A 68,868-nucleotide genomic window follows, 5' to 3' on the forward strand; every position below is an offset into this window, starting at 1 on the left:
CTCAGGCCAAAAAAATAATGTAGTCATAAAACATGCAAGGTCAGAAAAGCCTCAGGATGAAGGTTCTCTCCAGTAACATTGGCCTATGTTGGTCTCTGAGGCCTAATGCTGTGGTTAAAGGACACTCTACTTTATCCAAATTTTATTCCAATGTCCTGGTAATAAAAGACTTATTCACTATGTCTCAGTAGACAGTGCTGCATGTATTGTTTGGCTAAAGGAAGAGTCTAAATCTACAAAATTGTTTGCTTGTGTCTGTTTTGAACAGAGGAGGTCTTCTCAAGCTCTTTGGGATGTGTTAGATTTGTCTGCTGATATTTTCCAGGTGAGTTATGGCCTCTGTTTTTTACCCTGATGATCTTTTCTTGGGCTGCACCTGCTGCTTGAAGTCTAGGGGGTGAGGTGTGTTTAACTGGTGTATGTTTAGCATTCCAATGTACCATGGGAGGAACATCTCATTATTTGACAGTAGACTTCATGACAAACAACAACTCAAAAACAAAAAGCTAAACATGTCACATATCTTTTGAAAGCTGAGATTTTGTGATTTGAATTATGTAAACCATTTTAAGATACAATCAACACATCAGGTACAATTACGGTCCTTTTTCATGAATAATAAGGAAGGGCTTGCTTGCAAAAAGGTCATTTTTAGTTGTGCGAAATTGACTCCGTGCCAAGCCATGTCATGTCACTGAAAATTATACTGTATATATAATCACACATTTGGCCAATAGTGAACAGAGAGAAGTGATTTAATCTTACAATTACAATGGTGATCAATGATTCAACTTTTTATTTTAACATAACACTTTCAGTATGACTCATATTATCTGCGTGCCAACATTTGAACGTTTACAATAAACATGCAATTCAGAATATCTTAGTATTTCTGCCTTTTGTCTGCCTTTTGCTTTTATGACAGCAAGTACTTGAGCTGACATGTACTCCATACGTTTGTGTTAAACCCGATAATCCATGCTATCCCAGAATGATTTGAGAACATTCCAAGTAGTCCCTCATGCCTCACACTGGAAGCTTGGAAATTTGACCTAGTTTTAAAAAGCTCTTTTACGAAGAGTTTGTCACAAATGTATTTACACTTTATTAAATAAAGATATAGGGTCAGTTTCCCAGACAGGGTTTAGGTTAATCCAGGACTAGGTCTTAGTTATATTTGGACATTTAAATAGGGTGACCATACGTGCCGTTCTTCCCGGACACGTCCTGGCCATGATTTTGGGTGCGTCTTCCAGAAGATGTATTTGTCGACTGCATACGTTATCGAGGTTTTCCTATTTCAGAAAAGCAAGCATTACATTTTAAGGTAAGAATGAAACTATGATTTATGTCTTATGTTTTTTAATGTGAGAACCTTGATGACGTGTGCGGGCGACAAATACAACTTCTGGAAGACACACCCGAAATCCTGGCCAGGACGTGTCCACGAAGTTGGCACGTATGGTCTCCCTACATTTAAAGTGCACCTATTTTATTGCTAAAAACGTTATTTTGTGTATTTGGTATAATACAATGTGTTTGCGTGCTTTTTGGTTAAAAACACATTATTTTCCAAATACCGTACATTTTTGTTCTTTCAGAAATCCTGCTTTCCTCAAAAACATAAATTTTGTACAAAAGTCATCAATTTGAAAAGCTCTGTGTTTTCCCGATTTGCCAGCTAATCTGTACGTTGTGATTGGCCCCTAAATACCTCAAGTCAGCCGGAAGTGTGATGCTCCTTACCATGTTTAAAAAATTAGCTCACAATGCAATGTGAGATGTCCATCTCGACAGGTCCAGAAAGTAAACTGTTGTCCACAATCCGTTTGTTTGTTGTAGTCCAAGAAAAGAGATTTATGTTGGAGATGATAACTCACGTAATCGTTTACCTTGGGGTTTGTACCTTTTGCATCGTTATCATGTACGTATACACACTTACATATCAAAGAAAATGTAAAAACGTGAATCAGACAATGTTTGCTCTTTAAGTAGGTTTTAAAAACATACTTTACAAAAACAATACTGGTGTGCATCTCGAGACAAAGCAATAACACTGATGTGTGTTAAGATGTGTCAGTGCAAGATGTTTTTAAATTACGGCAGCTCAAACATGCATTTTAGTCTGGGATTAGGATAAGTCCTGTCAGTATTGCAGATTCCTAAGTGACATAACGTCATAATCATAGTTTTAAACAAAAAGTTGAGAAGATTTGGAAGATATTCATTAACGATTCTTATGTACGTAAGTATGTAAATTCTTATGTAAAGAAATTTTATGTCTCAAACAGAGATGATGATTAAGAGACAAAAGTTACACATTGCAGCTTTAAATTAATAATAAACATTTTTTTTCATCCACTGCAAATCCGAGGGAAATGTTTATGAGGCCCATGTAAGGATCAAAAGAAATTTGTTTGCTTTAGTGCTGTGGGCAAGCAAAGCACAACATTCCTCCCAGAGTGCTTTCTGTCAACAGTCCATTAATCTCCGCAAACAGGAAAAGGTGGTATTTCACTCCACTATTGCTCAAATTATGTCTTCCTCCGCTCTCTTTATTTATCCCCCAGGGCGTTTTTGTCATCTTTAAGAAAGCCAGAAGACCCTCCAGAGAGTGTCATTCCATACATCAAAAAGCTCTATGAGGTAGATCACATCTTCCTAGAAACACCATGCCATCCCAACTCTCCACTTTAAGCCCTTGGCTACAGTAGATTTGTCTTTTTGTAGATTCTTGTCTAGAGTACAAGTTTCCTGTAGGCCAGCATGATAATCTCCAACTGTCCAACAAGACTCTTATTGAAGATTTCTGTACCCTAAGCAGGACTGGAGGCAAGAAAAGACCCTCCAAGAGCCATACCAATACAAGATCCCATAAGTTTGTTTTATTAAACTGAAATAGCAAGAAATTTCAGATTTCGGATAGAAGATTAGGTAGGTAGGTAGTTACCACCTTTGGTATGCTTGATAAAGAGATAATAATTTGGGACCAAATCCATCTAAGACCAAGGTCAAGTTGTGGTCTGACCAACAACATCAAGACTCGTCCCTGAGTCAAACCGACTTATACAAAAGATTTGTACCTGACACAAAAACTGCAAGGAATCTTTATAAAATGTTAGAAAAATCTTCAAAAAACAAGGATGTCCTAGCAGTGACACTGTGGTTCAGCTTTTCCAGATTTCGTGTCCATTTTAATGCTCCTTGAGCACTTTGATGGGCTTGAATCTTGATGTGGCGAGCCTTAAGTAGCAGGAGTAAAGCCAGTGTGGTTTCTGTGGTAGACATAAGTTGACAGGTATAAACACATGAAGTTAACCAAGAAAAAGTGAGGATGTGGCAAGTGCTCTTGCGCCAAAGGATCATTTACGGTATCAAAACGACCTGGAAAAGGTCTTGCGGATCTAAATAAACTGTCAAGCTTTTGTAAACACACCTTGAGGATTTAATACCTGTTATGAGGTAACTCCTACAGTTTACCATATTCATAGCTTTCTGAACTGGGTAATCCAGTGGGTTTATCTATTATAAGTCAAGTATAGCTTTGTGATGGTGAAATTGCGGAGGGGCTTTGGCTTTCTCTTTTCAACTATTGCCTGACTTTACTTCAACGGTCATTCCATCCTGATTATAATTGCTTTCATGTTACAACAGTACTGTTTTCAATTTTCACAGCCCCGAATGCTTGAAGACTTGAAGAGGTCGCACTTATTATTTTATTGTTATGGACGTGGAGATTTCTAGGAATTTTCAAGATCTAGTGCTTAGACTAAAGCCTCAGGGGCACGTTGAGGGAAAGGGTGTCCTTTCTTTGGACATTTTATGTATGTGGTAACAATTTTATAGGTTTCTGAGAAATTAGTTTGAAGATCACAATTTTCCTTTATTCTTGGCTCATTTTAAAATAAATAAAACATTGAATGGTTAAGTTATGCCTAAAGTTATAGTTATGTCTTATCAAATATAATGATGATTGATTAATGGTGATTTATTTAATTGATTACTGACTACCTTTTGGTTTTGGTTTATGGCATCAAAAAACTTCCACTCAGGCTACTGGTTTCCTACTGTAACAACAGATTTGATTAATATTTTTGCAATATAAAAAGAAAAATGGCAGCATATTTATTATTTATTAGATTTATTTTGGGTAAGAACGTAATTAAATATATTTTAGAAATAAAATCATATTGTTCTTGAGAGGCAGCAGTGTTTTTGCCAATTGCAAATCTTTCCATCTTATTCATTTTCCATTGGTTTTCCCAGTGACATGCTGCAATGAAACTGTAAAACTAAATTCCTTGATCCTTCCAGTATTTTAATTGAGAACATGCTCACCACTCCATTAATGGAAAAGCTTTAAATGTGATATGTGCCATTTTTTGGATGTTTGAATGTTTACTCTTGACATATTTTAATGTTCTGAGACAAATATGCGTAAACTGTTGTGTGGTTGATTGAGCTGTTGTTTGGATTTCCCCAACATCCAATTGTAAGCGTGGATTTTTTGTTTGCAAAAATATTTCTTCTTCATTCCTTCAATTCTTGTTTCTTCTACTGAGTGATTACTGAGTCTATAGTTTATATATCTTAATTAAGGTTAAGAATTGTCCAAATAAACAGTTCTGGTTTTAAGAACTTACTGTAACTGGTTTCTTTTTTTTGTACTTTGCATTTGCAGGGTTTTGCTTTTAACGTGCAAAAAGTAAAACACCAGTTGTAGCGGTTCTTAATTGCTCACTAAACTGTCACCTATGCTATGATTTATCTTACAGGTGTTAAAATAAATGGTTTGGATAAAGGTGGTCAAGAGGGAGAAACAGCAATATATCACATAAATAAGGACTTGGCAAAATGGCTTGCCATACGTTTAATCCATTTGTTAAAAACAACCCACTGTGGATTTTCTTCTTTTTCTTGGCACCCGACAAGAGAATGGATTTCTGGTTCTGTTCAATTGCAATACATTCTTTCAGTAGTAGAAAGAATGACGTCTGAAGAAACAAATGTTAACTCAAAAGATTTAGACAATAAGCTTCATGTTTTTTAACCGTAACAAAAGATCTATATCTGTAATAGGTTTGGAGAAGTTAGATGCCCTGCAGGTGCAATAGTAAAGTTCGCCCTAGGTGCTTGCTGTAGGATCGTGTTCACAAATGTTTCTTCACCTCTAAACATGCCCTTATTGAGAGACATGTTATGCTTAAGGATTGTTCATGGTTACATTAGAATTGCGGTCATAATAGAAAGATACTTTATTGGTCCAGATGGTGTAGTATAGCATCGACCAGCAGGAAATAACTGGGCCATGTATTAAACCAACCCTTAACCTATTCCATGTATGACGTGTAGTTTCTTGTGCTGAGGGACATGACATTCCAATAAACAGTGATCTTTTGTTCCAACATTTCATCCTGATTGACAGCAGAGTTAGCCAACTATGTCAGCTGTCTCTATGAAAGAGTCCTCCATGAAATACCAAAGTCCTTTGAGGGGAAAGATGAGCAGCACATTGACGTTTACAGTGGACACTGAAACGCGGACTGGAACATTACTCTTCGCCTTCAATTTAATGGATCTCTTCCACGTGAGAACCAGCCAGGAAACGTACATTTAGTTTAGGTACCACTGTAGGGTTAAATGATTTAGATTGGCCAGAAACACCATCATACCATTTTCTTTTCACACTTCAGTGCTACTGACCTCATAAATTGAGGCTTTGAAGTTGCACACATGGCTCTGCTTGCCAGTATTCGGTATAACTATGCAATGAAATGAGATACGTCATTAAACAGTTTTAGCGTTTGCTGGTTCCAAACTAATTGCTGTTCCTCCTACTTGCTCAATTACCTTTTGGTGGTCTTCAAAAAGGTTTTTGTTTATTTGAGTGTGGGTCAAGATAAGCATATGGTGCATGTAAAGAAGTCAACGTATCATCATACAATACATATGTTTTAGGCTAATGTAGCCACATTACATATTACAAGTCATATCTTTCAAAAACATGAATTACTGAAAGTTCATTAGAAGTAGTTGCATGACTTGCTCTTTCCCCCTGCAAATGGGAACCATGCATGCCATGACATGCAGTTGAAATGTTGTTAAGATTGGGATGTGAACCCATGATAAAGCTCGGGCCAAGGCCAGCATTCTTGTTGGGGGCCAAATTCAAGCCCACATGTTCCTTGAACTGAATCGCTTCAGATTTCAGTTAAACAGGAGAGAATTCCGTCTTTCTTTGATGAAAGTGTGCCTCACCTTTTGCTAAATATTTCCCCTGAAAGGCCTTCCCCAGTGTAAATGTATCCGCAGACAATCATCTCACACTATATCCTTTCTCTATTAAAGCATAATAGTATAGGATCAGTGTGTCAGGAATTAGCAGAACTGTTTTTTGTTCTTTACTAGTGGAATGCATGGAAACAAAAAGCGGTCGTGAGGACAAACAACCTGGTGAATCAAAACAAAATTACAAGCTTATGTGCAGAGACCCTTACTGGGTCCAAGTCCCTTCTGCAACAACCATTCCTCTACACCAATGCCGAATTGTGATTTTGAGCATAAATCGACGATTTGCTCCAAGAGTCAAGATTACAGTCATTTAGAGGACTCATTGCTTGATTGTATCACAGCCAGATTGGCGGATACGACGATGGCCTGCAACTGCAGAGCTCATCAGGTGAGGAGATTTGTTCTCCATTTCTTTTGTCTGTTTGAACAATTAAGGCCTGGACATGACAGCGAGTTGGAAGTGCGTCCCCTTCGAGTCCCTGATGTAAGATCCCGCTCCAGCCGTGATTAAGTGATGTCTTTTGGAGCCTGTGCTGGTTTAGTTATTTCTTTTGTTTTAGGCTCCAAGGAAAATCTCTACGAGAGCAGATGGTGGGTAGGCAAGAGTGAAAGGAAGATGAAGGAAAGAGAGAGAGAGTGAGGTGACACATTTTTCCCTTGAAACCTCTGAGGGCACATCACAGGCTGCTGATCTTCCAACTTCTTCAAAATATTTTAGTGTTTTTCCTTCTTATTTCAACCTAAGAAACTCTCAGTTCGGCATCTGTGTCCATTGCAGGTCCAATGATTGTGTCAGATATCATTTAAGATTCCCACATCGGAGATGTTTTTGCTTTACAGATCAGGAAGAGTCAGAATAATTCAGTTGGACTGTGGATACACAAGCCAGATGATGTAAATAATTCATTCGCTGGTCAATTTACATATGACTGGAAAATGACTCATGATGAATATTCGACAATTAAATAAAAGGTTCTCAAATATACAGACCAAATTTACCTTTAAAGCACACCGTAAAACATTCACTTAGAGAGAAAAGGACTTTTTATGCAGTTGGAGTTTGGATTATGTACGTTTCCTGTACTTTCTCTGATCCTACTCCTACTACTTTTGTGAAGGTCTTTGTAGATGTTGTGTAACCACTATGCACTCTCTTTATGTATTTCCCGTTCCAGAGGTATTCTGCAAAGAATTGCTGTCCACCTCTGGCCTTCAGACCGGGCCAGAGTACAGGTGGAAAAGCTATCCCCAAAAGCTTGCCTTTCGCTTTTGCATATGAAAACACGAGGAGCACAAAGCCGTGCTTGAAGGAGGGGAGGCTGGGTCAATACGGGCACAGGATGAAGTCTATCAGGAAATTCCTATGCGGAACAAAAAGCTTGACAGAAAGCCTGGTCTTAAAACTGATTGCTAGATTTCTCTCCCTTCCTCACACTGTTTCTCTTCTCCAAGCAATTTTTGTGACTTTTTCCATGTCATGTGCTTTATTTTCTTTTTGACGTACAAGGACAAACTCAGTGGCCTTTGATAGCAAGTGGCAAGCTTTTTACAAGACTTAACTCGTCCCCAGTCTTTCAAATGATGTGAGCACACATGATGGTAATTGTCAGCGTATGTTCTTGTTGAAGCACAAAATGGAAACTGTCCAGTTCCACAGTACTGGTTGATGACTTTAAGGTCGTAAACGTGGCACATTTAATTTGTTTATACCAATGCAATAGTCCAGCTAATTTTAATTGCGCTTTAAGTGGAAAAAATCCGTTAAAGCCCAGAACAGCTCACCTATAAAGTTATTAAACCTAATATGTTGCTTCCGATACACAATAAGTAAGGAATAATTGATGACGAGCCTTTGAATTATATTGTACGTAAGAGGCTAAATGGATTTAAAACTGTAGGTTGTCTGGTGGAAAGGTTCATGTGTTACCATCATGTGAGAATTAATGACCACTGCTCATTCTCTTTCATGAATCATGTGATAGTTAAAAGTTTCTCTCTTTACGCACATGAAATCATTTAAGTCATTTTTTGAAGGACTCGTGTTAAAGACATAGATTTGACGGTTATTTTCCTCTGCTGTTTTTCTTGTCACTACTAGGATTTGCTTGTGAAGGCTTTGGGACTATGTGCGTTCTTGGGGTACCATCAGCCAATCATCACTGGCCTGATGTCATTTTCCTGTTATTTTCATGTCATACTTCATATTTACATGACATTTACAGCACTCGTTTGGCTGAAAACCTGAAGGTGAGACTGAGTTCTTATGAGCAAATTTAAGTTGCGTATTTCCTGGGGATCACATGCCAGCTGAGCAACTCCCTTTGAGATGACTTGGAATGCTACAGCAGAGCTTAGCACATACAGTTAGGATCTGTGTCCACCAAAGCATTTAAACGTGTGGGAAATCACCAAACGCTCTTAGCAAAGAGATGGGCTATCCACCGTTTGGTAGCTATGATACTTCTGTTTTGTTTATCTGTCGTTGTACGATACGAAAGATAACAAGTTTAAACACGGCTTAATAAATGTTTGGAGGCTTTGCAAACATGGCTGCCTAGTGGCGAGACTTCCCATAAGTGACTTTGACGATGTGCTGGTTGGTTGGTGGAGTATTTGTCCCACCCCTCCTCCACTGTGATTGGACCAAAAATGAATTTGACAAGCACAGCATTTTCCAAAAGTTAAAAATTTTTCAACTCTTATGGCGCTTTTCCATTACATAGTACCCCACAGTTTAGTTTAGTTTGGGTCGGGTCAGCTCACCTCACTTTGGTGTGGTTAGCATTTCCATCTAGTTTAGTATCACTTCGCAGTGGGAGGGATTATAGGCGTGTCGTTATATTTGCGCTGCTGCCTACTGCTGTGACGTCATTCAAGTAAAGCGTTGTTCATTCCCATACATTCATTTATTTCTCAGTCTACCACAAAATAAAAATTGGCCACCACAAATAAATGTTTGCATATCGCGTTTATCACTACCTCTGTTTCACATGACAGTTTCTGTTCAAACACCCGTGGCGTCGTCAGACGATGTGCTACGCTGAGCCTCATTGAAGTTGCATTTAAGCATATATAATGCTGACGTGCTCGCTTGGAAAAAAACTGTTATGGTTTCCCTGATTCTCAAACTGTGGATGTTTTTCATCGCTAAAATGGAGTTTGGGAACTTCTAGCAGAGCACAGATAACAACGTGTTTGCTCGAGACAGCGCAAGCTAGCACTTTAAGGTAAAGCTAATTACATTAGCAATGACGCTGTTAGTGTAGTGACGATTATCTCAGACCAATCAGTGATTTACAGTGTTTTCGCGTCACGTTTGGTATCAGCTCGGGTCGCTTGGAACCCCAACCGAGGGGGTACGAAAAAAAGTATTGGGTACTACGTACTGCACCCAATAAGAAAAGCTCCCAAAAGTTAGCTGATCCGACCCAAACTAAACCAAAGCAAACCGTGGGGTACTATGCAATGGAAAAGCACCATTAGCGACCAGTACAAGCACCAAGTGCTCAGCGCCTCACCAGGCATTAGGACAAAACACTTTGGTGGATACAGGGCCTTAGTCTATGCACTTATTTTATATACAATTATCTTTTATTACATGTGATGTGATATCATCAGTATCATCGAAAAACTCCTAGGCATTCATTTAGCAAAGAAGGAGAGTTTCTTCAGAAGGTCCTTTAAATGACAAAAATCCAGCAAAACTAAGTTCACTGAGGACACTGTGTGCAAATTACTGACTGACCTCCGAAGGAATCGAATTACAGATCATCTTGTAACGTCTGGCTGAAAGATGGTCATAGGCAAGAGACTTTGTTTAGACGTGTCCAGCTGCTATCTGGCAGTTTTCAGGTCACAGAATGATCTTTTAAACGTGCTCTTCCTCTGTCAGTTGACAGAATTCCTTTACGGATATTTGTTCTTATTTGAAAACACGTGTGAACTTTTTAAATCCTTGAAGCAAGGGCCGCCTTGATGTTATTTTTGTTTTTTCCTTGACCAACCCTGCTGGAAAATACGCATTATAAAACTTGAACATGAAAGCTGGTCAAAGCTGGTACACCATCCTGTCAGGGTGGTTATCAGAACTTGATGGCTTGCTAACCAATGACTACTGTACTTGTACCTTTGACCACCTAGAAATCAATCATCAGTTTAAGCTGTTTTTCCAGCAGGACATTTTGATTTTGTATTTTTAGATTGTAATCTCATTTGAATGCAACAAGATGAAAAATCATTTGGATGCTTCGGATCTGGTATTGCAGCAGTGGAAAGTTGTTTATTTCTTCTGAAGCGAAGTATTTTAGTGAACAAGCTCAAGTCAAGTTTTTTTTCTTATTTACACATTATTGCCCCAAATTAACTGCCAAAGGTTTAAGTGTAATTTTGGCTGTTTGAGTTTGCCAGATTCCTGGTGTTCAAGGTGTCTGGTGGTCTTTGGTAATTTGCTCAGGTTCTGTTATGTGTTAGGAAATTTAGGCATGTCATCACAACTCATATAACTTGTCTCTCTGTATTGAGGCTGGTTTTGAATACGGATACGCACGAGTACCTGAGTACTTGGAAGTGACAAAAAATTGCGTGACTCTGCTGTTTTATTTAACCTCAAAATATGTCAGACAGATCGAAATTCAGTCACAACTATAAACAAGTGTGTCAAAATGTGGCCTCATTTTAAATTTGTGATTGGTTACAGCATTGTTTTCAGTGTCAGCTTGCGGTCCAGAAATGTGGAGACACATTTTTCATTTCAAAAACTGATATACAGATTGACTATAAAAGAGGAACAGTTATTATTGGTAACACTTTACTTGAAGGGGTGTTCATAAGACTGTCAGGACACCTTCATAATCAGGTCATGACACATGTCATGAACATGAAGGAGATTTTATGCACATTTATGACAACTGTCATTAAGTGTCAGTTGTTCAATTGTCATTTTTAATGCAAAGATGACATTGTTTGTATTGTCTTTGACATAATCCAATACATCATAACTTGTCATAAATCTGTCATAAACATGACATAGCAGAATAATAATCAAATTTAAGAAAATACCTAACTTCATGGGTTAACATTACATTAAACTGTCATTTAAATGTCATTAAGTGTTCATACTTTGTCAAATAATTTTAAATAACAAATACAAACAAAATGCAACAGACACGTCAAAATATTACTCTTAAGTTTATGTATGTGCACAATAAATAAAAAACTGACAACTAACAGAACTTGTTCTTCCTCACACAGGGTTCTGAAATTTTCTGACATAAAAAAAATGAACAAAACATTTTATCAATTTAATTTAATGTATTTAACTTTGCAGCAATATGGACCCAATATTAACCCATTATTGTACTGTTTTCATTTCATTTAAGGTGAATCGGTTTCTAAATGCAATAAAGTATAATTTTGTCCATTTTAATTATTATTATTATTATTGAATGATTGATTTTATTTGAAACACATGGAGGAAACATTAAAAAACATTATGAACTGAAGAATATTCATGATACTGTAATAAAACTATATGACAAATTATTAACACTTAATGACATTATGATGACAAATTATATTTGTACCACTGTAGTTGAGGTCAAGAAAAATATTAATGATGCTGTTATAAAACTATATGACAGATTATTAACACTGAATGACATTATGATGACAAATTATATTTGTACCACTGTAGTTGAGGTCAAGAAAAATATTAATGACGCTGTTATAAAACGATATGACAGATTATTAACACTTAATGACATTTTAATGACTAATTATATTTGTACCACTGTAGTTGAGGTCAAGAAAAATATTAATGATGCTGTTATAAAACTATATGACAGATCATTAACACTTAATGACATTTTAATGACAAATTATATTTGTACCACTGTAGTTGAGGTAAAAAAAAAATATTAATGATGCTTTTATAAAACTATATGACAGATTGTTAACACTTAATGACATTTTAATGACTAATTATATTTGTACCACTGTAGTTGAGGTCAAGAAAAATATTAATGACGCTGTTATAAAACGATATGACAGATTATTAACACTTAATGACATTTTAATGACTAATTATATTTGTACCACTGTAGTTGAGGTCAAGAAAAATATTAATGATGCTGTTATAAAACTATATGACAGATCATTAACACTTAATGACATTTTAATGACAAATTATATTTGTACCACTGTAGTTGAGGTAAAAAAAAATATTAATGATGCTTTTATAAAACTATATCACTGAGTATTAACACTTAATGACATTATTATGACAAATTATATTTGTACCACTGTAGTTGAGGTCAAGAAAAATATTCATGATGCTGTTATAAAACTATTTGACAGAGTATTAACACTTAATGACATTTTATTGACAAATTATATTTGTACCACTGTAGTTGAGGTCAATAAAAATTTTAATGATGCTGTTATTAAACTATTTAACAGAGTATTAACACTTAATTACATTTTAATTATAAATTATATTTGTACCACTGTAGTTGAGGTCAAGAAAAATATTTATGATGCTGTTATAAAACTATATGATAGTATTAACACTTAATGACATTTTTATGAGAAATTCGTATCACTGGAAAAAATGGTCAATTATGTTGTCTTGGTAATGTAATCTTTGCATTGAAAATGACATAATTGATTGAATGACACTTAATCACAGTTGTCATAAACATGCATAATATCTCCTTCATGTTCATAACACGTGTTGTGTCATGTCATGATTATGAATGTGTCATGTCAGTCTTATGAATACCCCTTCAAGTAAAGTGTTACCTTTTTTTAGCAAGATAGCAAAACCTGACGTCCTGCAAAATACATCCAATGTAGGCATACTGGATGCACATTTAAAAACGCATTTTTAAACATTTCTGCAATGTGCAAAAATAACATCTAGATGTTATTGATGAGGCTATCAGTCATCCGTGGTGTCAGAAACAAAGAGAGTCTTGCACATAATGAATGTGGTATTGGAGTATGAGCCCTAAACACATGATTGGTTTGATGAAAATAGGTATTGCATTGAAATTGTGTGTGTGTACTGCATGTATACTATTGCATTATTGGACAGGAAAGCACCGAATCAGAGTGTTTTGGAAATTCTGATCCTGTCAGTTTTTCATCCCGTTGACATGCTTTTCCCTCTGGGTCTAGATTTGATAAATTACTAAAGCAAACTGCAAGAAAACACTCTGATCCTCTCTGTGTTGGGATTCCCTGATTTTAGGACACTGGGTGGAAAGACGGAAAGCTTGGAGAATGTGCCTGGTTTCCAGGAATTATGATGGGCTCTGTTATAAATGTTAATAAGGAGCAAATAATTACCCACTTGAATACATTTTTATGAGTCTGTTTAGAACATTTATTTCCATTTAGATCAAATACTTCAATCATTATTACTGCCCTCACTAATCTAGAAAAAAAGTTGGCCCTAGATTTGAACATTTCATTGTCACTTTTGGGGATTTATTTTGCTTGTGCCCTGATTCATTTCTGATCTTGATGTGAAAGAATACGCAGAAGAAAAATTGATGGTCCTGTTCCTTGTGTTGATTGGCTCACTCATTCATGAGCTGATGATAATGGTTATACCAGTCTTTCTCTCCACTTTTTCTCTCCTTCAGCTCTCAGCATCTCATATTGTATAACACATACACAGATACAGTGGCAAGAAAAAGTATGTGAACCCCTAAGAATGAACTGATCATGATGTTCCTCCACCATAGTGGTCAGCTTGCAATGCATGAATTGATTTAATGTACTGTGACAATGCAGTCAAAATTTCAACTCTATAATTGAAAGGAAGCCATTTGTACATTTGGTCAAATCTTGCCTCAAAATCCACAATTATGCAGCTTTTAGTGCTTCTTTTGATGGTTATCCGTGTGTTTGTGTCTGTTTGCCTAAAACAAAATAATATTTCCAGATGTTTTGAGTTCAGTTGAAGGTTTTTGTATTTTATAAGATGGTTAAATTTAGTTAAGGACATTTAATTTGTGACACAGCTTCTCAATGCCAACTTTTCCTCTGCCTTTGCAAATGACTTTTTGAGTGGATTACCAGCATATTTTAGTGCTTTATGAGCAAGAAAGATAATTATTGAAACATTTGAAGTGTTTATAAAACACACTCACACTAGCACTTTAAGATTTCAATCTTGACTTTGAAGCATCTTGTGAGCAGAATGCAAATGTGCGTCTTGTTTTAAATCTTTGAAGAGAAAACAAAGAAAAAAATAGTCCTACAAGACAAACATGACTTTTGCAAACATTCTCAAAACAAACATTTTAAAACTAATTTCAAAGCTATAAAATAAAAATAACCAGGCTTGGGTTATTTGCAGACTTGAAGCATTTGAGTTTTTGGTATCCACAAAAGTGTGCAGCAAAAAAACGTTTTTCCAAAATGACAAAACTTACCCAATTTATAAAAAACTGAAGCCAAAAGAAAAAAAAAACTTTATTTACTAATTTTAAACTCTGTGTATGTTTTGATAATCGTTCTCAATCTGATCTCTAACAAAATTCCTTCAAAAAAAAAAAAAAATATTTTTGCTAAAAAATTTTTTTAAAGAAAAACACCCATATTTAAGAATATAGATAGAATTTATAATTTACAATTTTTCCTGTTTATTGTTTGTTTGTTTATTTAAAACAGAGGGTCTGTTCTTTAATTTTATATTTGTATGTTTATATATTTTTAAAAGAAAATTTTCCTGGAAGGCATTTTGTGAAAATCACAAAAAATGCTGGGGGGCAATTTTTCAAAGAATGGCTGGCGGGGAATGAGTTAAGTTGAACCAATGATTACTTTTTACAATGTGTGAATTGTATGAAAATTGAATCTGAAAAAATAATCGAATGAAACTACAAATTTACGAATTACCCACCTTGTAAAAATGGTATGTTGTGTTGTTGCATTGTGTTGCCATGCACTACATTTATTTTAAAGCTTCATTTTTCAATTGACAACCATTCAGAATGTATAAAAATGTTTAGGTAGGCTAAAATATGGACCAATTGTTATGCCTGTATTTGAAAGCTAATAGTTTATATTGTGTTAAACATTTGTTTTTAACTCCAGCACTATAAGCACAGATGGAAATTATTTCCTTATTGATTGTCAAGGCTTAGTTTCTTTGAAACTCCTCTGGTGGTTTGTTTATAGTCGGTTTGTTATGTTGAGTTTGGTACTCCTAATTCCACCTAGCAAATTCGCATTTCCCCAGTGGTCTACTTTTTTTTGCTGGATATTGGCCACATTTTCACTTAGCAGGGGCGTATACACTTACCAGCACATGCTTGCTTCGAGCAATAATCTGGTTCTGTGAGATCTCAATATTGCTAAAAATATGCTGACTTGTTTTTTGTGTGGATGTGCATGTGTCTGTGCGGTTGTCTGTCTTATGTGTCAGAAAGTCTCCAATAAAGTTTAATCCATGAAGGGTGAAGAAATTGGATGTTTTGAGACTTTCTTCGCGGATGTTGTCCTTCCCGAAACCGCATGGATATATATATCCGTCTCGCCACAGCTGATCAAGGACATTTTGTGACTAGGATACGAGCGCATATATAAAATGAGAGTGATTCCACAGTACTCCAATAAGCTATGAAAATTACCGCAGGATGTTTTCTAGCCTCTTGTGGGTTTTGTTCGGTTTGATAGTCAGCAGATCCATTCGTTTTTCCCATTCATCTTTTATTGCTATTAAACTATTTGGCTTGTGTGAACAGATTCAGATGACACGCCCCCACTTATTTTAATTTGAACTCATTCCAGTTTGGTTTTGTTTATTTTAACATATGATTATAAAAGAAACAATGTGATAAATTAACAAAATGAATCATGTCTGTATGTATATTGTTGTAGATCAAACTCGACCACCTTCCAGACATTTTAACACCAAATGCTTGCGTTCGAAAACAGCTGGAGCGCAACAGAATACAGAAGTCTTGAGTTTCACGCTCACAACATCAAAACCTTGAGTCGGCACAATAACCAAAGATGTCAGCTTGCTTGTGTACACGAACCAAAAGTGTAAAATATCACGTTACAAGAATATGTCCTGTGTGAATGACCACTATCAACGTCAGACAGATTGTATAATGGATTGCTGTGGGCTGTATGCCAGGAATGTTATGCTCAATGACTTGGAAATATAACAAACAGCATTGATTTCTAAAGGAATTACTTATGTATTCAATGTCTGTTCAATGCATTCATAATTTTGAAGTGAGATAATACACACTGATTACACACAAATTTGTACGTCTTTTATGAGTTGGCTAATTCGTATTAATGCGTACGAAATGAATTGTACAAAAACATTACAGAAAACAAAAACAAAACCCCACCCCTAACCTTGCTTCTAACCCCAACATCACAGTGGCAAAAGCAAAACGAGTTAGCCACCTCGTAAAATACGTGCGAATTGTCATGAGATAGCGTTGGATAATAATCTGTGATTAAAGCAACACTATGTAGTTTTTTTACCTTTAAATAATGTCTCTAAAATTATTTCAGTGATAGAACAACTTTTAACTGGACAAATTGTACTGTTGCTGCAACCTGAGCAGCCTCCTAGCTGCTACAACCACATTCTGTAAATGGCGGTGGAGGGTAGAGCACACAGCCCCGCCCCTCCCCCTGCCTGCAGAAGAGTGTCTGATACCAGGCACTGTTGCGCTTTTCAACCACATGGGGGAGCTGCAAGTCATTTTTACATGGAAACTACATAGTGTTGCTTTAAGTAAGGAATAATTGATGACGGGCCATTGAATTATTTAAAAATAATGCACACCCAAGGTGGTAATACTGAATGATGCAATGCATTTCTCAACCAATCAGAATAAAGCATTCAACAGGCCCATGGTATAAACTAGTGTGATAAAATGTCGTAAATAATTTAACCATGCAACCCATTTGGCTCACACTGTGTAAAACAAATAAAGACTGCATCAAAAGTGTGTCTGGCATGTTTTCTTGTATATGAGCATTTAGGATTAAGCAAATTTGAAGTGAAAGTATTTGATGAACCTATAATACGATTAATTTATTCATGTCCATGGCACGAAATTCAGATTTATTTCACGAAATTAAGTCTTTTTCGTGTCACCTGCACAAATTTCTATAAATAGTTTTTCGTGTCCGTAGTATGACTTTCTTTTTCGTGACATTTTATATATTGTTTTCTGTTTTTTTCTATTTTAAATCATTGGCATTTGGTGATGGATTTTATGTTTTGGTTAGGATGTACTTTTATGTATTGTTTCTACATGTTTTTCTTCCGCTTTAAATATTCTCGCCTGGAGTTGGGGTTAAAGTTGGGGTTTGGGTTAGGATGTAATTTTATGTATTGGTTTTTACATGTTTTTCTACCACTTTTAAAACTATTCTCACCTGGAGTTTGGGTTAAAGTTGGGGTTTGGGTTAGGATTTACTTTTATTTATTGGTTTCTATATGTTTTGTAACAGAAAATGATTCTAACCCCAACCCCAAGCGACAATGGTAAGAAAATAGGGCAAAACTATGAATACGTAAAATGAAACGAAAAAGAAAGTCGTGCAACAAACACAAAAAAGTATTTATGAAATTTGTTCGAAAAAAAACATTTGTGCTCCATGCATGAAAAAAAGTTGAATTTCATGCCATGGACACAAATAAATGAATCAAATTCCTCGTGACTATAACACGACTTTCTGTGAGATCAGTCTGTGTTAGGTGGCGTTTAGCAGCTTTTGCGTCTGAGCTCCTCATCTATATACGCTACTTAGCTGAATATTTCTAGGAGGAGTTTTTGGGCAGTTATCTCGACTCTCTAATAACATATCAGTTTGGTTATACACTGCAAAAAATGACTTTCTTACTTAGTATTTTGTCTTGTTTTCAGTAGAGATATCTAAAAAATCTTAAATCAAGATGAATTTACTTAATGACCAAAATTACCTAAGAAAATAAGTCTGGTTTTTAGACAAAAAATATACAATTTAAGTGAATTTGTGCTTAAAACAAGCAAAATTATCTGCCAATGGGGTGAGAAAATTTTGCTTAAATTAAGAGTTTAAGAAAAAAAAACTTATTTTTAGATTTTTATTTCTCACCCCATTGGCAGATATTTTTGTTTGTTTTAAGCTGAAATTTACTTGAATTGTATATTTTTTGTCTATAAACTAAATTATTTTCTTAGGCAATTTTGCTCAACAAGAAAAAGCATCTTAATTTAAGAATTTTTAGATATTTCTACTTAAACCAAGACAAAAATACTAAGTAAGAGTCATTTTTTGCAGTGTATGAAGTTTCTAGAAGTTCTCCCAGCACATGTTGGGACATAAATTTCACACTGGACTTGCCACCAGGAGGCTTAATTCTGCCCTGGCTGCACTCTTGCTGGTACGCCAAGCATCGACGAAGTGCCTACATTGATTCATTGCCATGAGCGCAGCTGTGTGAATAGATTGCGGTATGAAAGCTAGCTGTGAAGTCTGCAGGGAGAAAGCTGCTGTATGTGAATGCTTTGCCGAAAAACAATTATAAATATCTTGATATTGTTGGTCAAAGATCAAAGTTCTTCAGGACACAGTCAACCTATTAAAAGTAATTTCATCCTGGTGTAAAATTCCATGGATTGCAATCGTGATCGGGTTTTTAGACACATTTCACTGCAACCAGAGCATTGGGCCTTACAGTATGTGGTCTATAGTGCTTACTCTGTAAATACATCATTGATTTGGCTCTAAATGTTTACTTGCATAATAGTGACTTTTTTTCCATGTAAATAAAGTTGTGGAAAACTGTAATAGTAGGTAACCCATCAGATTATTTTGCAATACAGTATCTGCCAATTCGTGTCATCATCTAACTTTAATGTTTGTTTCTTTCGTCAGTTCTCTTATTCAATCCTCTCTCTCTATTCTTTTTGTTGGAAACCTTATGAAATCACCGAAAGGCATTTTGAATTTTTACAGTCTTTCCCCCTCAATCTTTGTGGTTTTCAGGGGAATGTCCCTCTATTGGGTTTGGCGGTTTGAGCATTTCTTTTTTCTTGCTCTGGAAAAGTGTAGTAAGGCAGTAAAGCATGTATTGATGTTTATTTTTATAATTGAAGTTGTACTTGGTGGTGAGATGGAGCAATCTGAGAAAGGTTTAGTGGTGGTCAGATGTCCCAGGGGTCAGATGTCTGGAAAGCATGCACCTGGTCAAGTGCTGAAACATGAATTTCGTTAACAGAAAAACCACCTGTGCCGTTAGATAAGCAGTAGAGAGACTTGCTTCAATTATATTTTTTTCATAATAAGCATCTCAGTTGATCCAAATTAAACAGAACTTTTTGGTTTTAGTCTCCTAAGCAGCACTAAAAGGATGGTAAACAGAGACTTTTTGCTTCTCAAATTTGTGACCCTGTCTATGATTTGCTGTTTTCTACATATGATGTAAACAACAATCTGTGAAAATATAACCTTGATATCTTTAATATCAAGTGAAATCAATTATTGAAATCAAACTTTGATGCTTCTTCTCTCATCATTAGATTGAGACTTCAACCTGGATTTCACAGCCAGGGTCACATTTTTCTCTCAAGACTCATGTCTTAGATCTCGCTGTGAATTTCTTTTATTAATTAGCCTGCTAAATTCTTTCAAGACCAAATGTTCTTGTCTTTGCCGTCTGTTTGTCTATGACTTAATTAAGACATTTTACTGGGAAAAACTGGGCTAATTTTGAATAAATCAAGAACCCATGTCTCATGAAATATAAAAGAAACCTTTTCTGGGCAGGGCAACAACAAAAGACAAAAATTAAGACACACAGTCCGTTTTCTTAAAAAAGAAACATTGTATTTTTATTGTAAAATACATACAGAATTAGAAAAAACATGTCCAAAACAACAACAACATAAGTTTCATCTTACAAATTCAATACAAATTCCATGAAAATACGGATAAGCCAGATATACACCGCCAGGGAGATTGGCAGGGACAAAACTGTACAAAATACGGTACCCAGACAAGCTGTCCTATAAGTATCCTCAAGAGTCCTTGAACAATTACTGTAGTTAAACATTCAGAGAAGAGGAGTCGGGGTGCTTTTAGAAGTACACAAGACAAGTGTGACTTTGTGTTTTTCATTCTCGTATAGGTTTCCTGAAAAAATACTCTCTCCATATACATATAAATACATTTGTGATGTGCAAATTGCAAGTGTAAGGTATTCCTTACAATCTAGAACAACCAAATATATCAGGGCTTACATTGGAAGACTATAGCCGTGATATAAAGCATCTAACTGAATGTTAATGAGCTTGGTTTTGTATGTAAGTGTGTGTGTGTGTAAGGAAAACGATTATTTTCATCCCAACTTGTAAACATGTGTCCATTCTTCCTACGCTAGTGTGGGTAACCTGATTTGAGCCTCTTACTATTAATACATGTTTATAAAAGCAACATCGCAAATAGAGTCCCAGCTATACATATGAGTTTAAGTTTACATCTGAAATATCAGAGACTTTCAATATCAGTACAAAACTAATACAGCTGCCTCTGGTGCTAGACAAAAGCCCAGGCCGTCTTTATCGCTAAAGCGCCCTTTCTCACTGGAAAGCCATTACAAGAAACACGGCACCATAAACTTTGATAAATAAAATTACACAAAATATCAAAATAGTTTCAGGGAGCCAGCTTCCCAATATTTAAACAAGTATTCTTTCCTTTCTTTATAATGTTCGTCACTTCAATGCATCTGAAGTAGTTTATTTCTCATAATGAATTATTTTTTACTTTGCTCTAGTTATCGTACGATAAATAAAGATATGAGGCATTGTTTTGCTATTACATATCATGAATGCACTCAAAAGATTTCCCTGACTCTTTGATCCTGTACACTACTATACATGGTACGGACTTGTAGGCTGAGGAGTGATCAAACTCACCCTCACTGGTGTAAAAACAGTAAAAAAGCCTGTCATGTGACCGTAGCAGGCACCAAGCCCAACCAATGAGAGTTGTTCTTCAGGGTTTCATGTGGACACTTGCTCGTTTCCTACCATTTCCCTGGGATTGGCGTACCACACTCATACCACGCCACATAGGTGACATGGGAGCTTCCTCCTATTTGGCCAAAGTGGACTGGCTCTTGTCTCATTGCTCTGTAGAACCCTGAAAATCATCGATAAATGCGTTAGACCTAGTCTTGGGTGATAAAACTGATACCCATTTGGTGTGATAAATGGTCTTGTAATACCTGGCCTGACTGGAAGCTGTTCTGCAGGAAGCTGAGTGCCTGTTCTTCCATCAAGGAATGAGTCTACAAACTGGCAGTGGTCCTCGCCATGGCCCGTCTGGTCTCCAATGTTGTAAAATTTACCTACAATGAAAAGTAAAACAATTTAACATCCATGCTACAGTTAAATTAGCGTACTGAAAATGCACTGACCGTTGAGGGAGTCACTCAGGTAGATCTTGTACCGCAGAGAGTTGCAGAGTTGGATGCCAACAAATTTGCGGTACCACGTCCTCTTCACATACTGCTTCCCGTTGCATTCCGAATAAGAATCTGTTTTGAAGGGGAACTGGGTCCAGATGGCATCTTTACCTGAAAGAATAGTTATTTTTCTATATTATATTAGGTCCTGGCACTTATTGAGACATAAACACAATGTTTCTTTCAGTGGGCTTTTCAGAAGGTTATTGTAGTGCAGACCCCATTTTTATTTATACACGTGTTAGCAAAGACCAAGGGGCTGTTCCATTCATCTTTGTTTCCATTGGCTCCTGTCACACCCTCTTCTACTCGGTTCTCTATATTCATTGTTCCACTACTTTGACAATTTGGGTTGGAATAGACAATACACAGGAAGAAATCAAGTGAGATGGATATCAGGTCCATTCAAAACAGCTCAATCAGTACAAGAAAGTAACTGAGGCCTTTGTTATGAGCATGTTGGCTGAATTAAGGAGGATATTGTTATCCATTTGCCACTCTTGGATAAATGTTTTGTCTGGCTGAGAACTAGGTGTGGAAGAAGTGAACTCATAGGACGTCTTAACGTATTCACCATTTTGCTTGTTTTTTCTTTCTACCTCTTTTCGGTCTCTACCGGTCATCACATTATCAATTTATTTGACAGATAGGAATTTGTCACCTAAGATGGTTCCAAGAAAAAACACCTACCTGAGACGTTTTCGCTGACTCGGGGATCCGCTGTAAAAGAAAACAGAAAATGATGAGTAATTAGAAATTATGTCTTTCTATAAGAGCCACCTGCTCATGATCTGTACACTATTTGTAAGCCAACTCTCCATTGGTTGGCCATGGGTGGGCAGAGTACCTCAGGCGAAACAAGCAAGCACAAATACTGCATTTTTCCAATCTCGCTTTCAAAAGGAGATCAGCTGGCATGGGCCAACATGCTCGATCTGCCAGAGCTATAGGGGAGATGAGCCTCAGGGACTGTGGTAAAATCGCATCACTCAGTTTTTCTCTATTCCTATCACTGCACACATGGACTCTCTTTCCTTCTTTGCCCTTGTTTCCATTCTTGACTCTCTCTCAAACTCTTTTCTTTCTGCGTGCCAGATGAGGTTTAAAACTAAAGCCCCCTCCTATAAAACATCTAGACGATGTGAGTCTTTATTTGTTCTTTATTTATGATATGTTGTTAGTCAGCATGTAGGACAGGGAAAATCTGGCTGTGTGTCAGCACTCCAGGAGCGCATCTGCAGGCTGCGATGAGGCCAGGAGATATAACAGTACGGGAACACGCTGAAGTCATTAAGTTAACAACAAACAGCTCATTATATGTATATCACAAAGAGAGAAAGAAATCCCCAATCACAAATATGACTGACTTGTGCAGACCGCGGGTCCATATGTAAAGTCATGGCAAAGTAATTTGCAGCTGGGTATAGTTGTGTTGTATGCCACTTTAAAAACATATTTCATGTTAATACTAGGATTTGGTTTGTAGACAATGGCTCGTGGTTAAACCATAAATAAAATAAACATGCTGGTGGCATTTTAAGGATGTCTTTTACAAAAGCCCTATGCTGTATAAATGAATATAAACTGTCTCATTGGTACACAACCATTTGCAAATGGTATGTATGGATATAATGACTCATGATTAAACTATGAATTAAACAAACATGCTAGTAACTCAAGGGCATCCCTCATTAAGAGTCTATAAGAGAAACCTTAAACTGTTATAACTGCATAACTACACATCTGATTGACGAGTAATAAATGTGTAATAAATGTGTCATTGGTACATAACCATTTGCAAATGTGCTTAAGTTTGAAAGCCATTTAAAAGTATTACCAGACTCTGTGCTGAAAGACACTGGTTCACTAGGAGGCCCTTCACCAAGTTCATTCTTGGGCTTCACCTTGAATTCATAACTGTAAGGCAAGAGAAAGACAGGATATGTGGCATTACATTGCATTAAATCATAATGTATATTCATTTCAGATCAGCAGTTATGCTCCTGACAGATCAGGAAGTCTGTTTAATCAAAAATGATGTCTGTATTGGAAAACTGGTGAGTTGTTGTCAAATTCCGAGCAAAATTAGGTTCTTATTTCCCCGTCTTCAGAGCCTTGACATTTGATATATTTATTCTGCAGAGACTGAGGACTCTGGAGTCTGTGGCCACCCATTTAATGGATCCTCCATGTGTGATCTAGAGACATTACCAAGTCCCACGTGCCTCAGTCCATAGGAAGCCGTGGTTTATATTGTGTCACCAGATTGTGAGCCTATATTCAGCCTCATTAAAAATCTAGCAAGCATGCCAGCTCCCCCACAGCCAGACCACAGCGCACATGTCCAACACCTTGTCCAGACCCAGGGACCCATGCAAGCCCTAACACTTATGGTATTTGACACCCACGTGAACCAAAATACATCTATCAAACCCAAGAGGGTGCCTTAATAGGAAGTTTAAAATATGATTTTGCATTGAAACTTTACCTGCTCTCTGGTGTGAGGTTCTCCACAGCCGTATGAGTTTGGTTGGTGACAAGAATGGAAACCTGTTCACCATCGGGGGTTTTAGCAATTGAGATAACTTCATATTCTGTTTAAGGAGGAAAGTGAAAGGGTTAAAGTAAAACTTTGTTCTGTGTGTAATAAATTCAAAGCCCAAGGTGATCCATCTCTCAGGCTTACGTGTTGTTTCATTGTCAGTTTTCTCCCAATCAAGAATAATGAAGGAGGGACATCCTTCCACGGTTACTACGGTGAGGTTTGATGGGGCTGTTCTTGGAGGGCTGGTGACATTTTGTTCTGCACTTTCTTCTTCAAGGAAGTAACGCAGAGAGTTGGTGATGGAGCATGGTTCATCCGGCTTCTTGTCCGTCTTGTAGACCACATGTGGAGCTAAACAAAACAAGATTTCTGCTCTAAATTCATGTACTTATGTTGTTGTCAAAGCTCTCGTGATAACTTATATGTCTTTGAAACTTATACAGTTAAGAATAAGAAGTGCCATTACCAATATAGCGTTCTTTGCCCATGGCGTCAACTTTAGAAGCAGGGACAGAGCTGAATAGTGAAGAGTTCTCCCATGTTTCAAATCGGGGTGCTTGGACAACAAAGATAGAAAAGATGTCAATACTAGTGATATTTTGCTACATGTCAAAATATTTCTAAAATATAGGCATGTGTACCTGTCACTGTTGGAGCAGTGGTTGTTTTGGGTTTGGAGGGTTTCGCTGTCACAGGTTGTTGCTTGGGTGTCATGATAGGGTTTTTGTCCTTATTCAGGTCTGGGATCTTGTCTTTAAATAGATTCAACATCAAACAAATTCAAACAATTTCCTTTCAGCATTTCTTGACAAACAGTTTTAGTGAAAGCATAGTGAATATAAGTGCTTTATACCAACAATTTGTTTTAGTTCTATCTTCAACCCACCTTTTTCTCCTGGTTTGGCCACAGAATTGCGCTTTTCTAATGGATTAGGGAGGCGTGCAGCTGGAGGACCTACAACCATAAAAGGAGAGTTGAAACCACAGAATCTTCATAACCGAATGAGTAACCCACTTGTCCCTTTTCTCTCATCTGTATCTAGTAATAATACATTCATGATGAGGGTGCATCTGAAATTCTTCAACCCTGTAGTAATAAGTCAAAAGTATCCCTTCTCTCCACACTCATTTCCATAATGTTCTCTAAGTATGATTAAACCAAAAAATTGTTACCACCTTCATTTTTGTTCTTAAACGCTTTCCCCCATTTTAATCTTTTGTGGAACACAAATAAGAGACATCATATCTGTTCAACCAACAAAGATGAATTTTCCCTTTAAGTGTTCCATAAAAGAAAGTTGGAATAACATGAAGGTGAATAAATATTGACAGAAGGTTTGGTTTTAGGTGAACTATTCCTTCAGTGTTTTTTTATCATGAAAAACAGTGGAACACATCACTATCAACTCTGCAAGTCTGGAAGAACTGCTTTTCTGCAACGTGGGTTGAGTTTGAATCGTCTTTGATTTTGGAATAGTTGCCATTTTTACTTTTTAACATGCATTTTAAGAGGGAAAGAATATCAAATAAAACCCCTGATTCAAGCAGACATTTTGGAAAGTGTTATTCTTCAACTTATCACACCATTAACCTAAAGATAAAGCTCTTGTCTAGCCAGAGTACACTACATAAATACATTGTACTGTAAATACCCAAATGGGTGATAGTGTCAATCCATCAGACTCTAGCAGAATTTGTTTTTATTTCTAAATAATTATTATACTAGTATACTCATTTTATAACAACCTTCAATTTTCTTTGCGAAGCTAAGGTTTATCTGCTTTTCTATTTAGAGGTGAGGTAGCAAAAAAAGAGGTCACACTCCCTTGTGAATTTCATTGAAAATGAAAGAAAATTCTTATGACTGTTTTCTGTCTGATTGCATGATTGCATGGATGAAGTCTAAACATTGGCACTTCAACTTCTTTCAAGGCTTCAGTTCTTAATGCCAGCATGCAGAACAGCCAAACGCAAACAGGCTGGAGCATGTGGACCCTTCCCAGGAAAACTGATTAATTTTACATCCGAACCACCAGTTGAAACCCTTAGTTCATCACAGGGTAAATCAAACTGAGCTCTAACTCCCCAAATCCTGTGGTACGAGTAAAAATTAAGCTTGGTGGTAAAAAAACTAAATTTTCTGTAAATAAAAATAAGGACCAACACATATAATACTCTGCTAACAAAAAAGTAATTTTCCAAGAGCTAGCAGAAGTGATGACCACTGTTGTGGCTAATCAAAAAATGGTTTTGGTCTCATGCAGTCAAGGGCTGTCACATGAATCTGCTTATTCCCTGACCAAAAATCTTTGCTTCAGTTAAAAATATTATCAGCAAAGATTCATGGCTTTTGGTCTTTAGATGGGGAATTGATTCAGATAAATGCAAATTAAAACCGATTCCTCAAGTATCACTGGTCAAAAGATCTGTTTTGTAGTGTTCCACTGTTTTGCACAAGCTATAAAACAACATTTTCACTAGGTATACTTCTAATTATGTTAGGTTTGAAACACCCTTAAAATAGTCAAAGTCCACAGTAAACAATAAAAGTTTTGGTATTCATAGATTATCCAATAGTATAATTCCATACTATAAGCCTTTCTTCATTTGCTGTAGAGAAATGGAAATTATGTAAAGCTGACTGAAAAAGTCCCCATCCCACATGGAAACAATAAAGCAAGCAAAAGTCATGCAAACTTTAACCAGCAGCAGCTACAGTCCTCTGCAGACAGGAGTATCAAACATTATTGCTAAAATGCACAAATACAAGAGCCACAGAATGAAACAAAACAGTTTAAGACAATGTGGTGGGTTTCTGTATTCTCCTAAAGACCGGAATACATGTTTTTTTTTTCTTTTAAAAATAAATACCTTATAACATTGTTTGACAGTATCATGTTGGTGATGGTTTGCAAATAAAAGAGAACAACAAGCCATTGAAAATCTGGGAAACAGCTTTGACAAATACACCACGAAGCTTGCGGCAGCATGGGATCGGCAGAAGCTTGCGAAACAACAACAAACGTCGAAGACGACATGACAAACTTGCGAGCAAATGAATTGATTGGTGAATGGACTGGACGGATGAATAGACAAAGATGAGTTTACAGTAGGGGTTGCACCAACTACTTGACTAGTTGACTAGTTCTGTCACTTATAAACGCGTCACGTTTGTCTTTACTAGGTTGTTGGGTTCTTTACAAACTACAAATTTACAAACTACAAACATATTAGGATGAAAATATGCGGAGGCAAACATAAGGTTTGTATGATCAAAAAACATCGACTAGTCTACTAGTAAAAATAAGTAGTTGTGCAAGTCCTAGTTTATAAGAGGTAATGAATGGTAAGGACATTAACATGGGCTGCGTCACAAATACAGTTTTTGCGGGTTAATTATGGCTAATACACATGAAGGACGAGTTGTCTCTTTTTACCCATTCCTAGTCTGGACCAGAGGACTGGTTTAGGTAGAGAGAGTCCCTTATGGTGCTCACCATTAGCTGTTGGAGGGGAAAAGAATGGATGTTATGTAGAAAAAAGAGACTAAGGCAGCATAGGCAGCATCATGTTGTGGTTTTCTTTTGAGGGTGTGTGCACAACAGCTAAACAAAACTGTTTTTTATATATAACCACTGATGACTGATGGAAGTTAAATGGAGTTATAGGTGTCTCCTCAACTGCCTAAAGCAAAGGGGGCTCTTTAAGATCAGATTTGTGCACATGCCAACAGTCTGCATGCCCATTGGGCTAAATCACACATACTTTATTGACAGTAAAACTGTCAGGAGTGTCAGAGTATGACGGCTGGTTTGCGCACACACCACATGTTTCAAAGGAGAAAATTTGCTTCGCTATGTCAATGATTGCTGCCCCAAGAAAGTTGATATTCTCCACTTCCAGCAAAAATGGCAAAGAGCATAACAAGGCTTTAGAAAGCCAAATAATATCAAAGAAAGAAAGCAGAGAAATACACAGCTGAAGATTTCAAAGGTGGCAGCTATGGTATGGAACGCAATAATTTGTTTCTAGGTGATCCAAGCTGGTCATTGACTGGTCTACCAGCAACCATGTTCCAAGAACCAGCTTAACCACCTTAAACTAGTATGGAAAGCTGATCCACCAGCCTGGACCAGTTAATGACCAACTAATATCCAGCTTGGGTCATCTACAAACCAGGTTCCAACACACATCAGGTATGTTTAAGGTAAAGAGAGTTTTAAGCAAGAGAGGGGTAGGAATATATTTTACCCCCATATCTTCGGGAAGGGTCACCAGGCCTGGGGGAGGAAATTCTCATGCCGTTAGAAAGGTGATAATGAGGATATCTGCCCAGTGGTGAAGGGTTGCTGAGGTTCATTGTTAGCATTGAACCACTGGGTTTGGGTGGAAAAGAAGACATTGGTTCTTTCCGGATGTTCTTACCTAGATGAAAAGAACAAACAGCAGCTTTGGTTATGTCATGTCAGCTCTAGAACTAGAAATGTATGATGGGGCAAGTGCAACCATGTATTGGGCCGCTACGTGCCAAAAAACATTATACGTATTCTATTCTGTTTCAGTTAACCTACTGTATAGTGATTTAATTCAATTTAATTCAGTTATCTGAATAATGTGTGAATTAATCATTTAAAAGTAGATGTTTTGACTACAATGAGGTTAAATCTGATGTGTTGTGTGCTTTGTAAAGTGCAGCAGTGCATTCCTGTGAAGACAAGACCTGGTGTAAGGGAGGGAACAGGAAAGCCGTGACTTCAAACAATAACACAGACATGATCTACACACAAATGGGACAGTTGTGATTGCTTGTCTGACACTGCAAGTAAATAAAGGGATTATGGGAACTGATGTCACTGCGGCTCTTAATGTTTTCATTGACTGTCTTATTCACACAGTCTGAGACAGCTCTTCCTGTTTTTCATTGAAATGCAGCGTGTAGGAATATCTTTCTGTTTAGGACCGAAACTACTGTGTTTATTTGAAACGCGGTATGTACATTCATTAATTTCCTGTGGCTGTGTATCACTTTCATCCAACCCCTCCTAAAAAGTTAAATGGAATGATGCTTTGAAGTCTGTTTTTTAGTCTAAACTTGGCTGTGGTAAAATGCATAATCAGTCTGAATAATAGACACGTTTGCACCAAAATAAAATAACCAACAACTGGTGTATAAACAGTGCATTGCTGGAAAAATTGTTATTTCCTTACACCTGTCACCCATTAGATCCTGAAAGTAATATTTTTTTATAAAAGAAGTTAAAAAGTAAGCAATTACCAGTGGAACTATTTGGCTGCTGAGTGACACTAGGTGGCCTGGTTTGGGGGTGTCCGTGGTTTGTCCGGGCACCGTTGGGTAGGGAATAGGGGGTAGGGGTGACTGGAAGATGGGAGGGTTTAGTGGGTAGAAGTTGGGGGAGGACAGGAGGGATCTCCACCAGCTGAGAGGAGTCATTTCTAACATGACTGATTGAATCTGTTTAAGAGAAATGAGCAGATGAGCCTTCCCTGCTGTAAAAACCAGGTTTTACCAGCTCAAGGTGGAGTAGTTGGTCAGCCAGTTCAAGATGTGCTTGGAAACATTGTAAACAAGCACAACTTGGTCTGTACCAGCATAACCAACTTAGTCTACTAGCTTTAACCAGGCTGACATTGGCACTAATAGGTGCAGTTTAGCAGATCAACCTTTTAGGTCAGCTTGGATCAACTAATGACCGGTTTGAACCACCTTAAGCTCGTTTTTGCTGGAATTTCCAGGAGAGTTGATTATTGAGACCATTTTTGAGACTAAACAGTGTGGATTGTAATATTGTTTTTCAGTCATGACGTTGTGCAGACTGTTTAGACAAAATCAACTTTTACGTGCCAGTACCAATTAATTTCTATCCCATCTAATTAGAATGGCAGGGATTTTTGAATGCCTTTATCCATTGCATGGCATTTTGCCCTCATCTCCACCCATTTAGTTTAGTTAAACATTTGACTTGATGGTTTTCTCAAAGGGATTAAGAATGAATTTGTTGACTTTGGTCTCATAATCAGTTTGGCTCCAGGTGGAAAACACAGGGAGAGTCGTACTGTTATCTTATCCGGAGTTCAAAGACAGAGGAAGACAGGAAAGGAGGTGAGACTCCCAGAGTTCTGCCTTTCCCTGCTAGAACCGAAAACGTGACTGATTCTTCTTCTAGCGTGCAGTGACTTCATGCAGACTGAAAAAGGCCAGCGGCTCAAGATGCAAAAATTCAATAAGTGAGGAATCCTTGAATGAATAAATGATGGGATGATAAGATAAAAGAATGAGATGATCTGGTAACTCAGAAAATGAAAAGTAAGAAAAATAAGCTAAAAAGTTAACAAGTTAAGCTATAAGTTGACTAACAAACAAAGTATGCATATATAATAGTATATGCTACTCCAAGGTACTTTATAACATACCACAATATTTACATGGTAAATGTTTAAACATCCCCAGTGTGTATCATGTATGTATGTCAAACAAAAAGAATGAATTTCTGTTATGGCTATACTTATTTTGCTATTAGGACTTAGGAATAGATTAACATTTATTAATTTGTAGTTTAAAGATGGTTTGATGTATGGCTGCTTGTATTCTTCTTCTTCTATGTCTATTCACAGAGACAAAGAAAGAGGAAATTCGAGGAAACTGTTATGAACAGACAAGGAATGACCAAACAGAAAATTGGAGAAATGCCAAGGGAGTGAATGAAAGGGAAGGTGTAGGACAGGGAGAAAACTGATTGGTGGATTCAGAGTCTGACTGGTGCTTATTGGTGGAGCGTGAGCAGGCCTACAAGAGACCGCGCAAATGCGTGACCATGCGTGACCACAGGGGCATTCCCTTCCCAGCACCCTGGTAGAACTTACACTTACATTTCCTCAGGTCAGGAATCCTCATCACGGTGGGATTTGGACTTTCTAACTCAATGTTCTTAAAAGTCATGCCAGCATGCAGCCAATCATAACAGCGGATGTCTAATCCCGCCCACATCCAGCAATAAGTTTGACAGCAAAGCGATTACCAACTAACTGCACATAAGCAGAGTGATTCGAAACAAAACTTCTTTCGGTTACCCAATGGGAGCTGAGGCCATTTTTGCTCATTGGCTCTTGGAGCAGCAACGGTTCCTTGCTGGCCCATTGGTGGCACTGTGGGAAATAATGCAACCTTTCATAAATGGGAAAAAACTGAGACGAAAGACAAAATAAGGAGGCAACCTCAGAAAGACTCTTGAAAGGAAAGAGTATTTATATACATTGCTATGCGAGCCTGATGCCAAGTGCCAGTTTAAAGCCACTAACTGGAATAAAAACAGATCCTGGGTTAAAAAGGTGAGAGAAAAAGAAAGAAAGAGAAATTACCAAAAGCTGTCTTGGTAGCTCCAATAAAGCCTGGGTTTTTGAACTGTCCTTGCTGGGTTTTGTTGTGAATAGCTAGAAAGGAGGTGGTGATGGAACAAAGCAACATTTTTAAACAAATGAACAACATTTAATGCTCAGTTTGTCCCTTTCTACACATGTATATACAGTATGTACACTACAATCAAGGGTTAAATTGGAATTTGACATGTGAAGGAACTCTTGAAATTAAACAGGTGCAGAAATAAGTCAACCTATAGGGCTGATATCAGCCTAATATCAGGGTAAAGGCTCAGATGACACTACCCTGTATCTCGTACATAAGGTTATCTTGTTTATTATAAGAAGTTTGGTTATGTGGACACAGTAAACTTACCTACTCCTAAATTACATATTACATTACATAATCATTTTTGGATCGGCATAAAAAAAGGTGAAGTTAATACATGTCTGCCTTAATTTATAAATTAACAATAATCAATCTTTTTTAAAGGCATATGTATGCATGATTATTTTCTGCTTTTCCACAAAAATATTGTGTGTCTCTTCTGATTGGGTGAACCAGCCTGACTTTTATGTAGCCTTGACACTGGTTCAGATTACAAGTACAACGAAAAGATTTCATTTCCCCCCTCCTCCATACCTGTAGATCCAAGAACACTGGTCTGCTCCATCCCAATTTAACCCCTGACTACAATAGTGTACATATAAATAGTTAATGGTCTTACCAGTTCGAGGTGGGAACATGGGATCCAACTTAGATCCAACCTGTACAAAAAGGGTTAAAATGTTTATCTTCCCTCATTAAGAAATTAATTTCTCTTCATATTATGTGAAGCAACACAGTAACCAGGGTATTACCACAAGTGGGTTTGTAAGTTGACAGTCTTATAGGTATCAATACCCATGTCATGTCATGATCATGTTTACATGCATCAACAGTACATACCCTGACAAAGGGAGGTCTATTGTGTTTGAAGGGCATCTGCATGATTTTTTCTGAAACAAAATGTGAAATGTGATTTATTCTTGCAGGGAAAAACTTTCAAAAGAATAGATTCAATAGATGTTCAGGTGTCTTCTACCTTCCATTTTGGTGTTGTGGATCACTGGTTTACTCCACACTCCACTGCGCTGGTCATCTTTGCTGGGTCTGACAACAAACTCATAGGGTGTGTTGGGCTTGAGGTTGTCAATCACAGTATCAGAGGTAGGACATGTTTGATAGATCCACTTTCTGTTTTTTTCTCGGTAGCGGATGGTGTAATACCTGTTTCAGACAGATAGTAAAATTATTGTTTTAGGGTATACAAGAAGTAGTAGAAAGACTCTAGAGTCATGTCTACAAGCTGGTTTTGATGCCACTAAAAAGTCCAAGTTCAGACTAGAATACATTTTTATGAAGATCCAGGCTGGTTTGTTCACCAACATCGGTCACCAGTTAAGTCTTGCTGCATACGCTTGTTAAGACACCAGCACATCAGGAAGTTGCCAATGTATGTTACCAGCTACCAAAACACTTAAAAACTTAATTTAGTACATACACTTTATTGCCAAAAGTTTTGGGATGCCCCTCCAAATCATTGAATTCAGGTGTTTCAGTCACTTCCAGTGAATGGAACTCTTAATGCTTCAGCATACCAAGACATTTTGGACAATTTCATGCTCCCAACTTTGTGGGAACAGTTTGGGGATGGCCCATTCCTGTTCCAACATGACTGTGCACACGTGCACAAAGCAAGGTCCATAGAGACATGGATGAGTGAGTTTGGTGTGGAGGAACTTGACTGTCCTACACAAAGTCCTGACCTCAACCCAAAAGGACATCTTTGGGATGAATTAGAACGGAGACTACAAGCGAGGCCATCTCGTCCAACATCAGTGTCTGACCTTACAAATGTGCTTTTAGAAGAATGGTCAAAAATTTCCATAAACACACACCTAAACCTTGTAGAAAGTCTTCCAAGAAGAGTTGAGGTGTTATAACTGCAAAGGGTGGGCCAACCCCATATTAAACCCTATGGATTAAGAAGGGGATGTCATTCAGGTTCATGTGCATATAAAGGCAGGTGTCCCAAAACTTTTGGCAATATGTTTAATTCAGTTTAAGCAAAACCTAGCTTGAGTCAACAGGTAAGGTCATAGTCTCTTTAAGAAACTAGTTTATTGCGTCATAGCAGTGATCGGGTATTAAACAGAAGGGCTGATGTTACAGTAGGTTTATTAAGAGTGGTGCTGGTACCAGACTTTAGCTCTTAAGTCCTTTGGCCTGGGTCAACATTTCCAGTGGCCTATCCAAAAGTTTCCCCTTAAAGAAGAAAAAGGTTTCACATATGTTTGTATATGAAAACCAGAACACATAAGGGAGGTGGAACAAATGTCAATGCGTTGCAATCCTCAAAAAGCGTTTTAACATGCAGACACTCCACACCTGCAGTTTCAAAAAATCCATATCACGCACAATTTTCCTTGTTGTAGAAAAACTTCACACTCACTGAATGGGTCTCTGCTGAACAGTTGCGCAATATAAATCCTGTCTCCTGTCTGCAGTTAGTGCAACCTGAAAATCTTAGAAAATATTTTGCATGCACTGCCAGGCTTTTAAATAAAGGGTTCATAAATGCTGGGGACAGGTGAAAATCTTGTTTTTCCATGTTTTTTAGGTTGAATGTTCTTTAAATATGAAGTGAAGTGAATAAAGTCTTCCTCTGGGATTTGGGGTACTCGTATGGAACAGTTTAATGAAGGATAAAGTACAATCCAGATGTTGTGTATAACTCACCCATCCTCCAAGCAGTCGTTCATGATGTTTCCTTCATATGGTGTCTTTAAGTAGGTTCCCCAAGACAAGAGAACTGATGTTGGTGTGACAGAGTCAATCACCAGATGAAGAGGTTTGTCCAGATTCACCTTACCTGTTTTAAATCCAATTTGTCATTTGTTAGCATGAAAATATAGCAGTGTTTCTATCTATTGCTTACTGGAGGTTCTCATGCAAGTAATTTGTAACATGTTCTGTACTTAATATATCTTTTAAGAAGTGTTTTGGTTTATAGTTCATTGTTAATACTCTTTGTATTTGTTTGTTAATATATGCTACAGCCACCAATGTACTGTATGTATCAAGCACCTGTGCAATGCTTCTTTACATCATTGGTTGGAATTGGTTGAACAGCCACTAGGTACTTAGGCTCAGCATCTGTAAAGGCAAACATCAAATTATTCAAGGATTGAAACAAATTCCACGATCTTTTAGCTAACAGGAATTAAATAAGCAAGCCCAAAAAAAGAGATGGACAGGATAAAGCATAAATCTAAAGTCTGAAAGAGTTTTGTGGACTTTTGTTTGGTAAAATTTTTTCAGATGTGAAGTTTTCCACAGTTTATAGGTCTTTAATGTCTGATAAACATCCTCATTCATTTGGCAAAATTTGATATAAAGTTTGTTATTTGTGCTTTTGTAATAATTCTGAATATGAAGAATGGAAAAACCATTTAGATCCATTAGCACGATTCAGAATTTGACAAACAAAAAGTGTCAAACAAAACAAAGACATGTTTGTGTATGTGTGGCATGCCATCTGGTGTCCATGTGTATCATATTAAAATCTCCCCAAATACTGTATATTTTGGAATGATGACCCCTAAGCCTTTGCATAATACTGAATAATGATGTGATTGTGTGCTAATGTGCTGAAATAGGTAAAGATGCATAGGTGAGCTTCTGGATTAGCCATTTCCATTGAATGTACACTCAAAGATCATGACTTGGAGGCTAACATTTGAGACTTTGTCCAAAGCAGGCTTTGACAAGCCCTAATGCGGTATGTGCATGTGGAACAAGACCGGTGCATTGACCAAACCTAACAGAGCATAGCTATACTGAAAAAATCCAAAAAGTGAGAATTTATTATGTGTTGTTTACTTTCTACAGTGGCAAACAATGCCATTGGTGATTCTAAAGCCATTATATCTGTCATATCTTTAGCAGCTAAATGAACCACCTGGAGTTGGCCAATTATCAAAAAACTAACATTAGCTTTAGGGTAGAGGGTGTGTGACCCAACGATAACCTTCTGTGGATTGCTGCTCCTGGGAAAATGTGGCTTAATGAAGATAAATGGACTACAGGAAATTATTTAACAAGGAACAATAAACATGGCTAGTGTTACCGGGACTAACATGCAACCTTTTGACCTTGTCAAACGTGATCTGTGGCACGAAGGAAGTTATAGTGGTCTTCCTTCTGCATTTTTTGGGGTTGTGATAAGTACTGCGGTAGTACTGAATAGCATTTTTATGGGTTCAGTTGGAGTTTAGGTTTTCACTTGGCAAACTGTGGGTGTTGAAATCAAGGAGGTGGTTTTGATGTTGTTTTGTGGCTTCTCTTAGCATTTTTAAGGAAATACTTTAATCTCTGTAGGGCAATAACGTCTGTCTGTGGTTAAACTTACCAATCTCGGTCTCATAGGGTTCACCATTCTCTGGAAGCTGGATGAACTGTTTGGAGAACATGCTGGAACCATAGCCCAGAATGTAGCCTTCAAGTTTGATATCAGGATTGGGCCGAACAAATTTCAGAACTATGGTATCACCGGTGGCGTTGATGCGAACCTTCATATTTTGTCTTCTTACTGTGAAGTGGAAAAAACATTACATTTAATTGGCTTTATGAAAAATGTCCAAGTGCTGGACCACCTAAGAATGTTTATATAAAATAAAAGTGACTCTTAGAACTATGCAATGAATAAATGATTCATTACTCACTAAGTAGAAAGAGCAAGACTTTGTTTCTTATGTCCTGCATGGAGTTTTTTATAGGGTTTATTGATTTATGGGGCCAAAGGGGATGGAAGGCAGCTCTTTTGAGGAGTGCAAAAGTATGCCATGAAAATCACCATTGTGGTAAATCAAGGACAATAGTTTTCCCATCATTTTGCTCAAAGCGCAATAGCATGCGGACTGCCAATATTTCACCTGTGTTATGTAGCTCTTTATTCAGAGGAAATACAAGCTTTTGAAAACTGATTTTGGAAAACTGACAGTCACACATCAAATGTCACATTTAAAGCCACATTATTTCTACACCTGCGCCAAGCAATTCATTATAAATGACTTCCTTTTATACCAGTGTCTTCTTTCACCACCGTTTCGTTTTGTTGGATAATTTGCAGCATGGAAAATGTCTCGAGTCAGTTTCAGGACCCTTCTAAATCCAATAAGCCACGCGGCTGAGTGAAGGTTTTTCCGTTTCCACCTTCTTCCCATCAATCACAAGCATTTAACGATTACACTGGGTTACAGAGGCCGCATAACGTCCCCTCTTAAATTGATTTAGACTGGCTTGGTCTGGGCTTTTGGAAAATGATTTGTGTATTTAACATTTACAAATAATTACAAGCTTGGCAGGTCTGGCTTGACGGATCCATCATTTAATTACAATGTAGCGTCATTCTAACTGAAACGCTTGTTAATCAGGCTAATTAAGAAGGGTTTCAGATGATCCTATGATAAATTGGAGAGGTGGAAAATCTACAAGCTAATTCTCTTCCAGACCTTTTGAATCTTTCGAATCAGTTAAACAAACAGCAAAGAGGAAGTGTGCATGGTCAGGAAAGCCATCAGATTTGTGTGTGGGGAAAACACATACTTTTGAGCTACTTGTATCATTGTAAATAAACTTCTCTGTGGAGTGTATGCAAAAGTTGGTGAACTCTACTTGCTTTCCAGACCAGCTACGAGAAATATCGCTTTAATTGACTGTAATTAAACAGCTAGCGCAGTCTTGTTCCTGTTTTTTCTTATAACTGTATATGTCTGTTTTGATTTCTGGAGCGTGCCAGTGTAGCTTTAGGCTGCGGAAAATAGTTGCGGATGGGTATGACACTGTTAGTGGTTATTCAAGTAGGGTAAACTAGTCATGCGCTCAACAGTCACGCCTGTCATTGGCTGTAATGATCAATGCTGCAAAAACAATGAATAAAAAGAAATATTTGATGCAACGTAAGATCTAAATGTAATGCCTTAATCTACATTTTCATTTATTTTTCAAGTTTCATTGTAATTGCATTGAAAGTGCACAGATGCTAATGGTGCAAGCGTTGTTGCACGTGGCATGACGCCTTCATGGGCATGAATGTACATGTGAACATTAGAGATATTGGTAGGGTATAAAGGATGCAACTTTTTTAAACAGTGATGTGCAAATGATGATCATAAAGGTAGGCATAATTATACTTCTTCAAAAAATCAGCAAGCCAAAACTGGATGTAACCTTTCTAACTTAAGAGAACAAATCAATTCCGATCCCTAAATCATTTAATAGACTTATAAGTGGTCAGCCAAGTCACGTTTTACATCTTACTTGACAAAGTAAATACAATTACTAGTCGTAGCATGTTTTATGCTGATCTAGTTTTTTTTTGCACCAAAGGTCATCAGAAAGTCTCAGACTATACTAAAACAAAAGAAAACTAATTCATGTAACGACAATCTTTTTTTCTTTTGAATAAAAATAAGGATTAGACTTGGTGCTCCAACAAATGAAAACCACAGAGGGTGGGCCAATGGAATGGATCTGAAGTAAAATAAAAGGGGGGAGGTACATTTTGACACGAGTGACAAGCATAATCATGTATGTCAAGTTGAATGACAACCAGATCCAATCAAAAGCCCTGCCCCAAGCTGCATTCTGTCAGATACTGTTGTTTTTTTGCTGTTGCATGAATACAGTCCAATTTTTTGGTACTGAGAGACGTCTGGCATTTGTTCCACATAATTTACAAATGCATTGATTTTTATAAAGGCCTACTTGATTCACAGCAATTCTTTTTGGACGAAGGCCACGTTACGCCGGGCACTTGCCAAAGTGGATTCAGCATTTGTTCACTTTATCAAATCAAGGGATTTATTTTAAAAACGGGTTCAAGTGTTCTTTTTCCACTCTGTTTTTCTCTTTTTCAGAAGTCTCCACGTTTAAGATTTTAAATAAACTAATTTAGGAAAATTAGAAAAGATTTTTCATTTACAACAAGCAGTCGCTTAAGCATAAATAATTGCTTTCCATGGAAAATCTAACAGCTCTTTTGCTCCACATCTTTGGACAAACATGACCAAAATATCCAAGGAGATGGCACTAAACTTCAGAAGGAGTTGATCACCTGAGGGTCCGGAGGAGACGTAAATCTACCGTTTTCCCAGACATCAGATAATCGTTCATCTTCCAGTCACATTTACAACAGCACTGATCTCTACACTCAACAGCTGCCATCCTCTTTCCTTTCCAATCCTTTCATCTACTGTACTTGGTTTTGTTATAAGTTTTCTGAGGTTCTCACCTAGACATATGTTCATATTATTAATACACAAACAATTCTTTATGCTAGCATCTCTCAAATGGGACTTTGTTCTAGTATGCAAGTTTAGTATGCTTTTATTTTGTACTAGTATGCAAAGTTTTCAGTACTTCTTGTTCAAAGAATCCACAGCATGTGCTATTAAACATGAAAAAGTGTTTTAAATACGTTTACTAAACACATATTCTATGGCAGAATGTGCATTTTTAGATGTACACCTCACAATTTCTAACCTTAAAAAATAGTGAGCTGTCATTTTAAATGTCATAATGAAAAGAAAGTGACATCATCTGAGTTTCCAAAAGGAGCCAAGTTCAAAATTGGGCAAGATCTACTTATTATCTACTTATTAAAAAGGCTCTAAATATTTCTTTTCTATAAGATTTCCACTCTCCTACATAATAAAACTGTTTAGTATTATTATTTTCTTCATATTTCTGAAAGTCATATTGTTGAGTGTTGAGAATTAGTGATTGAAAGCCAAAATCAGGGAGATTAAAAGGTATACTCCCAGAAAAAAAAGGGACAAGAAGATACAAAAGTTGTCACTACCCTACTGAAAAATCCAACTAAGACCAGCATAAGCTGGTAGCTGGTTTTAGTTGGTTTAAGGTGGCAGTAGCTGGCAAAGCTGGCCAAGCTGGTCTTCCAGTCTAAGTCCAATTAGACCAACTTAAAAAGCGACCAAAACACAGCTAGACCAGCTTGCTACACCGGGAAAACCAGCTAAAACTAGCTAACCAGCTTATGCTGGTCTTAGCTGGATTTTTTCAGTAGGGTAGGGTGGTACCTTATCAAAAACCTACACTTTTGTACCTAAAAGGTGCATATTGGTACCTTAAAGATACACATTGGTACCTCAATGGTACACATTGGTACCTTAGAGGTACCTACCGGTACCCCAAAGGTGCATATTTTTACCAATATGGTATATATTAAGACCTTCCAGTGACAACTTTTGTACCTTTTTCTGTGAGTGTACCCAACTGCACTACCCAATTACAAGTTCATAATATCCCAATATATTTTTATGAATGCTGCTTGAGATGGTACAATGTCATTTATTAACCCTTAGACATCTTCTCAAAATTTCTCATAGAAATGACATTTCATAGAAAGGCATTTAAAATCAGGTTTTTGGCTTTAGTTATCTGCATTTTCAACTTCCAGCACTTCCATTTACATCCCAGCTGCCTGCATAATGTCAACTTTGCCCAAGGCAAATGAAAGTACAGTAACAAGCAGAAGCTTAGTCTGAGCCAGGTGAATAAGCAAGACAGGCTAATGTTTCCCTTTATGGGGTGAATTATCAAATCAAAATTCTAGAGATAATTCATTTGCATCTTGAAACACTCAAAATCTATCGACTTGTTGCCTCAAACTCTTTGCATTTTGTTCAGTAAATCTCTATAAGGAAACTGCATTGCCCATCATCTTAAACGCAGATCTCTGATGGTTTTGATTGACTATCTGTGTTGAATGATGCTCATGAGACTGGGCAGTGAGCCAGAACAGACACATTTTCCATTGTAGATGGAGGTGGTTTTTAATAGCTGATGAATGAGTGTTGATGATGAACTCTAAGCTTGTATTACCAATGCCGTAGCTAATCTGAGCACACAGGGATGCGGGGATCATGAGATCTTGCACAGATATGCACCAGACACGCACAAAGACCTCTGGCAATGATTTAGAGTGTGTTGAAACATACAGTACGCTCATGCACAAACGCACATTTTTAAAAAAAAATAAGTACACACACATATGCGTAAGAACACACACAGTTGAGCGTCATCATGAAGACTACACTGCGTACACATGCTCGCACACGTTACGCACATGCACAAGAGAAACATTGATTTTGGCAAGCAGAATACGCCATGAGGTAACAATTATTGCTGTATTGTTGCAAGCCTGTTTCACATTTTAGTCAATCAAAATTACATATGCTAGAATATAGACAGCGATTCATGCCTTTCCTGAGCTGTTATCTAGATTTGGACCATTTTTAGCTGGTCACATTGACCAACACCACTTCGGCCAAACAGGACTGTCATCTTACTGTACACCACCAAAAACGAACTTTGGTTGTTTCAGCAGTGTGGTTTTTTAAGGTTAACACTCGGCAAATTGCATGTTTTGTGTCATCCAAATCTTTTCCTTTCCATAGTTAAGCTTCAATCCATTTATAACAAAAAGAGTCAAATAAGGTTATTTTCCCAATACATGCTACACACAAGCGGCTCATGCACTCACAAATGCACCTGCAAGTTTAAAAATGCCTTGGTTTTCCCTTTAAATGCATAAAAATTAAACTGATGCATGTGAATCGAGGACAACTTGCAATGCAAATGCAATTGGTTAATGTTACCCCCCCCCCAAAAAAAGAATTAAGAACCTTAATTCTTAATACCTGCAAGTCCACTGGCATTTAAATATCTTTGCACACACCACAATCCTCTACTATTCAGAAATGCATTCTCAAACACAAAGGCGCACCATGTAAACATGCATAAACATGCTGTAGGGCATTCCACTTTGAGTGTGATGCTGAACTTGCCTCGGACCCTCTGTGCAGAGCTGCATGCGAAGAGAAGAATTCCTGCGAGCGTCAGTAGGAGGCTCAAGCGGAGGAGAGTGCTGCCTGCCATGGTGCTCTGACTCCAGTCGAGGAGGGATGCTGCCCAAAATTTTCTAAGTCTTTTGCTTTTAGTTCTTCTGCTGGTGTCAGCTCAGGACTTCTTCAACCCACTGTGTGCAGTTGCTGAGTGATAGTCCGTGTGAGGAGTCCTCCTGGATGTATAGTGACTGGGGAGGGAGGAGATTGCTGATGTGAGCTTCAATCACACCCACCCTCACCGAACTACATACACACTCATTTGTGGGGGGCGAGCATGGCTTTCATTTACTGGTGTCTCTCTCCCAAACACTCCCTCTCACTTTTTTTACCATCACACTTTTTCCCTGCAGCTTCAGTGTAAGTGGGTGTGTACGTGTGTTTTTGTTCATTCCAAAATTACATCGGACCCAATGACATGGGGCACCCCTCCTATAACAAACTACTGTACTGATGGAGTTTGGGTTCCAAGAAGGGAATGGAATAAGGAGCAGTAGGGCAATTAAGATGGAGATGTGAATGGCATCTGACACCATTACTTCAGTGATGTGATCTGCTGGGAGCGTACAGTATACTTCTGTCATGTTATCACATGCTGACAGAAGCAACATGCCCAATGCTAACTGCTCCACATTACGTCTTGTCTAGAAGGGCGTCTAGCCTCGCCAAGATGGCACACCTTCAGGGACAGAGGCTTAAATTGGGGTGGGGGTTGGAAAGTGATTACAACTACAAGTGCTTCCAGCACGTGCCACTGCAGGCAACGTGAAAAGGAAAGCATCCACTCCTGTATGTCTCGCCTGACCCACAGGATGTGAACAAAGAAACATTCATGAATCTCACCGCCCATTCTTTTCTGCCAGAAATTATGCAACTACAACCTAGCATGTGTCTCCCACTACATCATCAGCACAGAGGACCATAAAACAAGCGATCACTTTCCAGAACGTACCGTGCTCCAAAAAGTCTTTATTTTTTGGAAAAACTACTAGCAAGTCAAATCGAACAGTTTAACAAAGAAAGATTTAGAAATGCATGCCCATTGTGACTCAAACACAAAATGTCCCTTGTAAGGTGTTTGAAGCTACAATCACCTCTAAAGATTTTACTCTGCCAACAAGAACTCGGCAAATGTGTAGTACTTTCGGCTAGTGTTATAAATCTTTGCACGTCATCACTCCTGCATATATGCTGCATATAAATGTGTTTTCTACAGCTGGTACCACTCTGTGCATCTTTGTGACTGCCCTGTAAATGCTTAATGAGTCACTTCAAAGGCAGCGCTGGACTTGGACAAATTAGAAAAGACTTGTACACAAGAATCAGGTCATAACAGCTTCGTTTTGTCAACCTTTAACCTTCAAGTCGCATGCCACAAATAGTTATGCTGCCCTTTAACCATTGCCCTAAGGTCAAATGGTTTACCTTTGAAAAAAACAACAAATTTTACAGTGCTTCAACTTGAACCGTGGTATGCCGACACCTCTCCAGGTTATACATTTGTAAGGTTACCCAATGCTAATCACTAAATTCCAATTTAATGTGTGAGAAGTGGGACAGCTGATGTATGCTAATCAGGATTACTTTGTTTTTAAATACTGTATACTACTAAAAAGACAACTTTAGACAAGCATTAAAGGGATAGTACACTCCAGAATGAAAATGTTATTATAAATCATTTACCTGTGTCGTTTCAAACCTGTAAGTCCATCATCTTCGACATACATTTTAAGGTATTTCTGATGAAAACCGGAAGGCTTGTGACTGTCCAATAAACTGCTATATAACTAAAAATAAATACTTTTTTCATCAATTTGTTTTACGCATTCATTAGCAGACTACGCCAAGCAACTATACCAGGATCATGGCGTGAACCCAGCTGCCTGGCAACAACGTCAGGAGGTCACGGCGTGAACTCGGCTGCTTGGCAACTACGTCAGGAGGTCATGACGTGAACTCATGACAGCTTGGCAACTACTTCAGAAGGTCATGACGTGAACTTGCCAACTATGTCAGGAGGTCACGGCGTGGATTTGGCTGCCTGGCAACTACGTCAAGAGATCACGGCATGAACTTGGTTGCTTGGCTACTATGGCAGGACGTCATGGCGTAAACTCGGCTGCTTGGCAACTACGTCAGTAGGTCACGCGTGAACTCAGTTGCTTGGCAACTACGTCAGGAGGTCACAGTGTGACTTGAAGGGCCCTATCTTGCAGCCAGCGCAAGTGACTTTGTCAGTGACGCATGTATCATTCGTATTTTGCGCCGGCGCACAGCGGGGTTTTTCCCTCCACAGATGCACGTCAGCAAACTAGGGAATGAACTTGCGCTCCCTGGGCGGTTCAGCGCAAAAAGGAGGCGTGTTGCGGCGCAAACCATCTCTTATGCTATTTTGCAGTTTCAAAAAACAATTGCGCTACTAACCAAAAAAAACTAGTCTAAAGTCAGTGGCGCGTTGCGCGTGGTTCATTATGCTATTTTAAGGGCGCATGCTTGACCATAATGTATAGCGTGCACAACGCGCATACACTTTGCATCTAATCTACACAGATGCAACAGTTATTTTTGCAAATCATAAATTGTTACACTTAAAAATATTAATACACGAGATAAGGGGAATCATAGTGGTGAGCATTGTGGTGATAGTTTTTATTTATTCTCATGCAAATAACGATTAAAATATTTTCATAACTTTGTTGTGTGGCTGTATTACATTTATTTTATGTAAATAATAGTTAAAATGTTTTCATAAGAAACCTTAATGTATATGAACTTGATTTGTAAGAGTACTTTGGGGTTGGACCTTGCTTGCGTTTCTTGGGTCCGATTTCAAAGCCCCCAAACCCTTTCAGCGGTGAGGGTGGACGCAGCGATGTCCTCTGCTGGCGTCAAGTCCTGAGGCAGATCCACCTCCCGTTACACGGCGTGCCCGATTTATGCTGGCAAGCATGGGATTCCTCCGTACAAGGACGTCGGTCTCCTCGGCTGTGAACCGCTCCTGGCGTGCGCCTGGTAAATCCGTCATAATAATAGCAACCCGCCATGGAACTTGCGCCCTTGCGTTTAAAGGGAATGTTGGCTAGCGTTCTGATTGGTTTATTTGACGTTACGCCCAAACCACACCTATGAATAATGAACCTACTGCAGACCAACCCCTTATTGATTTGCGCCCGGCGCAAGAGTTATTTCTCACGCCGGGAAAATAGCAACAGCGCCCAAGATCCGCCCACAAACTCACTTGCGCGTTGCGCTTCGCACTTGCGTTTCAGATCGTTAAAATAGAGCCCCTAGTCTTTCTTTGCAAACAAAAGTGTTCTCGTCACTTTGTAACATTCTGATTGAACCACTGATGGCATATGGACATTTCTGCAGATGTCTTATCATTTTTTCTGGGCTTAAATAGAGTAGTTATATAGCAGTCTACTGGATAGTCACAAGCCTCTTCATCAGAAATATCAACAACAACAAAATCGGAGACAATCGAAGTACTTACTGGTTTGGAACTACATGGGGTTAAGTGATTGATGATACAATTTAAATTTCCATATTAATCCAGGTGGTTTGTGCTGATTAGGTCTTGCTGGTCAGCCAATAAAATGATGCTGTTTAACTTGTGGACCTTGTTGGGACACCAGAAGTGTGTGCTATGTTTTTTGGCATAGCACAATACTGAGTATTTATGTTAAAAAAGCAAGCTTAGTGGTGGACAGCACAAATGAACATGAACTTAAATAGAGAAGATGTCTTGGACAAAAGTGTCCACATCACCAGAGGGACAGACCCACATATGTGACCTACAATCCGCTCATGGCCTCTCCTGCTACACATCAAGATAATGAGTGTTGAAACTACAGGAAAGACACAGCAGTAGTGTGTGTGTGTCAGGGAAATCACGGCTTATATAACAGCTTCACCATGCCTGGCCTGCAAATTGAGACTCTTAGAAAGGAAAAATCATTCTTTGCTTTACAATACATCCATTGTCTTTTAGCCTTGGGCAAATGGAATCAGTTAGAAGAGTGCGACATGAATCCATTAACTTATTTTAAGAAGAAACAAACACCTATAAGCCTTTCCACCTTAGTAGAACATTGTGTTAACAGCCCAAAGGTCATGGGTTCAGTTCCAAGGGAACACATTTACTGAATGCACTGGATATATGCATCTGCCACATGCATAAATGTGCATGCAGGTAAATGATGAAGTACACGAATGAGATGATTTAAATGTCAGGTTGAATTTCCTTTTTACATGTATTGCTGACATAGACTAAATTAATCTGCGTCAGGTTTGAGCTTGTTGTATTTTATTTTACATAGGGCTGGGCAGTATATTGAGTTTTGGTAATATATCAGTATTTTTCCCCAGCAGGATACAGGATGAGACAATACTGTCCATATCGGTATGGTTTGATGTGACCCTCCTTTGCAACAGAAGCTTTGCCAAAAATGTAAACTGAGGTCAGACGTAAGTTTCCAACCAGCTTGCATGTTGTGCAGCTGTATATTTTCAAGCAGGGAGAAAATTCATCATACGTTGTTTTAATAAGGGTGATTGTGACCTCTCACATGTTAACATTAGCCCAGCATTGGGTCAAAAGGGTTGAGCCAAGCCATTGGATGAAATTTTAACCAAGAAAATGTTTATATTTGACCAAACAATGGATTTAAACACCCCACTTAGCGAAGAAGAAACGACTTCTGATTTGCAGTGTTAGCTTTGGCGTTCGCTATAGCGGGCATAACTAGGTCTTATTTAAGAAAACTGGATCAACATATATGCAATCAAGTACTTGCCTTTTCCGATGCCAATTTTTTTGTGGTATTTGCGGCATTTCCGATATTAATATTGGAACAACCCTAGTTGGGTTGCAATTTATGCTACAGTTTGCTGTGTTGTCTTAACCCAAAATGCTTGTTGGGACACCAACAACCCAAAGGCTAGGATTGTCCCTTTTTGACTCAACAATGGGTTGAAAATAATAATATTTTTAAATTTTAATAATTGAATGATTTAATTTAGGTCTATATACAGTATGTGTATTATCTGAACTACTTTTATAATTTGTAGCCCCTATAGAATGATAAAATCAGCATGCTGTCCAACGTCTACATTTATGGTTTATGGAGAAAGAAAATTATGTGGTTTGGTGGTTGGTTTGGAACAAAATGAGAGTATGCAAGTGGTGAATTTTCATTACTGAGTAATTTTTTTCTTTAAAGCTGGTTTCGATCTGATACCGTAGATGCATGACAACCGCAGATGGAAAATGACGCCGCAGGTTAATGGCAGATTTCTGATTCGAACGTTTCAATGTGAGCCTCAAAATGACTGCACATATTAAGCCACTCGTGGGATGCTCAAGCCTGTATGATATATAGATGTGTACGTACCGTAGAAGGGCTCTTAGTTCCATCTGTGAAACATTTCACAGTGATTAACTTTAGCTCAAAGCGGCACTGAATTACTCCTGCAAACCTTCAGCAACACTCTCCGTTCACTTTCATCAAACTCCAGATGGTTGATTAACCAGGAGATACGTTCAACTGAGCGAACAACTGCCTTTTATATGTTAAATATACTACAGAGATGGGCAATTTAGGTCTGGCTCCAAAGTTGGCAGAAGTTGCCAACTGGGTAGTTCAGAGAAGTTAGTATCATTCTTTGGTTACATTTTGGATTTCACTGAAAAACTACCTAAGGTGGTCTTCCAACCTTTGGGCTTGGGGAACATCGATGAATTCAAGTTTATTTCTATAGTACATCATCTGGTCTCATGATCAAATTCTGAGATTAGAAGCATCAAAGTTTGAGATCAATTATTGTTTTTACACGGATTTCAATCATCTGCATACTTTACTTAGTCAATATAAAAATATCAAGGTTATATTTTGACAGCATGTACTTTACCTTATGTAGGATGATTACCGGTAAATCACAAAGATTTGGGGTTTTCACAGGCAGGGTCACAAATTATTAAATGCATTACATAATGGTGTTAGAGAATACATTGCTCACTGACCAGCAAAACCAGTTGAAACCAGCTTGGTTTGGCTTAGACCCCGGCATAAGTTGCTTTAGAAGGGTTTTCCTAGCAAGGTTCCGATGGAAAACTATTACAAAAGTTCATCTGATGACAAAACATGGGAAATTTCTTGCAGCTATGGTTCGGAAAGAGTTTAACCTGCATGCACTTCAAAATCGAAAGTCTTCTGAAAAAATTCCCTGCTGAGTCAGGGAATCAGGCATTTAGCCATATTTATTACTCATTATCCTCTGAGGATACACACCTGCTTCTCTGACGTCCATTCATCATTTCTGCATTTCGTCCCTCTATAGTGCCATGTTTCCTTTTCTGACCCTTCAGAATTTGCTCAGGATCATTAACCTCCATTCGTTCACCATTAATCATTGTCTTCTAACCCATGGCACATGGCTTATATCTTCTGAAGTGAACAGCTAAACATGTTTTCTAACAGCTGTTACCTCTCAGGGTTTCAGGTGAGGATGTTCAAGAACAGCACGTTCAGGCTGTTACGTCTTGCTGACGTCTATCAATTATTGTGTGCGACTGGATGTTGGCCTTGGCAAGTGTTTGTTTTGTTTTCCTAAAAGGGAAATCAAGGGGCGGCCCTTGCGTTTGCCGTGAACCAGATGCACATCTGGCTGAAAAGAAATGTCCTGATCCTCTTCGTAGGAACAGCGTGCTGGATCTCAATTTTTCAGCAGTTTATTTGCATGTCGAAAGGAAAAGTAGGTTAAATGTAGGACAGAGCGTCTATTCGATCTGCGTTTGAGATCCAGATTAGATTCAATGCCTGTTAATGATCTGGACATCTTGTGCATAAATCTGTGAAAGTTACATGTTCCACATGTTCACGGTTGAGAGGGTGCTGGAGTCAGATTTTATTGTCTCTCACTTGAGGGGCCTTTTTTTACTGAACCGAGGGTCAAACCTGTTTTCGCACACATTTACCACTATTGTCTGGAGTCTGGTCAGTAAAAACCACATGTGGACATTTGACATGAAACGTCACAGCGACAATGCTCACCTACATGCAGTATTTTAGGAGTAGTAGCCAAGCCCAGTGTTCAAATGGGGCTCTCCTGATTTTGCCAAGTGGTTCATGTCCTCCGGGCAACATTCTGTTGAACCTTGGGACAACATTTCAATCAATCAATCAGATTTCAGAAATAAGTTTACAGTTTGTTTTAAGTTTAAGCTTACAACCAGGATTAGCTGTTTCTAGACCATTGTTTTTCACTTATCATGTCCCTCTGATTTTAGGGTTTGGTTATGGTTAGGGTTGGGGTTTAGGTTTTATTTAGAAAAATAATGTCCTTGGGTCAACATAATATGATGCCCTGAGGACATCAACCACTTGGCAAAATCAGTTCAACCGTTCGAATGGAGTGGGGGGCTGGGGTGGTCCCCCCATGGACCCCCATATAAAACACAACAAAATAAATTGGGGGGGGGTCCCCTGGTTTTTATTAAAATTAAAATACTACATGGATTTTAATTTCTTGTACTTGTCCCAATTTCGCAATAAATTAATCCAAAAGATTTGAAAATCATTGCAATTAATGTAAACTCTCAATTGCACCTCACGCTGTTTTCTGGAGGAATTGACAGATTGTTTGGTTGTTTAAAAAATTCTTTTTTGAGGGGTAAAAATGGTTAGGGTTTGAGTTAAGGTTCCTATAATGACAGGGGCTTGGCCAGGTGGGGGGGGTCTTAGCTAGGCGAACCCCATAATCTTTGATAAATTCGAACAGTGGCCAAGCCATTAAAACTTTTGAAATAGTAATTGCATAACAGGATGAAAATGCTATAAAAACACGACACTAAAGAGAAACACAGAGGGAACAGACTTCGAAAGAACACGGCACTGGTTTAACCCCTTCACCACCGCTAACAACCTGAAGCATCACACATACACTAGCTCTGTAGTTTGTAGCTCGCACTCGGTTTACGTAATTCGACCTTCTTTGATTTTTTGGCCATCGCATCATTTTGACATTGCTTATATCTGCTGATAGAGATAGGTGTTATACAGTATTTAGAGTTACGCAGATTAGGCATTTATTTCATGACTTTTATTACACACCACTGGGTTCTCAATGGATGTGTGGCATGAGAATGCAGTTAACTGCGTGAGTCTCACGCTGAATGCGTGATTGTTGCCAGCCCTGATACCCTAGCTAGCCCTTCAGTCTCTCTATGGTGGTCAACTAAATTCATCTTAATTTTTGCAACTATTAATGCACTCATGCAAGCAATGTACTCAACAAATCAAAACATTAGCAATAATACCTTATATCAGGGGTCTCCAACCTTTTTGTGAGCCAGGGCTACCCCAATGGATATAACAATATGGAGGGCTACTTTTTGATATACAGTAGTATACTCAAAACTTGTTGTCGTTTATTTTACTTGTATGTTTTATCATTGTTTAAATTGCTAACATACATAAAAGCCAAGCTTATAGTAGAGATATGTAATAAATTACCCAGCAGGCATATGACCGACCTTTCAATATGGTTGAAATAATGTCAGCTCTTGTTTTTATGTTAGAACAACGTTGATACAACAGTTAATGCTAAATGGTTGCAAAGGTTAATACAATATGCTTAAAAATCTATATTGAAATAATGTCAGTTGGTTTTTCAACGATGATTCAATTTGCAAAATGAAAAAGGTAATTCAATGTTGATTCAATGCATGTTCTGGCATGTTCTGGCAACGAGCACGACTACTAACTCACCTCAGCTGTCAGGTACAACGATAACAGGATGCTTTTCTGTAGATAAATGGTGTTGTTATGACACTGACCAGCTGGTACAATTCATAAATAGTATTTCAAAACAAATCGCTTACAGCACTTTAAAAGCCATTAAGCATCCCTGAATATTATATTGAGTATCTTAACCTTAACCCTACAAATCAAGCAAGACAGCAAAAAACCCCAAGCAAACAAACATACCAGACAGTCAAATAATCTACCACCATTTTTTCAAGATTTTATAGGTCAGCAAGTTTTTTTTGTGGCTGAAAAATACTTGCAGATGTTACCCATATGGGCCACTCTTGAACAATTTGGCCAAATCCGTTTCTAAAAATGCCTAAAGTCAAATCACTTATTGAGTTTTTTAGTGGTGATTTGTTGGTAGACTGACTTTGATGGTAGGCTGAGATTGTTTTGCTACAAACTAGAACATCAAGCATTCATTTATGTCTTTTCATTTAATCAGTGGTCTGTACCACATTCAGATACCCCTGCAGTAGGTCTTGACACAATTCCAGATGCTTGGTACACTTTCAGCAGCATTTCAGTCAGGCCATCAAATAATGTATTGGAAAGTTAGTTTAGGAGCATCTGGACTTGTTATCCATCTGTTTGGATGAAAATGATTTACCACTCAGCATAGTGGCTTCGTTTTATCAATGATTTTGACAGCAATTAGGTTACCAGCGCTTCTAAACACAGCCATGCTGGAATATTTTAGAGCCACATACATTATTAAGATCCATCTTGGATTATTAGATGACTGGTGGATGAAGGGTCCTTTACTCACTAAGTCCCACTGCATGTTAAAATACAGTATTAGTTTCCCCCATATGTACCTGAATTTTTAACTCATTTACCGCCAGCCTTTTTTTTAAAAGTTGCCCGCCTGCATTTTTTGTGGTTTTCAAAAATGTTTCACAAAATGCCTTCTAAGAAAATGTAAACATACAAATACATCAAATTTAAAAAAAATCAAAATATTAAAAAAATGACCTTTTTTAATTGTCAAAATCATTAGGAACTGCATAAACTTACAAAAATAAAGTTTTGAAATATTTATGGCAGGAAATCTTAATGGAACATGATCTTTACACACCCTTATAATTTTTTTCATAAAAGAAAAATCTATCATTTTGACCCATACATTGTATTTTTGGCCTTTGCTACAAGTACCCTAACTTGTGGTTTTGTTGTCCAGGGTCACATATCTGCTTTGTAACTATTGGATATACACGACATGCATTTTCATATGCCTTTGAATGTGGTTTGCATGACCCAGTCACAAAACATTTTGGACCCTATTGACATCTATATTTAGGACAGCCCATGTAATTGGATTACCCGCAATTAATCTTAATCCTAGGATAAATTCCTATAGGCCAACCGCTGTACAATTATCAGGTCCTGAGTTCAATGTAAGATATGTTCTGTTTTCATTTACCCACGCTGTATGTCAGACATAACAGGAAAGGAATTTTTTATCTCTGGTCTAAAGCCAAAACTTCTTCCTCGAGTTGAAACTCTAGCCGTCTTTATGAATTGCGATGTTCAATGACACCACTGACAACGCCACTGCAGACATTTGCCCATTTAACAGGAAATTTAATTTCAATTTAGGTTTGTTGAAGGTTGCAGAGATTATTCACATTGACCTTGTCTGTCACCCATGGCACTCCACAAGAACATTTTAGGCTTGAGGTTATGTTTCAATTTAATGGACTAGAGAAAGAGGACAAACAAATAGCACAGTGAGGCTACTACTAAAAATTGGGAACATTTTTAAAGCTCATTAAACTGGGTGATAAAAATATGCCAATAAAACTGTGTACAATAAATAACCTTGGGTTTGAGAGTTAAACATTTGCTCTGTTGGCATGACAAAAAATGTTTTAAACCACTAAAACCTAATGCTTACCAATGACCTGTTATTTCCATGTATCCATGAAGACATATAGTACCAAAGGTTTGGATCTCCTCACCACGAAAGTTCTGAAAACACAGCACCTGCCTGAGTAAATTCAAAACCTTTACTGGTGGATTTGACCAATACTGGTGACCTTTTTTTGTAAAATAAATATTTGGGTTTCTGTTTACAATTGGTTGTAAAACGTGAATATGTTCAGTTTGGAAAATCATGGAATTTGTAAAGAAACTCTAAATGTTATAATGTGCAGCTATTATATTCCTCGAAAAGAAAGTGTGCCAAGGACAAAATGCTCTCAAAGTTCACATTTCCACAAAAATACATAATATACTCAAACAACTATCTGTGCTGATGTGGTCACGAGGAAACTGGCAGTACTGCTTGTTTAAAGTTATGAGTGAATCAATTATGCTATGACACACTTAAGGATGAGACTTTGGGTCTTAAAACTAAATAAAAAGAAAAAAAACACTGATGGGTTTTACTTAACCAGTGTACTTCATGTTCAAAGCTCCAATTCGCATACTATCCATCTTTAACCCTTTTCCCGCCAGCATTTTTAAATAAAAGTTGCCAGCCAGCATTTTTTATGATTTTCACAAAAGATTCCAGAAAATGTTCCCTCTTGAAATATATAAACATACAATATATCAAATGAAAGAACAGACTTTCTGCTTTCAAAGAAAGTTATATCCTTCCTTAATTTATTATCTTTTCATCCCCTCTCAAATATATGGGTGGGTTTCTTAAAAAATACAAAATTTTGAGTAAAAAGCTGAAATAATTGCATTTTTGTGAAGGACTTTTGATAGAGATCAGATTCAGAGTGATGATCAAATCATATACGGAGTTCTTACTGTTGGTTCACACTAGCCGCGTTTGAGGCGTCAAATTCACGTCTACCGCGCCTACTTTGCCGCTTGAACATTTTAAGTTTACTCGCTTCATCCAGGCCTAAAAAAGCGTGAAAGCGACATGGAAATTTGTGTCATGGGAGGGGCTTCTGCGACTCCGCTCGCTTCTTGTAATCACGGGACTACTAGAGCAAGTTCCTGATTGGTTAACACATTTTTTCACTAAAGTTAAAATTTTTCAACTTGTGCGTTTGCCACGGCAACGCTCAATTCGCACCATTCGTGTCTTGAACTAGATGCGCAAATGAGGCGGAATTGTGTCTCCCGCCAGTGTAAACGCCGCGAGACCTCCAGGCGCATCAACGCATCTTCACATTGACTTAACATTGAAATCACTCGCGCTTGATGCCTCTACCACACCCAGTGGGACACACTGGGTGATTTTACATCTTAAATGATTTAAAGTCCATGCGATTACAGACGTAAAGACAGTTTGAAGTGATTTTTAACAACATTATCCTGAGAACACACACACTGGAGACTGTAGTAATGATTTCAAAGTGACGCAAGATCAAACGTGACACTCTGGGGTTTAAAAGTTACAATACGCAAAGTGAAGCCTTGTTTTTCAAGGCTTCACTTTGAAAAACAAGATATATCTAGCTTTGTTTAGACTCTGGAGTTGGTGTTCCGCAGGGGTCTGTCCTTGGGCCAGTTCTGTTTTAACTTTTCATTAATAACCTACCAAATTCATGTCCAAATGTCTTCTCGCAGATGTACGCGGATGATGCAGTAATTTACACCCACGCAAAAACAATTCAACAAGCAGTGGCTAATCTTACAGCTGCCCTACTTCATCTGCAGGACTGGCTCAGGGAATCAACACCAAAAAAACTGTTTGTATGTACTTCAAACGTCAGGTTGAAGTAATTAGATCAAATGTTTTCCGGAATGGAGTGGAACTTGATGTGGTCTCAGAATTTAAATATCTCGGGGTAGTTCTTGATTCAACATTTAGTTTAAAAAGTAATGTTAAAAAAATAGCACAGATAGTTAAATTCAATATTCGAAATTTTCAACATATTCGAAATAATTTAAACATGGATGCTGTCAAAACGTATTTTTATTCGATGATTATTTCTCACTTTGACTATTGCTTGACCACCTGGTCTCTTGCTTGTCCCACAACTCTTGCAAAAATGAAAAGTCTTTATAAAAAGTCTTTAAAAATTCTAGATAAAAAAACGCTCTCCCATCACTATTGTCATGTTATAAAAAAACATAGACTATAGGAATTTGATAATATGATCAAATTGAAAATGGCCTGCTTGATGTATAAGGTTTTAAACTCTTTAGCCCCACCACCATTGATATGTCATATGTGAATATTGTATAGGCTTTAGCTAATCTTAGATTGTTCATGTTATTCTACGCTAACAACACAAGCTTTAAATCTGGCACGCTAATTTTGCTCGGCACAAGCTCCGAAGCATCAGTTCAAATGTAACATCATTACCCTTCTCCTCATACATAAATCCCAATTAGACTAAAATAGAATTTGTGTGAATTTATGATAGTAACTACTTTTATGGTGCTTTCCCCTGGTCACTATGTGCTTTCCCTGTGAACACTTTCATTATTACATCATTAACATTTATTCATATGTGTGGGCTTGGAACAACATGAGGGAAAGTAAATAATGAGGGAATCTTGGGAAAACCAGGCTCTCCCTGAAAACAGAAGCAAAATAATCGCTCGGCTATTATAAATCAACCCAATAGATAAAAAGCTCCCGCGCTTTCTTGGAGTGCTTTTGAGGAAACAATGGTTCACCACTATTATGTGTATTTTCCCCTCTAACCACTCCTGTAGGTTGACTTGCACATGTAGATCAGCGCTTGGAAGATATTCAGCTATCATGGATTTCCTTTCGATGTGCCCGGAGCGTTACATAAGTCCATTTCAATGAGTGGGCACAGTTCATCAGAAACTTGTTAAAAGCCCGGTGCGGTGCTGAGCTTTGTCACGTATTTATTAGGTGCATTACTGTCCAGCTTTATAATAGCATGGCTATTTCTGGTCATTTTATGTCTCGTTTCTGCTTGTTGGATAAGTCTGGGTGTGTGTTGTGGCCGGCTAAGTGGAGACAGACACAGTAAGTGTGGCTTCAGGCCTCAGAGAGCTGCTTCTTTTCAAAAAGAAAATAAACATGATTATGAAAAAAGAGGTAATAACATGTGCCGGGATAGTTAGAGAAGGTCGGAAAACTGCAGATGATGTTCATCCAGGTAGGGGCGGTGTCTGGCAGTCACACGTGCATGTTAATTCATTCAGCAGATTTGCCAACAGTCTTGTCAGTGTAAACAAAGCAAAACTGAGCAAAAAGTTATGAAGAATAAAATGTGGAAAGAATTAAAGCAAATAATAATATAATAATAATAATTCAAATAATGGTTAGTTGGAAAAATGACCTGCTAACTGGTTGACCGCTAATGGAGTCAGTTAGCTCACTCAAATGCACACTTAATTTTTGTTTTTAAGTTATATTGAGTACTTTCTAGTTATAATGGGTCACTTTCATTGTATGTACAGTTTGGGACTTGTAAAAACTAGTTTCTTTAAAAAATATATTTGTTTAAATAATTTTAATGTGGATAAATGAATTAAATTTTTGATTTTTGTTGTTTGGTGATTTGTTTTATTAATAATAATAATAATAATAAAGGTGTATTTTTGATTAATTTTCTAGAATACATATAGCCTACATAATATATACACTAACATAAAGGATTATTAGGAACACCTGTTCAATTTCTCATTGATTTCTCATCTAATCAACCAATCACATGGCAGTGGCTTCAATGCATTTAGGGGTGTGGTCCTGGTAAAGACAATCTCCTGAACTCCAAACTGAATTTCAGAATGGGAAAGAAAAGTGATTTAAGCAATTTTGAGTGTGGCATGGTTGTTGGTGCCACTCTGAAATTACCACTTGTTACAACTGAGGTATGCAGCAAAGCATTTGTGAAGCCCACACAACAACACACACAAAGTTGAGGCGGATGGACTACAACAGCAGAAGACCCCACCGGGTACCACTTATCTCTACTACAAATAGGAAAAAGAGGCTACAATTTGCACGAGCTCACCAAAATTGGACAGTTGAAGACTGGAAAAATGTTGCCTGGTCTGATGAGTCTCGATTTCTGTTGAGACATTCAGACGGTAGAGTCAGAATTTGGCGTAAACAGAATGAGAACATGGATCCATCATGCCTTGTTACCACTGTGCAGGCTGGTGGTGGTGGTGTTATGGTGTGGGGGATGTTTTCTTGGCACACTTTAGGCTCCTTAGTGCCAATTGGGCATCGTTTAAATGCCACGGCCTACCTGAGCATTGTTTCTGACCATGTCCATCCTTTCATGACCACCATGTTCCCAGGATAATGCACCATGTCACAAAGCTCGAATCATTTCAAATTGGTTTCTTGAACATGACAATGAGTTCACTGTACTAAAATGGCCCTCACAGTTACCAGATCTCAACCCAATAGAGCATCTTTGGGATGTGGTGGAACGGGAGCTTCGTGCCCTGGATGTGCATCCCACAAATCTCCATCAACTGCAAGACGCTATCCTATCAATATGAGCCAACATTTCTAAAGAATGCTATCAGCACCTTGTTGAATCAATGCCATGTAGAATTAAGGCTAACACAGTATTAGTATAGTGTTCCTAAACATCCTTTAGGTGAGTGTATTGTTCATTTATAACTCATTTCTTCTTAAAACACAACAATGTTTTAAAATTTGTACCAGCACACGTTCTACACCAGTAAGATTACTTCATGTGTGAATGATGCTCAACCCTTTGCTAGAAGCATATGATGTGTTTTTCAAACTGAAAATTATCAACAAAACATGTTTGTGAAGGGTCTAATGTTTGTAACAAGCTATAATTTTGCACAAGAGAGAAGTTAAGAAACGTCTGACAGAGTGCTGACAGACATTCAGTGTTTTAATCATTGCTCCAGGTTAAGGATGTTCAGGATGTTCCACACATCAAACCCTTCCAGTCCAAGAGACTTTCCAAACGCTTTAAGATCAATATGAAAGCAGCCAAGTTCATTACCGGCTTCGGTCAGTGTCTTCAGCTGTCTGTCATATAGAATGGTAGCCACAGTGGGACTGCATGTTTCACATAGATGTAGTTATTGGCAAACCCTTAGGAGGCCTCGTGTTTGGAAAAGGTGTTTATCTCATATGGTATGTGATCTTTGGAATCAGTGCAAGCGTTACTCAATCTGTAACATCTTGCATTTATAAATGAAGTAGGTCTGCAGACCATATGTATGTACAGATCACAGACAGAGAACCTGTCACTGGGAGAACATTCGATATAAGACCGATCACACTATAGAAGTACAGTACCAGACAGTGGCGGCTCGTGACTTCTTTTCCAAGGAGGCACCAATGCGAAACATCCGTATGTGTATGGATCATAATGTCAAATATGTGTTCCGTGCGTCGTGTGAACCTATGTCCATTGCGTGTCATGTCACAAAATATGTAGCAGGTACGTAATTTTGCATGACACACAGTGCACATAGGTTCCAATGACGCACTGACCACATATTTTGAAATGACGAGCAACACATGACCCTTCTGACATCACAAGGGAAGCCAAATTTCAATGACCTATTTTTTCACATGCTTGCAGAAAATTTACTGGGTTGATCTTTATCACATTTTCTAGGTTGATAGAAGCACTGGGGACCCAATTATAGCACTTAAACTTGAAAAAGACAGATTTTCATGATATGTCCCCTTTAAAAGAACCAATTTTCATTTTATTGCAAATATGGCCGCCTATTGGCGCAACTTTCCTAAAGGGACTTTGTTTATATACTGAAAAAAAAAAACACTGTTCATTACGTATTGTCCTACAGCGTAAGTAAAAGCCCCATTTTGTCAATCTTAGAGGAGGTTCTTGTTCAACACTGTCTGGGTTTATACTATTAAACATTTTATATTTATTTGCCTTTAAAACTGTTGCCTAACTCCCAGGGATACTTTTATTCATTTCATCAAAACAGGATTTCCAGGATCATAATCTTGACATCTGTCTTTTTGACACAGCAGTATTATGAGGAATGTTTTACAAAGCTCCTCTAAAAATCCAGGTATGTTTTTAAAACCCTTTACAGACCAGAGCTGTAAAACCTTCAGCATGAAATTAAGCATTTTGCACATAAACAATAGATAAATATCTAAACAATAGATAATATTTGTACATGTAAGTGTTTACCTGTGCAAAACCTGATGTGAGATGATGATAGGGCGTTGCTGTGGGGTTGTAAAAGTGATCATACCTCATTTAAACGTTTATGTCACCATTAATGGTGAAATGCAATCAGATTTAGTTCAAAAAACCTATTATTTTATTCTACGTGCTCATTTGAACTCACACATTCATTTCTCTAGAACATCAGGTGCTTCTGTTTAAGCAATTCGGCATCAATAAAAAAAATCATTTTTTTCACGTTATTATGCAGTTGCTCCACTAGCTGAATTCAAAAATTTAAGACCATCATAACTATGGCAGTTGTATCCCAACGCAATGAAATCTGATAAAACCTCCTGACAACATGTGAAACCACAAAACATAATGTTATAAATTGCAAAGGCCAATAAAAACTTGATCCAAGGGGAAAATGGTGGTATCAGATAGAACATAATTTCCTCCAAAGAACATTTCCTATGACGTTTTAGCAACGTCTCTATTTCACTACGAGTTCTGTATGTATTTATTTATACAGCTGATGTTTTCTTAGATGATGAGATGTTCGTTTTCCTGCTGGTGTGCAATAGATTTTTGCTTCTTTGCCATATTTTATTATTGTGGGAAGGACAGAAGAGGTTAACACGTTCAAATTTTTTCCCACAGTTATAGTAGCTTGGTAAAAAGGCTACAAACACAATGTGACAGTAGCGTTATAGCATTGTGAATATTGTTGTAGCTATATATTTCTGAAAAATATTGTTACTGGAAAGCTAAACTTTTTTTTAAAAGAACTAAGGTAATATTATGCTTCTAAAAATGCAGTTAGTTAGTAGCATTGCTAGCTACTAGCAATGTTGCTAATACATTATCTTAGTTCTGCTATTTTGTTATACACTCTAAGAACGGGTATTAACTCTTTCACCGCCAGCGTTTTTTAAAAAAGTTGCCAGCCAGCGCCAGCGTTTTTCATGATTTTCACCAAAGTTTAATGCCTTCCAGAAAATGTTCTTCTTTAAAAATATAAACATACAATATACCAAATGAAAGAACAGACCCTCTGCTTTCAAAAAAAAAAAAAAAAAACGTTTCATCCTAACTTCAGTGGTTCTTTTGTAATCAGCTTTTGAATATGGGTAGGTTTCTGCAAAAACACCACATTTTGAGCAAAAAGCAGAAATAATTCCATTTTTGTGACAGACTTTTCATAGAGATCCCATTCAGAGCGATCTTTAAAACAGACACGAACATGCAGCCGCTTGCGATAGGGCAATACTTCCGGGTTTAAAAAGTTGCGGAAGGGCACCACCTGGTGGATAATAGTGGTATTGCGGAAAGACGGAAAATCTTGTCATTGGCGGGGAAGCGTTTTCTCTTAATTGACGAGATATCTCGTCAATGGCGGTGAAAGAGTTAAAAACAACACTAAGTGTTAGTTTAGGGCAGGGGTCTTCAACTAATGTAATTACAGAAAAAAAATATTTTTTGAACAAAAATTATTAGAACATTTCCGTAATTTAACAGTGCCGTAATTAAGCTGACGTAATTTTACAGTGCACTCTTCTTCAAGGGCCATATTTTAAAATTGTTAATACGATGCGGGCCAAACTTTACCCCTATTTTTACCTTTTATATATTTTTTACTTTGACCTAATATTAATTTGTTACCTATTGTTACTTTTAGTTATAGGTCATAAATAAAAAATCATGGATTTTCAAAAAATATGCACACTTATTGTATCCAGTATTTTGCCTTTTAATTACGGAAAACTCATATTAATGTGTTAAAAACAATTGCAGTTTAACATTGCAAGAACCAAATTTTAGTAGTTTAACTATGAAATAATCAACACATGCATAGCTCTTAAACTTCTTTGGTTTATAACTGTTTAACTTTCATAAATTGTTACATTTCAAGTATTTACAACATATAGTAAATCTTCTCATAATGACTGCAATTGCACTTCATGTTTATTTTTTTAATATTTTAAAGATATATAGGTTAAACTGTCTCAGTTGTACACTACATCCAGACACGATGGTCGGGGTTCGCCCCCTAGTGGCAGTCGTAATGAAATTTCATCTTTAATCTGTGTCAAGACACGGGCCTTTAATCTACATATGTATTTATACTCATTAATTTACCTATCAGTAATCAATAATTTTTAAAGGATTCAAGTGTTGCTGCTAAAGTAAAAAAAATAAGGATTAAACATTTTCACCTGGACACGGTGTTGATTGGAACACACTGAAATACATCACTTACTGTCAGCTTGTCACGAGGTTTAGTCGTACAAGTTTATTTTTTATGCATCCAAAGCTCAAATTGGATCCGATAATTATGCACCGCAGATGGTTGGCATCCCATTTCTGACTCTCTTTCCGGTTTTTAGGCATTTGAAAGATACATTGGTAAGGTAAAAGTAACCACACTGCTTTTAAATCAGACAAAGATGACCGTCGGGACGGATAAAGATGATAGGAGGGCTGCATTTGGCCCACTGGCACCAGTTAAATCACACTACATGTGTTGTTCATCCACACATCTCTGTTATTATTGCAACAACACATTTTGTGTTACATTTAACAATCAACACAACATGACACATACTGTAATGTGTTTAAAGCATAACACAAAAAATGTGTAAAAAAAATTAACACATCCTTTCTTAGAGTGTAGTTTAGACTGTCTTGTGGTTATTTAATAGTTTTTCTGCTACAGAATGACTCAAGGCCTGGGCTCACATTGAATATTTCTCTATACTACAGATCTGAGACCAGTCTTATGATTTTTATTTGTTAAAGTAAGCCATGAAAAAACACGCATTTAGTACATTTAGTAATACATTTATTCTGTAACGTGACTGCATCAGAAACCTTTCCCTTAGATAGCACAAATTTCTTCTCTTGGGTAAACTATAATTTTAAGGAAGTCATTTGAACTTCATGTTTATGTTAAAGCCACTATGTGCTTAAAAGAAGCTAAAGTAGCAGATCATTGCCAAGTTTATGCTTGATTTATAAGGCTATCAGGCAGTATAGACTTAGCATCCGTGCTTTCTGTGGTAATGAGATCTACATACATCCGTCTTGTTGGAAAACCTATGGCTCCGGGCTGGTGCCTTATCACTTGACCAATAGTCTTGATTGATTGTTTTTCTTTGGGATATAAAGTTGAACCACTTTGTTACTTTTGTACATCTTTACCATACCAGAATCTCTAATGGTCACCTAGAGCAAAAAAAATTGGCAGCTCTGTTTGTAGTTTATAGTCAAGTCTGCAAGAGCCATTATGGACGCCCAGATTGGCCAGAGCCCAGCAGTAATGCACATGGGAACAACAGCTGTAACGCAGTGATGTATTTCCGCTCCTCACAATATTTTGAGGTTCTTTTTTCATTGTAATGGTGTTTTGTCTCCTGTACAGATGTGCATGAAACATTATCCCCAGTCTCTTACAGGAGATGTACAGTAGACCTTGTTGGTTAGCTGTGCAAGTGGAGTGCCATTACCACAGAAAGTCATTGAATTTATAGTAGTTGTGCATTCATATTATGATTGTTTTGGTGGTAATCAAAGTTGCATCACAAATGGTGTCCATAGAGTTGTGTCCACCCAAAACATTCACAAATGCAGTGATATTTAAGCCAAACGTCAACTGTATGGAGTTCATAACCACAAATATCACCAGCCATCCCCCGTTGGACTTTCTCGTGTATTTTCCTGTTTCTTATCACTCTCCGATGCACCGCTGAAGGGTTCGCTGGGTGAAAAGTATCTCGTTTCTCATCCCACCATGAGGTTCACATTGATTCACGGTCCGGCGTCCGACATTACATAAGGTGCCACTCTCACAGAGCAGTTCATAAACACACCTCTCTGGTCACCGTAGTAAGGCCTCTTTAAATAAGAGCTTACATTTCACAAGCCTTTGAGAGCCAGGAAGCACCTGACTATCCTGTTACGTCGAGCTGTAAGAATATTATGGTTTTAATTCGAGTATCAATCAGCGGACACTGTCATCTTACGTAAAGATGAAACCATGACCTCATTACGGCAACATATTACATAATCAAACCAAACAAAGTATATAGCTCCTTCACATCTGCTGAACCATTCATCTGAAGGAAGCTGTTATTTCAGTTATGGCATTCACAACGGCAACAATATCTCGATAGAAAACCCGTCAGATATAGATGAATAGCTTTCATAAAGCGATGGCATGCTTTAGATCTTGTTAAAATATTTGGAGAGATGCTGGACACTCGGCGTTTCTCCAATTTGCAGGGGGCATAAGGCCAAGAAACAGAATAAACACGTGGCTCTCGCAGCATGAAGAGCGAACATTGCTTTTGCAGGCCCGTATCACCGCACTATACCGTCTTTTCCACAGGCAGACTTCCAAGTCACTCGCTGTGATCGTAACCTCATAAAGAATTTCCTCAAAATATGAACCACTAAAACTTTGTGAGGCTTAGCCAAAGGTTTGTGAAGACTTGAAATCTGGATGGGCTTCGGCTTAAGTACTAAAGGAAAACAGGACAACAGATCAGACACTGGGTGCTCTCGATGTCCAAAGCTTTACTGAAGGTGTTCTTCCTGTAGCAGTTTGTCATAAAAGGTTCACTGCTGTCCTTCAACAAGCTGTGAATGTCTCCACACGTGGTAAGGGGTGGGATCCTTGAGCAACGAAGCAAGAGGGTTGGAAAACGAGAGTGCGGTATAAGATGGGAACTCTGAAACATCTTTTTTCTTGAGGACCGATGTATTTAGGACTCATGTGTGTCTTTCAATGGAAAAGTAGAGAAATCAAAATAGGATGTTTTGGAGGGTGCAATGGAGACCTTATGGAGCCAAAGTTCATCACAATCTGAATAAAGGATAAGTGGGGAGAAAAACAACAAGTTTTAGAGGAGTGCAGATAATAAAAGTTTCTACAATTCTTCAAATGTTTATGCTATAAAGCAAGCAAAACTCTTGAGAAAATTATAGGGATGGGAATTGTTTACATTTATGCATTTGACAGATGCATTTACAGTGCATTCAAGTTATACTTTTTTCTATTGACCTGTACTGTATCTTCCTTGGATAAATCAAATCCATGACCTTTGCCATTGCCACTACTAGTGATGTAGTGGCCGGACTCGAGACCGATTTCTGCTTTCTCGGATTGTCTCTGACTTGTTCCTTCAAAGACTCGGTCTTGACTCGGTCTCGGACCACAGTGGGAGGAGAAGGACTCGTAATTTCAGACAGAGTCCTCGAGACCAACAGACTTTTTATGTTCTTATAAAAAACACATAATAATAATATTCAATGTTGACGGGCATTATTTGAAAATGACATCCCATGGTGTATGCAAAGATACTGCCATCAGAGCTGTTTATGATGCATGTGGTAGGGATTTTTTAATGATAGTAACAGCATAGTCCATATTAAGACGTTAAGACTGCTTCTCTAAACAATTCCCAATCTAGCTTATTCTGTAGGCCTAACTGTTGATTTTTAACTGGGGTGATATTAAATCATATGAAAACTGACATGTTTTTATGGTCTTGGTCTCGACTCCTAGAGGACTCGGTCTCGACTTAGACTTGCTTCCTCAAAGACTCAGTCTTGACTCAGACTCGACTGTATTTCAAAACCAACCGACCAAAGACTTGGTCTTTACTCTGACTTTGCATAGGCGGTCTCGTCCCCATCACTAGCCTCTACAATGCTCCACCCAGTGAGATACAGGAACCAATAGGAATTACCAGTTTTGTTTCTAAGTAACAATTGCAGGTCCTTGATTCCACACCACTGAAAATAGATATATTATAATGTGTACTGAATTATATATTTGTATGTTCTGTAAAAATATGGACGTAGTGTCCGTGACATGGCCATTTTAACATGGGGGTCTATGGGAATTGACTCCCTTTTGGAGCCAGGCGATGAATTGCAGTTTAAATCACTTTTGTGTTGGCTTCATTAGAGAGATCAGAAGGTTGCCCCTTTGAATTTATCCAACAAAATACCCATGGTTAGGGTTAGGACTATGGTTAGGTTCAGGGCTGGTACCTAGCAAACTGTAGATTTGGCACAATCCCAATATACAGCAGAGCAGTAAATACACACTGTGCATGTATTTCAATAGTATGTTTCATGCAGAAGCAAACAGCAAAAGCAAATACAAGAGCTCAGTTTTAATAGTTTCTGACTCTGAATTGCTGATTCCCAGCTCTGGTACCAAATATCCCAAGCTTTTCAAAATGCATGACAAACAACACTGAAAACCCAAAACTGTTTGGTACAAACACAATACACACGCTGAAGCTTTTGCTTTTATGCATCTGCTATTAACCCCATACTGTAATGTAAAGTTTACAGTAAAGCATGTCAATTTTTATAGATGTTATTCACTGCTCATTTAAATCAAGCAGTTACATGAATTTTAATTAACAAATTAACCAATGACCAAACATCAAATACCAAGTCTAAGAATAAGAAATCAGTCAGGACAGTCTTACTACTTTCCAGAATTTTCCAGTCGTATTCCACATCAATACACCAGGAATGCTGTCTGCCGCTCGGTCCACCTTTTAGCTGGAAAGCGAACCAAAACAAAGGCATAAAAGAAAGAGGGAAAAAACGACTCTCCCAGAATCAATCAGTGAATCGTGCTAGAAACCGAAATTGCAGTTCTGTTCTGACGAGATCAAGTTTTTCACACGTTTGATACAAGCCAGCTGAGGCTTTCTTTTAATGCATTGAAACAAACTTTCCATCCGACTGTGTATGGAAATATAATCACTATGGAAATAAACATTTGCTCTGAGAGTCAGTTTTACAGACCGCTCTGTTACCTTATCTGAGTAGAGGACTACAGTACAAAGACAACATTGCAGATCACTGGTCTGTTTAATCTTTCTTGTTCAATGTGGTTTTTGTTAGTTGTTCTCTTATCGAAATATCGCAGCGCTCGGGCTGACGTTGTCGTGCTTTGAACCGTACATCTGTAGGGCAGTGAGGCCCAATGCACAGGGACCAGAAATGTGAAACTGTGACACATGAAGACTAAAAGTGTGTGCCACAGAGTAAACCTCACACGGAGATAAATCAGCAAAGGTTCAGTTAGAAAGAAAATCAAAGTATCTGTCATGAAAGCCACTTGACGAGAAAAACAGAAGACCGACACTTCATCGCATTTCTGATTGATTTATTATGCTTGCTTCTTTCTTTACTACAGAAAATGAAGAGACAATGCAGTCAAAGCCTCCAGGTCCCTTCTTGGCTTTGCGGAGTGATTCTCAAAAAGTTTTTTTTCCCAGTGACAGGCTGCTGTTGCTGGATCTAGAGCACAACCTGGAGTCAATCTGGATCTAGTTCCATGTGTTTCAGCTGCTGAAAGGTGGCCGGTAAAACAATTTAAGAAGTTTAAAAGAATAGTTTACTAAAATATGAAAATTTATATCAAATTGACTCAAGCCATCCCAGATGTATTTGACTTTAGTCAGTGGAACACAAATATTATTATTTTAAAATGTCACCATGTTATCTTCTTACAGTATATGGGGCTCAACATGATAAAGCACATACAGGACATACATAAAAGTAATCCAAATGGTTCCAATTGGCTAGACGAGAGAGAAAGCCGTTTATATTTTTGAGCTTATTTAACAAACGATATATCATGTATTTACCCTTATGAAAATAAACCATGGTTTTACTACAGTTAAACAACAACAAAAAAAACATGGTTACTTAAGCAAAACCATGGTTACCACAAAATAACTATGGGCTTGCTGATAATAATCACTACACCAGAAAACCATGGTTACTACAATTTTACCACAAAAAAAATGGTATGGTGGCCAGTGTTGGGGAAAGTTACTTTTAAAAGTAATGCATTACAATATTAAGTTACTTCCCACTAATTGCGTTACTTAATTGCTTTTCATGGAACTTTTGTGTTACTTTTTCTGACTTGCCTGTGGCTTGATCTCTTTCAGGCCTTGCAGGTGTTTTTTATGATCGCAAAAATGTCAAGCTCTGGCCTGCCATCTCTGTTTCTGACTCAAACTGTTCACGCTCATGTGCACAGAATGCATAATTCTACGTTAATATGTTCAGTTTAATTAAGTACATTATTTTATTTTTAAACTGAATTAATTAAACTGAAAAGTAACTCACATTACTTTTTTAAAAAAGTAACTCAAATATGAATGTGTTTATTAAAAAAGTAATGTGTTACTTTACTCGTTACTTCAGAAAAGTAATATTATTACGTAATGCACGTTACTTCTAATGCGTTACCCCCAACACTGATGGTGGCACCATAAAGATTAGCACAAAATACTATAAAGGTTATATAAATATTATGTTCTCTCACAAATGTATTGTTTATTTTATTAACACACTGGAGTCATTTGGATTACTTTTTTGATGGATGTTTGTTGCTTTTTGGAGCTTGCCATGTTGATCCTTACAGTATATTAAACAACAAACTGCAAAAAAATACTATATTCTTACTAGTATTTTTTGTTTTCAGTAAAAATATCCAAAAATTCTTAAATTAAGATGTATTTTCTTGATGAGCAAAATGACCTAGGAAAATAAGTCTAAAACATATCAAATTTAAGCCAATTTGTGCTTAAAACAAGAAAAAAATCTGCCAATGGAAAAAGAAAAAAATCTTTAATTAAGTTTTTATGAAAAAAGTAAACTTATTGCAATAAAATATTCCTATTCCATTGGCAGATTTTTGTTTTGTTTGTTGTTGTTGTTGTTTTTTTTTTGCTTGTTTAAAGCACTAATCTACTTAAGGTTTATATTTTTGGTCTAAAAACTAGAATTATTTTCCTAGGTCATTTTTCTCATCAAGAAAATCCATCTTAATTTAGGATTTTTGTTTTGATATTTTTACTGAAAACAAGACAAAAATACTAAGTAAGAAAGTATTTTTTTGCAGGCAGCATTTTAATTTAAAATTATTTGTTTCATTTGAGAAAACAAGTGATAAATCTGTTATGGCATGAGCGTAAATAAATTATATCAGAATTTTTATATTTAGGTGAACTATCCCTTCAGTGATAAATTTCAATGACACCGATTTAAGATATGCTTACACGACAACGATGTAGTACAAAACTGAAATGTTTTCCTTTTTGTTTTTTGTTTTTTTTTAAAAACAATAGTATTATGCATGCGCCAGGCCAGTAGATGGCGAAGTTACTTTGTTAAGAAACAAAACACGGCAGCACACATACAGTCATAGATATGTACACTTGATGTCGCCTTGGCTACGGCAGTTCATTGGAACCAATGTGTCAAATAAAGCCGCCATCTTGAAACAGGGGGGCCTGCATCAGCGTTATTGTAAGCAGTGGTGTAACGGAAATAAAATCCACATAAATCGTAATGAATGCGATTTTCTCTTTTTTTTTCGTTCCAACAGTCAGACATTTATTTAGCATTGAGTCCATAAAAATTTTAAGTTTTGATATTGTGAAAATCAACTTTTTCTAACTATAATGCATAGTGCTAGTAGGCCTAACATCCAAAAGCAGCACGAAAGTCTGGCCTAGTCCATGAATTCAGAATCGTAGATACTACAGATTTGCAATTTCGTAGTTTACCCAGAGGCGACAAGACTTTATTTCAATCCAAAGTTGCATTGTAAACACATGTAAACACATGTAAACAAACAGCCAAACTGCTTTCCCAGTTTTGTTTGAAAAGATTGACGTGTAAACGGGAACATTTATTGGATTAGGATTGGGGATGAAAACTATATCTAGTTTTAAACAGGTCCTAGCAAGAAAAAAAGTCTTAGACATGCTGTTTGTATTCATGTTTTGCTTTAAACAGTCAGCCTTTCCACTGGGAAACTTGTAATTTTTGCTATTTCAGGTGCCTGGCAATATACAGTACACACATTCCTTCAACAATTAATCAATTTCTTCTTCTCTCGTTGCGTCTCCTGTTTCTCCCCGTGTTGTTTTGTTAAGTTCCATTCACTAACTGGCTTCCACATCCCATAATTTACATCTTTCTCTGTGGAGGGAAATTCCAGGCATCATGTTTAATGGATTTCAAACACATTCACCTGTTTTGACATTGAGATGACCAGATGCCGTCCAGAGGTGTGTGATTGTGTGTAAAGCTCTTATACACTTGCTATCCAATGGTTGCAATTGCAGCCCTTGGGAGGTTTCATTATGTTACTGAATTTGGCAGCTTTACACCTCAGCTACATTTCAGAGATGAAAAATCTGACAAATTAAACGAGATGATGTGTTTCAGGTATTTTAAAGTTTAAAAACTTGGCATTTAGACTCTTTAAACGTTTCAGAA

General features: G+C 37.5%; 1 protein-coding gene across 7 annotated transcripts; it reads right to left on the reverse strand.

Annotated features, from left to right (window-relative positions):
• Positions 1 to 20,126: 20,126 nt before the first annotated feature.
• abi3bpb (ABI family, member 3 (NESH) binding protein b) lies at positions 20,127 to 41,858 on the reverse strand. 7 transcript variants are annotated; one of them, XM_065259685.1, is made up of 22 exons: positions 41,625 to 41,858; positions 36,164 to 36,343; positions 34,840 to 34,908; positions 34,492 to 34,624; positions 32,795 to 32,979; positions 32,659 to 32,708; positions 32,438 to 32,477; positions 31,713 to 31,784; positions 31,425 to 31,499; positions 29,611 to 29,808; positions 28,587 to 28,760; positions 27,773 to 27,838; positions 25,222 to 25,290; positions 24,977 to 25,087; positions 24,802 to 24,891; positions 24,477 to 24,686; positions 24,279 to 24,384; positions 23,628 to 23,707; positions 22,481 to 22,510; positions 21,743 to 21,901; positions 21,551 to 21,673; positions 20,127 to 21,465 (listed from the first exon to the last, which is right to left on the reverse strand). In XM_065259685.1, exons 1-22 carry the CDS (start codon positions 41,713 to 41,715, stop codon positions 21,350 to 21,352), a joined length of 2,427 nt encoding a protein of 808 aa, XP_065115757.1. In that variant the 5' UTR covers positions 41,716 to 41,858; the 3' UTR covers positions 20,127 to 21,349. The 7 variants fall into 7 exon arrangements, with proteins under 7 accessions (XP_065115757.1, XP_065115758.1, XP_065115759.1 ...); XM_065259686.1 differs by lacking the exon at positions 27,773 to 27,838; XM_065259687.1 differs by lacking the exon at positions 29,611 to 29,808 and having other exon boundaries at positions 41,625 to 41,857.
• Between the last annotated feature and the right edge of the window lie 27,010 nt (positions 41,859 to 68,868).

This window comes from Paramisgurnus dabryanus, chromosome 24, assembly GCF_030506205.2.
Source record: "Paramisgurnus dabryanus chromosome 24, PD_genome_1.1, whole genome shotgun sequence".
Taxonomy (NCBI): domain Eukaryota; kingdom Metazoa; phylum Chordata; class Actinopteri; order Cypriniformes; family Cobitidae; genus Paramisgurnus; species Paramisgurnus dabryanus.

Bases quoted from the DNA above. Each gene is read 5' to 3' on its own strand.
- abi3bpb (XM_065259685.1), bottom strand. From the start codon at position 41,715: ATGGCAGGCAGCACTCTCCTCCGCTTGAGCCTCCTACTGACGCTCGCA. The intron at 23,708-24,278 runs GTAAAGTTTCAA...CTTGCCTTACAG, and splicing joins AACCTCACACCAGAGAGCAG to TTATGAATTCAAGGTGAAGC. The intron at 21,466-21,550 runs GTATTACAAGAC...GATGATTTTCAG, and splicing joins ACAGCTTCCAGTCAGGCCAG to GGTTCTACAGAGCAATGAGA.